At 50.8% G+C, this 62,654-nt stretch overlaps 3 protein-coding genes and 1 pseudogene across 5 annotated transcripts; 3 read left to right on the top strand and 1 right to left on the bottom strand.

Moving 5' to 3' along the window:
• Window positions 1-8,248: 8,248 nt before the first annotated feature.
• On the top strand, window positions 8,249-17,745 carry CDC25B (cell division cycle 25B). 2 transcript variants are annotated; one of them, XM_059705641.1, is made up of 16 exons: window positions 8,249-8,650; window positions 9,723-9,832; window positions 10,440-10,491; window positions 12,284-12,329; window positions 12,487-12,519; window positions 12,706-12,828; window positions 12,930-13,052; window positions 13,235-13,366; window positions 13,767-13,847; window positions 13,940-14,116; window positions 14,267-14,362; window positions 14,907-14,969; window positions 15,091-15,189; window positions 15,382-15,515; window positions 16,142-16,253; window positions 16,405-17,745. In XM_059705641.1, exons 1-16 carry the CDS (start codon window positions 8,448-8,450, stop codon window positions 16,543-16,545), a joined length of 1,725 nt encoding a protein of 574 aa, XP_059561624.1. In that variant the 5' UTR covers window positions 8,249-8,447; the 3' UTR covers window positions 16,546-17,745. The 2 variants fall into 2 exon arrangements, with proteins under 2 accessions (XP_059561624.1, XP_059561625.1); XM_059705642.1 differs by lacking the exon at window positions 9,723-9,832 and having other exon boundaries at window positions 8,558-8,650; window positions 12,284-12,325; window positions 12,483-12,519.
• Window positions 17,746-22,927: 5,182 nt separating this feature from the next.
• Window positions 22,928-35,319, top strand: AP5S1 (adaptor related protein complex 5 subunit sigma 1). Of its 2 annotated transcripts, XM_059705640.1 has the most exons (4): window positions 22,928-23,059; window positions 28,124-28,453; window positions 31,676-31,864; window positions 34,266-35,319. In XM_059705640.1, the coding sequence occupies exons 3-4, from the start codon at window positions 31,692-31,694 to the stop codon at window positions 34,690-34,692; spliced, it is 600 nt and encodes a 199-aa protein (XP_059561623.1). In that variant the 5' UTR covers window positions 22,928-23,059; window positions 28,124-28,453; window positions 31,676-31,691; the 3' UTR covers window positions 34,693-35,319. The 2 variants fall into 2 exon arrangements, with proteins under 2 accessions (XP_059561623.1, XP_059561622.1); XM_059705639.1 differs by lacking the exon at window positions 22,928-23,059 and having other exon boundaries at window positions 27,831-28,453.
• On the bottom strand, window positions 25,371-25,515 carry LOC132240389 (small nucleolar RNA SNORA48; annotated as a pseudogene).
• A 7,417-nt stretch (window positions 35,320-42,736) lies between the features above and the next one.
• On the top strand, window positions 42,737-57,477 carry MAVS (mitochondrial antiviral signaling protein). The gene is made up of 7 exons (XM_059705637.1): window positions 42,737-43,099; window positions 47,543-47,720; window positions 49,516-49,690; window positions 51,153-51,325; window positions 52,059-52,215; window positions 54,398-54,888; window positions 55,945-57,477. Exons 2-7 carry the CDS (start codon window positions 47,604-47,606, stop codon window positions 56,398-56,400), a joined length of 1,569 nt encoding a protein of 522 aa, XP_059561620.1. The 5' UTR covers window positions 42,737-43,099; window positions 47,543-47,603; the 3' UTR covers window positions 56,401-57,477.
• The last annotated feature ends 5,177 nt before the right edge of the window (window positions 57,478-62,654 follow it).

Raw genomic sequence — 62,654 nt, 5'->3', positions numbered from 1 at the left:
CACCAGATCTCAATCCAATTGAGCATTTGTGGGACGAAGTTAAAAGAGCCATCAGGCAGCTGGTTCCACAACCATCAAACCTCACAGAACTGGACAGTGCTATTCATCAGGCATGGTGTCAGATTCCTCACATCACCTTTCAACATCTCATGGAGTCAATGCCAAGAAGAATCGCCACAGTATTGAAGGCAAAATGTGGCCCAAGGAAGTACTGAGGGACCGCAGGAGGGCTCCAGGGCATGTCCGGCCCATCTCACTCAGTCCCCAATCGGGCCGGACCCCAGCAGCAAGCTAACCTATCGGTGAGAACATCTGCCCCCTGGTGGTCAGTGCACGTCATAGCGACTGGTCGACTGGTCAACTGTCTGCCCCCTGGTGGGTAGAAAGAGAGAGAGAAGCCGAAACCCGTTTGGCTCGGTGGATGGAGCGTCGGCCTGCGGACTGGGGGGTCCCGGGTTCGATTCCGGTCGAGGGCATGTACCTGGGTTGCGGGCACATCCCCAGTAGGGGATGTACAGGAGGCAGCTGATCGATGTTTCTCTCTCATCGATGTTTCTGTCTCTCTGTCTCTCTCCCTTCCTCTCTGTAAAAAATCAATAAAATATATTTTAAAAAAAGAGAGAGAGAGAGAGAGAGAAAAAACATTTATGAGAGACATAATGATTGTGTCTCCCACACATGCCCAGAGACGGGATCGAACCTTTAACTCAGGTTCATGCTCTTGAGACCCTTTGATGCGTGGATGATGCTAACCACTGAGAAACACTGGCAGGGCAATAATATATTCTTTTTTTTTAATTTTTATAATGTTTTTTATTGATTTCAGAGAGAGGAAGGGAGAGGGAGAGATAGAAACATCAGTGATAAGAGAGAATCATCAATGGGCTGCCTCCTGCACACCCCCTACTGGGGATCAAGTCCAAAATCCCGCCATGTGCCCTGATCGAGAATCAAACCGTGACCTCCTGGTTCAACTACTGAGCCACACCGGCCAGGCAATATTTTCTTTTTTAAAAAATGGAAACTCGTGAAGAACAGCTGAAATGTAGGAGGAAAACCACGCCTGTATGGTGTTCTGGAAGCCAAGGGAAGAAAGTGTAACTCATGCTGGTTAGTGTGCATTTCTCATTTTATGTGTGTGTTGGCCATTTGAATCCTTTGGAATTTCTAGTCAGATCTTTGCTCATGTATCCCTTATATTTGTTTTGGTTTTTTGTTGTTGTTGTTGATTTTTAGGGGCTCTTCATCTCTGAGCAAAATCTTTAAGTATATTGCAAATATATTCTACATTTGTCCTTTAACATAGTCTAGGGCAGTGATGGCGAACCTTTTGAGCTCGGCGTGTCAGCATTTTGAAAAACCCTAACTTAACTCTGGTGCCGTGTCACATATAGAAATTTTTTGATATTTGCAACCATAGTAAAACAAAGACTTATCTTTTTGATATTTATTTTATATATTTAAATGCCATTTAACAAAGAAAAATCAACCATCACTGGTCTAGGGAGTCTTAGATATGAGAAGTTTTTTTTTTGTTGTTTTTTTTTAAATATATTTTATTGATTTTTTTTTTACAGAGAGGAAGGGAGAGAGATAGAGAGTTAGAAACATCGATGAGAGAGAAACATCGATCAGCTGCCTCCTGCACATCTACTAGGGATGTGCCCGCAACCAAGGTACATGCCCTTGACCGGAATCGAACCTGGGACCTTTCAGTCCCAGGCCGACGCTCTATCCACTGAGCCAAACCGGTTTCGGCGATATGAGAAGTTTTAAATCTTTAAGTAGGCAGGCCTATCAATTTTTCCTGTAATGCTTCTGGGTTTTGTGTCTTACTTAGAGAGCCCATTTCCACCCCTGAGATAGAAAAAAAAAAAAATTCCTCTAATCACAAGATCCAGAAGAAAATGTAGGAGACTTTTCCCTTTGCAGGCCAGATCAGTGCTTGGCCCATAATGGGTGTATGGTCCCCGTGCAAAGGTGAATGTAGGGCCACCTGTCTGAGGATTCCTTTCCACACATCTTCAGGAAACCTTGCTACATTTTGGAGATTTCATCCATGTGACATATATCCCTCCTGGCTTATCCTCACCCATTCTGGCTTATCAGTGGGTGTTTGGGTGATTGTTCTGTGGGTGGGCTCCCCTCACCCCCAGTACCTTGCTGAACTTTCCAAGTTTTCTTCAATAAGCAAGTACTAACAGTCCCTTTACAATGAAAAGGAGCCCTGGTGGGTGTGGCTCAGTTGGTTGGACATAATCCTGTTTGATTAGGATCAAATCACATGCCAGGTTGCAGGCTCAGTCCTGGCTGCGGGCATGCAGGAGGCAGCCGATCATTGATTCTCTATCATTGATGTTTCTATCTCTCTCTTCCTCTCCCCTCCTGTCTTTGTGGGGGGTGGGGGGAGAGCCAGAAAAAAAAAATGAAAACTATGCCTGTTCTTCGGGAAATATTTTAAAATACAGAAATTTTTGAGGATAAAAACATTTAATCACCTTTATTTATTGTTTGTTTGTTTGTTTGTTTGTTTGTTTTTGTTAATCCTCACCCGATGATATTTTTCCATTGATTTTTAGAGAGAATGAAAGAGAGAGGGGGAGAGACAGAGAGAAACATCAATGTGAGAGTAACACATCAATTGGTTGCCTCCTACAGGAGCCCTGACCAGGGCCCTGGGCTGGGGAGGAGCCTGCAACCAAGGTACATCCCCTTGACCGGAATCGAATCCGGAGACCCTTTGGTCCACAGACTGATGCTCTGTCTACTGAGCCAAATCGGCTAGGGCAGTGGTCGGCAAACTGCAGCTCAGAAGCCACGTGCGGCTCTTTGGCCCCTTGAGTGTGGCTCCACGTGCAGACACGCACGTACAGTGCAATTGAAACTTCGTGGCCCATGCACAGAAGCTGGTATTTTGTGGAAGAGCCACACTCAAGGGGCCAAAGAGCCACATGTGGCTCGCGAGCTGCAGTTTGCTGACCACTGGGCTAGGGCAACATTTAATCACCTAAAGTCCACCACTCAGAGAATATCCTTAAAGGACACTTTTCTGTGTATATTGTTGTTGTTTTTTAAAATATATTTTATTGATTTTTTACAGAGAGGAAGGGAGAGGGATAGAGAGTTAGAAACATCGATGAGAGAGAAACATCGATCAGCTGCCTCCTGCACACCCTCTACTGGGGATGTGCCCGCAACCAAGGTACATGCCCTTGACCGGAATCGAACCTGGGACTCTTCAGTCCGAAGGCCGACGCTCTATCCACTGAGCCAAACCGGTCAGGGCTGTGCATATTGTTATTAATAGGATAACATTTAGCATAATATTTTGTAGCCAATATTGTGAACATCTTTTCATGTCAATAAATATCTACATCAGTGAGTTTTAAACTTTTTTTATTTTAGGAACCCTTTTTTCCAAAGACCATTTTCCAAGAGCTTAACATGTAATCATTCAATTACTTATTGGGCCCAGCAAGGTGCCAGGCATTCCTACCCTCCAGTGCCTGTTCTTTTTTTTAATACATTTTTATTGATTTCAGAGAGGAAGGGAGAGGGGGAGAGAGACAGAAACATCAATGATTAGAAAAAACCATTGATTGGCTGCCTCCTGCACTGGGGATCGAGCCCACAACCCGGGCATGTGCCCTGACAGGGAATCAAACCATGACCTCCTGATTCATAGGTTGATGCTCAACCACTGAGCCATGCCAGCCGGACGCCTGTTCTCTTTAAAGGCTGAAGGTTGCCCTGGCTGGTTTGGCTCAGTGGATAGAGCATCAGACTGTGAACATAAAGGTCCTGGTTTAGATTCCAGTCAAGGGCACATGCCCAGGTTGCGGGCTCCATCCCCAGTAGGGGCCATGCAGGAGGCAGCTGGTTGATGATTCTTTCTCATCATTGATGTTTCTATATCCCTTTCCCTTCCTCTCTGAAATCAATAAAAATATTTAAAAAAAATAAAGGCTGCAGGTATTACACAGGCATTGCACCCTCATTGGCTGTTCCCATGTTGAAGGACACCCACCTTATGCTCCGTGTTTTGTTGTTATTAAAAATGACTCAATGAACATACATACATCAGTGTGTACTTTTGTCATATCCTTAAGAGAAATCCCTAGAAGTGGAACATTGGGGTCAGAGGCCAACCTGGGGCTGGAGCCTATTTGAGGTGCTGGGAGAAGGGTGGAGAGGTAAAAGACATGGTCCCTGCTCTTCAATAGCTCAGTCAGCTTGAGGAAATGAGACTGAGAGAAGAGAACAGGAGGTTTCAATGAGTAAGGTCCATACTTTCCAGCATTTCCGCTTTAGGAATTCATGCAATGCGTACTGTCTGCATCATTGCAAAAACTAATAACCTAAATGTCCAGCATTAGAGAATTGAATAAATATATATCATTATGGTACTAATATAGATCTATCTCCAAGTAAAATAGAGAAAGCAAGATGTGCAACGATGTTTCATGTTCTGTTTGTATATTTATAAAAATATGGGCATACATATGCTTGTAAATATATAGACCTGCCCTGTTCACTGTGGTAGCCACTAATCTCGTATGTGACTATCCAGTGCTTGAAAAGTACATTCCAAGTCCAAGTTGAGATGTGCTGTGAGTGTAAAATGTACACTGGGCTTTGAAGACTTGGTACCAAAAACAAAGTATGTAAAATGTATTATTCATAATTTTTATGTTAATATGTTGAAATGATAATATTTTTAACACATTAAATTAAGTAAACTAATAAAATTTTATGTTTCTTTTTAATTTTTAATGTGGCTACTAAAACTTTTTGAATTACATATGTGGCTCATATTTGTGCTTCCCATCATGTTTTTTTGGCTTAGACTGTTACAGACTATGCAACAAATTTATAATAGTGGCTGCCTCTGGGGCGGGAGATTGAATGATCACTACCTCTTTTGTTCCAGTTAAATTTTATCCTTTGTCTGAATTTTTGGTACCATGTACCAATTTTTTTTTAATGTTAGTTCATGTCTTTTATTAACCCAAATACAATTATCTGTCTTCTGTTGAAGCAAATACAAGTACCTGTCTTCTGTTGAAGCAATAGGCCAGACAACATTGCCACAATCATGTCTGCCAAAGTGGCTGGCCGTAAAAACTCCAGCACCACATTCATCTGAAGGGCACTGCTGACGAAGGCAACTGACTTTGCCACTCTCATCCACGCTGTAGTATTTCAGGACAGCCAGCTTCACCTTCTTTCTCCTATGCTTATTCTTCTTGGGAGTGAGGTAAGACTTCTCCCTTTTCTTAGCACCACCAGGAAGTCTCAACACAAGATGAATGTTGAATGTTGTAGTCAGACAAAGTACGTCCGTCTTCCAGTTGCTTGCCAGCAAAGACCAGTCTTTGCTGATCAGGAGGAATTCCTTCCTTATCCTGGATCTGGGCCTTTACATTTTCTGTTGTATCTGAGGTTTCGACCTCCAGAGTGATGGTCTTCCCGTGAGGGTTTTCACGAAAATCTGCATCTTGGTGGCGACTCCACCACCGATGGCGGATCGGAAAGGAAGAGCGCAGCGCAGGCCCACACGGTTCCTGGGGCCGCCTCAGCAGCCCATGTACCAATTTTTAAAAATCATTTAACATGTTGCCCTGGCCGGGTGGCTAAGTTGTTGGAGTGGCGTCCGGGACACCAAAGGGTTGCAGGTTCAATCCCCAGTCAAGGCACATACAGGAGCAAGCGATAGATGTTTCTCTCTCACTGATGTTTCTCTCTCCCCCTTCCTCTCTCTCTAAAACTCAAAAATAGTAATTTAAAAAGAAAACATATCCTCGGATGAGGATTTAAAAAAAAACACCCACAAAAACCATTTAACATGTCACAATCCATGACCCCCCCCCCAAAAAAAAAAGGTACCAGAAAAATTAGTCCCACAAAGATGCTGTTTGTTAACAGGCTTGGAGAAGCAGGATTTTACGAGCATGTGGTAATTTTTCCTCCTCTCTGGCAGTGCTCTGGGGTCACACCACACTCCTTAACCAAGCCCAGTGCTTGATGTGTACAGTCCGCTGCCAGGTCATTCTTTTCCATGGGAAGACAGAGCTTTCAGCCCAGAAATGTGGCTGGATGGGAGGAGTTGATCCTCTGACTATGATGTTTGCAATTGCTTTTTTTTTTTTTTAATCCTCACCAGAGGACATATTCACTAATCTTTTTAGAGAGAGAGGGAGGGGGGTGGGGAGAGAGAAAAACATCAATGGATTGGTTGCCTTCCATACATGCCTCAACCGAGCATCGAACCTGAACCTCAGTATATGCCCTGCCCTGCAATTGAACCTGAAATCTTTTGGTGTACAGGACAATGCTCCAGCCAACTGAGCCACCCACCCGGGCTGCAATGTCTTTTCTTTTTTTAAAATGTTTTTATTGATTTCAGAGAGGAAGGGAGAGGGAGAGAGAGATAGAAACATCAAAGATGAGAGGGAATCATTGATAGTCTCCTGCATGCCCCCTACTGGGGATTGAGCCTGTAACCCAGGCACGTGCCCTTAGCCGGAATCGAACCCGCGACCTTCAGTCCACAGGCCAATGCTCTATCCACTGAGCCAAACCCACTAGGGCTGCAATTTCTTTTAGCTTATTTTTATTGACAGGGTGTGTTTTTTAACACATCTGATTGGCGAAAGGAGATTCAGGAAGATCCACAGAGCTGCTGTGTGGGATGCTCTGGAATGACCCCTCTGTGGTCCTGGCTCCTCTCCACTGGCCCAGAGGTGACAGGACTGTGGGATCTCAGCGACGGGAATATAACTGCCCTCTCCCCACCTACTCCCACCACCTCTGCACACCCTGTAGAAGCAATGTGTGGGTAACCCCTGCTGGGCTGATTTTGACCATGAAACCCTCAGGGCAGTTTTATTTCTGGTCTTTTAGGTGGGAGACCGGCCCCCAGGCAGTCACGGCCTTGAATCTTGGAGGTTCGAGCTGGACTCTTGACCTGAAACTTCAGCCTTCCTGCCCAGCACACAGCATAGCTCCCGGCACAGCACAGGAGCTAGGCAAAATGTTGAGAGAAGGGTCACCATCCCCTCCCAGGTCGTCCCTCTGAGGTGGGACTGGGTCTTCCCATCCCCTTCCTCTACACGTCTGTTCCCTGGCAGGCCCCTGGGAACCCCCACTGCCAGCCCTCCCTTTTGCAGCCAAGGTCGGGTGGTTGGAACTGCAGGGGAAGGGGGGGGGGGCTGCAGCTCCTGCCTGCCAGAGGCCCGCCCCTCCCAGCCGAAGACCTCCTCTTCCCTGGGAAGACAGGAAGCAAAAGCGGCTTGTCGCCCACTTGATTTTGGGTACAGCCTTCCTGCCTCACTCCAGGACAGCGGGCTCGCTGGAAGGTGACTAGATAATTAGAAGCTGCTCAGTTTAAACTAGTGACAAGTTCCGCCTCCCAGATGATCAAAGAGACACCAGTTAAACAATGTGATGCCCATCGGCACCACAGTAGCCAAACCACCAACGGACGGGAGATACTTCCATAACTGGGTTTTGAGGTCACCGACACCCTCGCCACCAGAATCCCTGTCTAGACCACCCATCAGAGCTCCTCTGGTGCAGCCAGAGAAAACTGGGCCCCTTGGGGTCACCTCTAACCTGGACCCCCACCCCCGGAAGCGCCCACCGCGGGTCCACCTCCTACGCTGGGGGCTCCTGGAGGGAGCTGGGCTCCGGGGGCGTCCGTCTGGGGCGGGGAAGCTGCGCGGGCAGAGCTGCCAGCGGGGACTCTCGGCTCCACCAGCTGCCCGGCCGGCGGCTTTGAATGCGCCCATGAACTTCACACCGCGGTGTCCCCGTCTGTAAGGCGGCGAACCCGGCCTCGCAGAGCCCGCCCCTGCGTCCGCCGACTCCCGGGACGGCGCCCCTCACTGCCTAGCGGAGCTCGTAATGACATCCAACCGCGGGGGTCCCTCCCGAGGCTCCCCCTGGGGCCCGCTCCGCTCGGGGTCACTCCAAACCACATCCCGAGAAACGGGATCTGGGAAGCCAGGATGCTCAGGCCCTGGGACCTCGGGGTGGGGTGCGGGGGGTGGGGCCTGGGAGGAACCCCAATTTCTCCGCTTCCACCGAAGCCTGAAACTGAGCGGGCCGGGCGGGTCTCGCCTCCGCGCCTTTCCCCCGCGGGTCCCGCCCTCCGGCCCGCCCTCCTCTAGCCCGCGCCCGGATTGGCGGCGTCGGGCGGCGCGGCCGCTGTTATTTTTCGAATATATAAGGAGCAGAGGTGGCAGCGGCGGCAGAGGCTTCCCGCACGGGTGGCTGATCCCCGCGCCCCTCTACCCCTCCCCGCCCTCCCCGCTTCCCTCTCCTCCCTCTCCTCCCTCGCCTCCCTCGCTCCGGCCCCGTTTTCCTCCCTCCCCCCCGCCTCCACCCCAGGCCCGCGCCCCACCTGGTCCGGGCCAGCTGTGCCCGGCGTGGGTGGGTGTCCCGCGATGGAGCTGCTGCCGCCGGACCCCGCCGCACCGAGCCCCGCTCTCAGCCCCGCCGGCGTGCGCGGGGGCGCCGAGCGTCCGAGCCACCTCCCGGGCCTCCGGCTGGGAGCTCAGGGCCTCTTGGGGTCCCCGGAGCGTGCGGCCACTTTCTCGCCGGTCGCCACCCTCACCCAGACCATGCACGACCTCGCTGGACTCGGCAGGTAGGGCGCCCCAAGGAGGCCGGGTGTGGGGTGAGAGGTCGGCACTGGGGTGTTGGTCCCGGGCCTCCTGGGGAACCACCACCCCCCCATGGGATCCGAATCCGAGAGGCGAGTAAGGAGGCATCCCGGGGAGAGCCTGCTTTGGGGACCCGGGACAAGGGCGGTGAGGCCGGGACTGTGCGGCTCACACCCTCTAGGTGACCTGTTCTTATTCGGCACCAGACTCTGAAGATCCTCTTTTCCCCTCCTCCTCCCTCAGTGTGCCTCCATCATGCTGCCTCCCTATTGCCCCTGTCGCCACCATTTTGCCCCAGGCAGGGGATCGTGAGCCTGGAGGGGAACTAGAAGGCAGAGCAATCCAGTTCTCCTAGGTCCCTTGCCCCTGCTCCCTCTACCCCTAGTTCTTTCCTGGGGGTTAAAGGGTTAAACACTGGTCCTGCTCCCTGAGTTACCTGCAGGGTCCCGGCCGGGTTGTCCTCCCAGCGACAGAACCCCAAGTCTTGGCTCTCCCTTTAGGAAGGCCTGTGGATGGGTAGGAGCCTAAAGGCTCTGGAGCAGTGGTTCTCAACCTTCCTAATGCTCCGACCCTTTAATACAGTTCCTCATGTTGTGGGGACCCCCAACCATAAAATTATTTTCGTTGCTACTTCATAACTGTAATGTTGCTACTGTTATGAGTCGTCATGTAAATATCTGAGATGCAGGATGTATTTTCAGGGGTCGAGACCCACAGCTTGAGAACCGCTGCCTGGAGGCTGCTCTACTGCCCCACCCCCAGGATCACCCCCAGGATGATCCCCAGCCCAGCTCCTTCCTCTTGTCTTGGGCTCCCCTCCCCCTGTACCCAGGAGGATCTTTCTTAAACCAACCAACGAAGAGAAGACACTTAGGGCCTCTGTAGGAGCCTGCCTACAGAGAAGAGGGCAGGTTTTCCATGCCACCGCCTACCTTGGGGCCGTGCAGAAGCTGGATGGGCCCTTCAGAAGTGGGTGGCTGGTGGGAACATGGGCCAGCCAGCCCTTGAACCCCCCATTTACCTTTCTACTTCCCTGGGTCCCTGCTCCCTTCCCAGGGAGGCCCCAAAGAGTCAGGTAGGCAGCCTGCTCACATGCCTATCCCTGTCCCCGCGGCGAGCGTCAGCATCCTCCCTGTCGTCTGAGTCCTCTGAATCTTCTGATGCAGGTGAGGCCCAGGGGTGCCAGGGGACTTTGGGGGGCTGCCTGAGCCTCCTCATTTCCCTGCCAATCAGACTAATGTCCTTCCAACAACCGGGGGGTCTGAGAAGCCTCCCCTGCCCTCCTCTGGCTGGGGCGGGGCTCACCACATCCAGGCGGAACCGGTGGTTGGGTGGGGCCCTCTGCAGGAGATGAGATCTCACCTGTTTAAAACCAAAGCCCCTGAACCACAGCCCCACCTGGGAGGCATTAGGGCGGAAAGCTGGTTATTTTATAACACTCACTTGCCCCAGCTATAGAATTCTCCTTTTAAAAAGCTGTTATCTCTTCCAGAACAAATGATCTTAAACCAGTTCAAGAAAAATGCTTAACGAAGTTTTGATTTACAAACCATGTAGAAGTGTTTTCATAGCAAATAGGGAGTGGAGCCCTGGACAGTTGGGGGGCAGCCTGGGCTGTTGGGGTCCATGGGTGGGTTTTGCTTCATTTTTTTAATGTGTCGCTATTTAAAATAGAAACAGGTTTTTTTCCCTTCTCTGAATAGGGTTGGGACATGGTGGGGGAGAGTACAGAAAATGGCACTACTTTCAAACCAAAGCACTCTGTTCCCTCAGGGCTCTGCATGGATTCTCCCAGCCCCATGGACCCCCAGATGGCGGAGCAGACGTGAGTAAAGAAGAGGGATCCCCACTACAGGATTTGGCACCTGCCTTTGGGAATCCCAGCTGTAGCAGACACTCACTGGGGAAGCCTGGGTCCCCATATGGGGGGACTAATTGGCCTTCCTAAGTTCTGGGATCTTGCTTGCCCCCTGTCTCGGAGAAGGGGCTGTTCTCACAGGAGCATCTGAGAGTAGGCTCAGGGCCAGGGTGGTGGGGACAGCGGCCTCTGGGAGCAGCAGATACTTGACGCCAGTCAGCCCTTATGGGAACATAGGCTGGTATGTGTCCTGTTTTCCTTTCTGCCTATACATATGTGTGTGTATGAAATACCACAATTTTAAAACATGGTCCAACTAATTCAAAACTTTTGTCACTCTAGGCCACACAAAATAGTTGCTACAGGCTGGTTTGGCTCTCGGCCATCCTATCAGCAACCTCTGGCTTCAGTGACACTTGACCCTCTTGTCCACCCCTGGACCAGGCTCTTTGAGAGATGGACTGGAGAGGGAGCTGGTGGGCTAGATCCCACCCGCCTTGGTTGTGGGGCAGGAGTAGTACTTTCTAGAGCACAGCTGTCCCATCCAGCTGTTCAAGCCTCCGCAGGGAGAGCAGCTGCCAGGTATTAGTGAGAACAGCTGGGCATCCCCGCCTGGGCTGGGGGACTATGGCTTTGAGTTTAGGGCAGTGGCTGTTTTTCCTCCCACGGCCTTTGATCAGACTAGGCTGGGCTACAGGGTTTGTTCACAAACAGGAAACGAGAAGAGAATTGGGCGGAGGGCCTGTAGATTAGGTTTTGGTGGCAACGAGCTGTCCCTGCTTCACCCCAAGGCTCAGGTGCAGATTGGAGACCAAGCCTATGAAATTGGTCATCCCTGATGCCAGGTTGTCTGGGCACAGCCACCTGCCTACACATTGGGGCCCAACCCCCTGTCATTTTAGTCCTCAGTGCCCACCCCCGCTGCACCTGCTTTGACGGTTACACAGTTTTTCAGAAAGAAGCGTGTGTGTGTGTGTGTGTGTGTGTGAGTGTACGCATAGATGCACAAAGCCCTGCCTGGCAGGTGGTCTCTGGTAACATAGCTGGAGGGGGTGGGGCCTATCTACAGAAGCTTGTGCTCCAGCCTCAGAAGGAACATCTGCTGGAATTCCTTGCCTGCTGGCCTCTCCTCAGGCAGGAGGAGGGGGTGGGACAGAGGCTGGGTCCTGAAAAATTCCACAGGAGGGAGAAGAGGGTGTAACCCTACACGTTTGTCACTAGGGGGTCTGGCATGGCAAACTGGCTGATCCTAGGGCACACTAAACCCGACCACTGTCCTGGGGGGAGCCCAGAGAGCCCCACACAAGGGGAGGGAAGCCCAGCCTTGCTGGCATCCAGGCCCTGGAGTCACCCACATTGTCGGCCAAGGCCTGTCAACATGGGATGGATGAATGCCTTTCCTGGCGGCCATATGGCCCTGCCGAGGTGATTTGCATACAGGTGGAAGGCCTGTGGGCAGGCTGGCATGACCGTTGTCTGGGTAACGCTCAGCCACCTTTTGACCTACCCCAGCTGTCTCCATTGCTGCCATTCTCTGGGCCCTCTTCCATTCAGGGAGCCTTTAAAATCCCAGGCTGACTCTCATCTTCCCCCTCCTCAATAGCTGGGTCCCCAGATAGTTGACCTTCTTTCTACTTCCCCTTTCCACTGTCCTTAGCCCTGGTCCTCAGGTCTTGTGGACTGGGGACCTGATGCTGGAGGTGGGTGTTGGGCTGTCGTGGGAGGTGGGCTGCATGGAAGGAACCCTTCTCTCTCCTAGGTTTGAGCAGGCCATCCAGGCAGCTAGCCGGTTCGTTCGAAGGCAAGTGCTTGGGCTTCCCCTTACAGGCTCCATAGGCTACCTCTGCCCCCATTGGCAGGGGCAGGGTGCTCAGGGCTCAGGTGGAGGGGCATCCTGCGTGCTCGCCACGACGGTCCCAGACTCTCCAGCCCTGACGTGTCCCTGTTTCCTTCTGCAGCAAGCAGTTCCCCATCCGACGCTTCCAGTCCTTGCCGGTGAGTGCCCGCTGAGGCAGGGCAGGAGGGTTCTAAGGCCCAACTCCTGGTCTGGCCATGGGAGGTGGAGTTTGGGAGGTGAATGGGTGAGCAGGGGCATTCAGGGGAGGGATGGGAGAAGGTAAGGCCGGGGCTGGTGCCAGAGAAAGGTAACCTTTAGTACCTGCTGCCCCCCTGGCTCCCCAGGTGAGGCTTCTGGGCCACAGCCCTGTGCTACGGAACATCACCAATGCCCGAGCGCCTGGCAGCTGGAAGAAGAGTGAGGCGCGTGACCAAACTCCCCACAGCTCCGAGGAGGATAAGGAGAATGTGCGCTTCCCGCAGGCCAGAGTGGGACCACTCCGGGGAGAGAGGCGGGCATGCTGGGTGGTGCTCTGGCATGTGATGACGCCACCTCCCCCCGCCCACAGGATGGGTTCGTCTTCAAGATGCCATGGAAGCCCACACATCCCAACCACGCCCATGCTCTGGCTGAGTGGGCCAACCGCAGAGCAGCCTTTGCCCAGAGGCCAAGCTCGGCCCCCGACTTGATGGTACATCGGGAGAGCTGACCCTTGCAGGGCAGGCGCACAGGGCAGGTGCCCCCGAAGGCAGCCTGGGGATGGGAGGGTGATTGAGCCTGAGGCAAGGGAACCTTTTATCAGAAGGAGAGGGGTGAGGACTGCCTTGGGTCCCCACCACTGAGTAGCCTGCATCTGTGTGTCACCCGTACAAGTGCCTCACCCCTGAGCGGAAGATGGAAGTAGAGGAGCTGAGTCCCCTGGCCCAGCGCTTCCCCCTGACCCCCACCAAGGGAGTTCCCGACGAAGATGATGGGTTTGTGGACATCCTGGAGGATGACTTAGAGGTAGGCAGTCTTGCTCCATCAGGCCCCCTCCATCTCCCTCCCTGGGATGTCCCAGAGGAGAGCTCTGAGCTCCTGCAGCAAGACTATGACCGCATCCCAATGTCAGAAGAATCTGAGGTAACTGAGTCACAGCCTGACCTCTGGCCAATCAGAGAAGAGCAGGTGGCTGGTGCTGCAGTGAGGGGCGGCTGGGCAGGGCGGAGGGAATGCGCCCCTGCACGGCTTCTCATGGTTCTGCGCAACCCCCAGCAGTGAAGGGTCCCTGCCCACCTGGTTCTGGGGGGCTGCCCAGTGTGGAGGTGCTGGCAAGGCCAGAGAAGGCTGCGCTGGAGGACTGGGGCCTGAGGGATTTGGCCTGTGCCTGTTGGTGTGACCCATATCCTTGTTGATTTGGCTTCAGGACGCTGATTCAGTTCCCCCAGGCATGGAGAGCCTCATTAGCGCCCCACTGGTCAAGACTTTGGAAAAGGAGGAGGAGCAGGTGAGCTTCTGGGGTGGCCCCCTACCCTCCAGGTGGGATTGGGGGAAAGCAGGAACTGAGCACTCTGACCCCCGACCCACTGCCCTTGCCAGGACTTCATCATGTACAGCAAGTGCCAGCGGCTCTTCCGCTCTCCGTCCATGCCCTGCGGTGTGATCCGGCCCATCCTCAAGAGACTAGAGCGACCCCAGGACAGGGACCTGCCCGTACAGAACAAGCGGAGGAAAAGTGTGACCCCTCTGGAGGAGCAGCAGGAGGCCGAGGAACCTGTGAGAGCCCTCCTCCTGGGGCGGGGCTGCCACCTTTCCAGTCTACCCTGCAAGCCCTTCTCAGCCAGGGTGCAGGCAAGGGGGGGTACCAGCCAGACTGGGCCTGGAGGGGCAGCTCCCCCCTGATCCTGGCTGCCATCTATCTCACAGAAAGCCCGGGTCCTTCGCTCCAAGTCCTTGTGTCACGACGAGATCGAGAACATCCTGGACAGTGACCACCGCGAACTGATCGGGGATTACTCTAAGGTACCAGCTGGCAAGACCCTCAGGCTCCACCCCTCGCCAACGGTAGCCCCCTCGCCCAGCAGCTGCTTCAGTGCCACCCTCTCTCACCAGAGGCCCCTTTGCTCTGTCCTTTGCATACTCTCGTCCTTTACTCTCCCCTGGGCTCTACTCAGTCTCCTGACGCTATCTCACGTGTGTCCACGCGTCAGTGGTGTCTCCACCTTGGAAGACATTTCCAAACGGACATCTAGCTTGACCCTCCTCGGGCCTCATTCCCGGGCTTGGCAGAACTGGAGGTAGAGGCAGGAGTCTATCGCTTCTGCTCCCCTTCATTTCCCCTTGGAAGGTTGTTCCTGGGGCATCAGACCCAAAAGGCTCCTCTCGGTTGCTCTGGGAATCAGAGCTGAATTTGAAGGTCGGATCAGGTGTGGCCTCTTGGGCTTGTGTCACGACGAGGTTGAGAACATCCTGGACAGTGACCACCGTGGGCAGTTCCTGCCCCTCGTCTTACCCATTTCACCTTCTTCCTCTTCTCTTTCTCAAGCTCTCTCCCCTCTTCATGCAGGCCTTCCTCCTACAGACTGTGGATGGGAAGCACCAAGACCTCAAGTACATCTCACCAGAAACGGTATGTGCAGATGAGCTGTTCGTCTGTTAACCTTCGCCGAGAACAGGCTGCAAGCGCTGGGCAGGGTAGGGTTAGGAGCCAGCCCCTGGCCTGCTGGAACCCATCTCTGTGGCCTCCGCAGATGGTGGCCCTGCTGATGGGCAAGTTCAGCAACATCGTGGAGAGGTTTGTGATTGTGGACTGCAGATACCCCTACGAGTATGAAGGCGGGCACATCAAGGTGAGGCAGGGTGACCTGAGAGGTGCTGAAGACCCACCGGTTCTATCCGTCATCTGTGGGGGCGCCCTCCTGTGGGGAAGGGTCCTGCCCAGCAAGAGGTGGGGGTCACCCTTTTGAAAGATGGGAACTGCCTAGGGGCGGGGTCAGCCAGCCAGGCCCAGGGCGGTGGCCTGACCTCCGGCTACTCTGCAGACTGCTGTGAACCTGCCCCTGGAACAGGACGCCGAGACGTTCCTGCTGCAGAGCCCCATCACACCCTGTAGCCTGGACAAGAGGATCATCCTCATTTTCCACTGTGAATTCTCATCTGAGCGTGGGCCCCGCATGTGAGTCCCAGCTCCACCCAAGCTTGTAGGTGCTGGAGCCGTCCTGTGGCCAAGAGCCTGAGCCCAGCCCCTCCTTGGCCTGGGCCTCTTGGCTCCTCTGACCTCCTGAAGCAGACCTCATCCCTGCTTCCTTGTGCACGGCACCCTCCCCCTGTCTCCCTCTGACAGTCCTTCCCATCAATCCTCACCCTCTACCCATTGTCACCCCCGCCCCCAAATCTGATCCCAAGCCTTCAGCAGTGTCCTTAAAACCCTGTCCCAGTCCTCAGTGACATTGACCCTCCGGGTGTTCAGATGTCCTTTCCTTCCCTCACCGAGTCTTGTCCAGACCCCCTGAACAGATCTCTTGAATTTTGGCAACTTCTCTTCGTTCTGCTTCCCCTTTCCCAGTCCAGGCCAGACAACACTAACAACGATTCCACAACTGCCTTCTAGAAACAGGCTCCCTTGGTTTTCCTTCTTCCTTCCAACTCCCAGCCTCTTCAGTGCTCAGGAGCCGGACTGACCTAAAAGTGCTGGCTCGCGAGCCTTCCCAAGGCACTCAAAGGAGTGGGTGCAGGGAACAGGTTCCCTGAGGTCCACCCTACTGCACGCCCAGCTCTGACTCCCACACCCATTGGTCCCAGGTGCCGTTTCATCAGGGAGCGAGATCGAACCATCAATGACTACCCCAGCCTCTACTATCCTGAGATGTACATCCTCAAAGGCGGCTACAAGGAGTTCTTCCCGCAGCACCCGGTACCGCAGGCAGGGGTGGCCGCGGCCTCCGGGGGAGGGTTGGACTGCAGGGAAAGGGCTTGGCCAGGCAACACCCTAAGAGAAGGGAGGACTGCCCCCCCCCCAATTGCCCATTCCCCCATATTGATTGCCCTCTCCTATCCTGCCCTAGACCTTCTGTGAACCCCAAGACTATCGGCCCATGAACCACGAGGCCTTCAAGGACAAGCTGAGGACCTTCCGCCTCAAGACGCGCAGCTGGGCTGGGGAGCGGAGCCGGAGGGAGCTCTGCAGCCGCCTGCAGGACCAGTGAAAGGCCAGCCACCGACTCACCTACCTTCATTGCCTCGAGTGGCCTGGGCACCAGCTACCCAGAGGCTTGTAATAGTGAGGATCTGCTGGAGGCCCCAGGACAGTGAGGGTGTCCTGTCCATGCGCCCCAGCCCTGATCCCCTTGTCTCACTCCAACCATACTCCATACCCTGGTGCCACCCCTCTACCAACACCCCATCTCCTAGAAGAAACCAGCCTGTTGACAGTGAAATTGGATTATGTCCAGCTCAAAGGAAGTATTTTGTGTCCAACAGGAATCTTTTGCTTTTCTTCTTCCTTGTTCGGGTTAACCCTTTGTCTCCCTGTGTCCAGAAAAGTCCCCCTTTTCCCTAGAGGCTTTGTTTGTATGTTTGAGGCTGAGGGAAACCACAGCCCCAAGATGGGCCAGAGCCGCACTCCTCCCTGCCCTAGGAGTAGTGCCCTGGCCCTCAGTGGCACTCCTATGTGTGTCTGCCTGTTCCTGCTTTCTCGTTCCCTCTTTCCTGTCCCTCCTTACGTACACCTCCAGCACAAACGTAAGCTCTTACTCTTCCTGTTTCAGTGTTACCTGCATGCCTGACTTGTCTGTCTGATTTTTTTGCCCATCTCAGGTCATTCACAGGTGGTCAAGCGGTCACCTGAAGGGAGGGCTGCCCCACCCAAAGTTACCCATTAGGCTCTCCCGGTCCAGTTGGGGTTATGGACTCAAACCTTAATTACCCACTTGGCCTGTCTTCTGTTGCCTCGGAAAGGGATGTTATACTTGGGGGCCCCTGGGTGAGGGCTAAGGCCTGCGTCCTTAACCTCACTGGAAGCCCAGCCCCCACTGCTGTGAACCCTGGGGCCTGACTTGTGAGAACTTGCTGCTGTCTTGTCATGAATGAACAGATGGATGGACAAACGGATGGATGATAAATGGATGGAGAGCTGTAGATGCACAACGCCTCGCACATAAACCACTGCGTGGAAGCATTTCAGTGAGCGTGACAGCCTTCGGCGGGAGTATATATGTGTCTGTCTGGACAAAATCTTTACACTTTAAGGTTTGAAAATATTCAAGAGGAAATGTCGAGGTGGCAGCTAAACCAAGGTCAGAACCACCTCTGACTTTTTAATCTCAGGATGTGGGAAGGGCTGTGCTTGAAGGCCCTGATGAGTCATCTGTTAGGGCCTTGTTTCAATAAAGCACTGAACAAGTTGAGCAACCAGCATTGTGTTCTCTGTGGAGCCCTTGACAAGACCACAGCAGATGCAGATGGTGGGATAGGGCAGGGGCAGATGGGCAGATTGGGGCTGGAAGACTCCTGGGGAGGCCACCTCATGCTGTCTTCCCAAGTCTTCCTGAGACTTTTCCCCTCATCTGGCTACTCAAGCAGCCTTCCTAAACTTTGAACCAAGAAGGCAAGAGTAAACCCATCACTCCTCTAAAACTCATTGCGCACCACCTCCTTGCTCCCCTCTGACAAATGCTCCATACCTTGCTCTTCACAGTTCCTTGCCTTTGCATCTGTTGCACCACCCTCAGAAAGGCTCTCTCCCTTATCTGTTATTCCTCCTCTAAGACTCCATTTCAATTGTCACTCTCAGAAGTCTACCAACTTACCAATCCAATGCCCTGTCAGGGAAATGGATTTCTTCAGTATCCCCAGTGCCCAACAGAGTGTCCACCACCTAGGACAGTGGTTCTCAACCTTCCTAATGCCGCGACCCTTTAATACAGTTCCTCATGTTGTGGTGACCCCTAATTTCATTGTTACAAATTGAACATAATTAAAGCATAGTGATTAATCACAAAACAATATGTAATTATATATGTGTTTTCCGATGGTATTAGGCGACCCCTGTGAAAGGGTCGTTCAACCCCCAAAGGGGTCGCGACCCACATGTTGAGAACCGCTGACCTAGGAGAAGTTGAGTTCAAGATCAGCAAATGGGAAACCACCAATCGGGTAGAATTGGTCCCAGGCCAAACCTGGTGTCTCAGGAAATCCTCTGGGAATACCACTGCTCTGTTAACTACCCCTCACCCCCACTCCCACCCCCACCAATGTGAGCTGTTGGTGATTGCCGGAACTCCTTGGCAAATGTACACATAAGATGCTGCCTGACACAGAGTACACACAGGGCAGGAGTCATTACCGCTTTCTGTGGAAGTTCATCTACCTTCCAAAGTAGGTGGTGGGATGATTATTCACTTTGTTTTGCAGATGGGGATGTGGAGGCTATTTCTAGCAATTAGAAGGGACTCCAGGTTCCAAGGCTGAGTCTAAAGGACACTTGCCCTGTCTTCAGCTTGACCTCCAAGTTTGTTACACCTAAAGGATTGGTTTTTACTCCTGCTCCAGAGCCCCCTGCAAGGACACAACGTGTGTGTGTGTATGTAGGTACCTGGGGACTGGGCCTCTGCTCAGGGAGTGTGGGGCCCTGAAGACTCCAGAACACACACACACACCCCTCCCCCGCCCCATCCACCAAGCAGGCAGCTGACACAAAGGCCAGCATTTGTTTGGGTGAGGGAGCTTGCCCCAGAAACGCAGAAACAGCTGTGCAGGCCCCTGAGTAAAAGAGTGAGCCCTGAGCATTATCCTGCTGAGAACTGTCTGCCCCACCCTAAATGCTCAGATGGTCTCCTGACTCCCCCTACCTGGTTTTACAGAGGAGGAAGGCAACGTTGCCCAGAGAGGGCACTCACTTGCCCCAGGTCACACAGCAGATATACTCAAAGTAGGCATTCCAGCAATCCAGGACTGTCTCACTCCTCACTTCCTGCCTTGGTCCCAGAGCAGCCAAGGGGGTGGGGCTGGGCTGCCTGGCTTCAGCCCTCAGTGTACTCTTCCCACTCCATCCGTCTGGATCAGACCACATGGGGAGGAGGGAGCTACGGGCACTGCGTGTCTAACAAAGCCCAGGCTGTGTGCCAGGTGGTGACATGCACAGCCATGTCTGCCCTCATAACCCCCCATCAGAGGCATAACTGCAGTCCCGGGCACGTAGTCTGCTCCAGACACTTTTATATATTATCTCAAGCTCACCAGGGCAGTTTTCAGTTCATTTTGCAGGGGAAACCGAAGAGGAGGGCAGGGAGGGGATTTGGGGCAAGCCAGGAGACAAAACTTCCACAAGAGAAGGCCCTGGTGCAGGCCTGAGCCTGGGGGAGGGGTTCACCTTTCCAAATCAGGCCAGGGTCCCTTCTGACTCTGGGAAGTTCAAGGGATGAAGCAGAGGTGCCCAATCCCCCAACCCTCCAGCAAGAGAAGCTCTAACTGCCTTCCTGGATGCTCAGAAAGGGAAGAGGATCAGACAAGGAAGTGGTTTAAATCCTGGGCTGCTGGCCAATTTTAAAGGTTGTTTTGCTTGGGCCAGGGTGGGGCAGGAATTCTAGTCTGCGAGGAACCATGTGCGGCTGGCTCACGTGGTTAAAGAGCTGCGTGAGGTTGGGCGCAAGTGGGAATCTGGCCTGTGCCGGGCCTAGCCAAGTCAGCGGGCAGGCCCAGGGTCTGGGCATCATCGGACTTGCTCTCCAGGTAACTTGCAATGACAATTTCAAAAAATGTTTTCAGCGCGCTCTCCCTCTGGGGAACGTGCCTGTGCCATTCCGCCCCTTCTCTCCTTCCCCCACAGGCATGCGTCTCCTAAACTCTAAGGCAGTGGTCGGCAAACCGCGGCTCGTGAGCCACATGCGGCTCTTTGGCCCCTTGAGTGTGGCTCTTCCACAAAACACCGACTCCTGCGCATGGGCCACGAAGTTTCAATTGCACTGTACGCGCGCCTGCACGTGGTATTTTGTGGAAGAGCCACACTCAAGGGGCCAAAGAGCCGCATGTGGCTCGCGAGCCGCATGTGGCTCGTGAGCCGCGGTTTACCGACCACGGCTCTAAGGGATACAGGGGAGCCGTGGGCAGCGGGAGCTGGACCTGGGCTAATCCCTGAACCTGTCTCCAAGACTCCCTTTTCTCTGACTTCCCTATGAGCTAAAGCAGCCCAGCCTCGGCTCTGCTGTTGCTTCTTCTATGCTAAGCCCTTCCTTGTTTCACTGTCCCCAGCTTTAATAAACGTACCCTCATGCTAAAAAATAATAACGATAAAATTAAAGTTATGTTTTTGTTTTTTTAAATTGATTTTAGAGAGAAGGGAAGGGAACGGGAGAGAGAGAAACATCAATGTGAGAGAGAAACATCCATCTGCTGCTTCCTGCATCCTTTCCTGGGGATTCAGACAGGAACCCAGACATTTGCCCTGCCCAGGAATAGGACCCAGCACCTTCTGATGCATGGGACGACGCACAACCAACTTAGCCACACCCACCCCAGCCAGGACAAAATAATGGTTTTTTGCTTCACGCAACAAAATAATGTTTTTTTCGTGTGTGTGTGTGTTCAGTTGAATAGTCAACATTTCCTCGAGGGCACACATGTGAAGCATAGAGCAGAGACCTGAAGAACCAGCACACAGCTCAAGGTTCAGGAGTGTCTCCAATCCCACGTTTCTTCATAGTCCCTCCCAGTTACCTAAACTCTGAGGTCACCACTATTCTGGCCGCTATCACAGATTAGTTTCACCTGTTCTAGAGCCTCATCTATGTGAAGTCATAGAGCTCTTACTCTTTTGTGTCTGGCTTCCTTCAGCATGATAATTTTGAGACCCATCCATGTTTCCTCTAGTAGTACTTTATTCCTCACCATGTAGTATTCCATTATATGAATATACTCCTAAATTGAATTATTCATTATACTTTTCTTTTATGACTTTTAAATTAAAAAATTAAGGTATAGCACTAGCCGGGTAGCTCAGCTGGTAAGAGTGGCGTCCCAATATTTCAAGGTTGCGGGTTTAATCCCTGGTCAGGGCACATACAAGAATCAACCAGTGAATGCATACGTAAGTGGAACAACATACTGATGTTTCTCTCTCTTTCTCTCTCCCTCTCTCTAAAATAAATCAATAATTTAAAAAAATATATTTTATTGATTTCAGAGAAGAAGGGAGAGGGAGAGAGAGAGATAGAAACATCAATGATGAGAGAGAACCATTGATTGGCTGCCTCCTGCATGCTCCCTACTGGGGATCGAGCCTGCAACCTGGGCATGTGCCCTGACCGGGAATCAAACTGTGACCTCCTGGTACATAGGTCGATGTTCAACCACTGAGCCATGCCGGCCAGACAGTAAATTTTCTTTCTTTTTTTTTTTTTTAAAAATATATTTTATTGATTTCTCACAGAGAGGAAGGGAGAGAGATAGAGAGTTAGAAACATCGATGAGAGAGAAACATCGATCAGCTGCCTCCTGCACACCCCCTGGGGATGTGCCCGCAACCCAGGCACATGCCCCTGACCGGAATCGAACCTGGGACCCTTCAGTCCGCAGGCCGACGCTCCATCCACTGAGCCAAACCGGTTTCGGCTAAATTTTCTTTTTTATTAAGATATAATTTAGCCGAAACCGGTTTGGCTCAGTGGATAGAGCGTCGGCCTGCGGACTGAAGGGTCCCAGGTTCGATTCCGGTTGAGGGCATGTACCTGGGTTGTGGGCATATCCCCAGTGGGAGATGTGCAGGAGGCAGCTGATCGATGTTTCTCTCTCATCGATGTTTCTCTCTATCTCTCTCCCTTTCTCTCTGTAAAAAAATCAATAAAAAATATTTTTAAAAAAAGATATAATTTATATGCAGTCAAATTCACCCTTTTGAGCGTACAGTTCTATGAGTTCTGACAAATGCACGCTGTTGTGTAACCTCCACCGCAATCAAAATATACTAGTAGGTCATTTTCGTTCTGCCCTCCATGGATTATTTGGGACTATTTCAATTGTACTGAAAATATACCCGGGAGTGGAATTGCTGGGTTACAGTGTGTATGTTCAGCTGTAGTATTTTCCGCAGTTCTCCAGGGTCACTATGCCAACTGATTTCCCACCTGCAGTGTCTGAGAGTTCTGCTGCTTCACATTCTCATCAGAATTGATCACTTCTAATCTCTCTCTCTTAACCAGAGAATTTAATTGTTGCAGATGGCGAAGAGCTCTGCTCTCAAGGCTGACTCTACGAGCCATGGCCTGGCAGGCGTGGGCCGGTGCGCCACTGACCCAGCCTGTTTTCGGACTCTCCTATACTGAAATGCTAGCCTTGCTTTTTTTCTTTTTCTTTTTTCTCATCAGTGTCTTTTAAAAAGTTACAGTGACTCTGGAGTTATTTGGCTGTGTGTCACTGGCTTGTATCCATCCACGGACAGCTCACAACCATCTAGAAAACTTGTGATTTCTAAAAAAGTCTTTATCCCTGGAACCGAACACACAGCACCGTACTTTCCAGAGGCAATAAACTGTTGATGCAGAGGGTGTTGAGACAGGGAGGCCCATGGCCACGCGGGATCTGGAAACAATCAGGAGAGGGAAGCTGAGTAATGACGGAGACGTCGCTGTTTTGCAGCCATGAAAGTCAAGCCTGAGAGAACGTTGGGTGATGGGAAGTTATTCACAGCCTATTGTTTAAAGAAGACAGTGGGTTATGGGACAGAAGGTAAGAAGCAATCCCACCCAACTCCCACAGGAATGTGTGTGGGCGTCAGGCATCGCTGCGGGGATTGCCTCTGCCCCACCCAGCCCACATTGCACGCACACCACACCGCTGGGAGGGGGTGGCCACCGCAGCTGCCAGGCTCTGAGTCAGCATGCCTGGGGCAGCGGGAGGGGAAAGGGCCTCACGTGTCTGGGCCTGAGCCACCTCGTGGGGCCTCCTGGCTCTCAGCCTGCAGGAAACAAGACGAGGCCGCCGTTTGAAAGGGCCAATCACACTTGGACGAGTCTTCCTGGTACCCAGCCAAGACTACTTCCATAGGCCCTGGGGCTCACTGAAGGGAGGGCTGGGAGGGAGCTTCCTGGGTTGGGCCTGGGAGCCCTGGGTAAGGAAGTCACCAGTCTGGGTGGGAAGAAGTTCCCAGGCCTGGGGTGTAGGGGGTAATTAGTGCTAAGCTTGTGGCCTCCAGGAGCTGGGGGCAGGAGCTAAGCCAGCCTCTGGGGTGACCCTGAGGGGCCAGGGGAAGAAGGGGAAACCCAAGGGGAGGGGAAGGAGCAGGCTAAAATCAATCTCTTTTGACATGAACACCTGCCTCTGCACACGTGTAACATGGTGAAAGTTACTTGATCTTGCTGTGCCTCAGTTTCCTCATCTGTAAAATGGAGATAATAAAGCCCCTCCTGCCGGGCCAGCCTGGCTCAGTGGTTGAAGGAGAAGTCTTGCCCAACTTTGGTCCCCTTTATTCTAGAGCAACCACGTCCACTAAGTCTCAGCTAGCCGGTATTCTCTAAAAAGCAGAGAACAGTTTCCTGCTTTTCTCTCCCAGAAATGGCTAGATAGCCTTAGCAGGAAGTCAATCAAAAATCCATTGCCTGAGGCTGGCAGATTCCACCTAATTGCTCTCCGCAGTCCAGAAGTAGGCGGTGGCTTGACTGGTGTGGCCTGAAGTCTTGGGGTCTACACAGGTCATTGATAAGGGTTTCCAGCTGTCAGAAACCAGCAGGGCTGTCCTGCGTCTGGAGAGTGGAAGTGGGACCTGGGGCTTGGTCCTAATGTCTGGGGGAAGCAGCAGAACTTCCCAAGCCGGGCTGCCCACCAGCAGTTCAGGACCCTGCTGCGCTTGGGTAGGTGGGGAATAGAACCTGCTTTGCAAATGGAGTCAGTGACGGTCATCAAGCGCATCCTAGTGGTGACACCAAGGGAACCAGAGGCAAATACCAGGCTGCTGGCCACGGTCCTGGGTGCTGAGCAGAGGAGGCCAGGATGTGGGGAAGGGGCCGATGTGAGGGTCTGTGGGCACTCCGCCAAACTCAGAAGACCACTGAGAGGAGCAGGGCTGGGGAGTGAGGCTATAGTCCCCTCTGCCCACAGCCAGAGGGAGAGGAGGGAAAATGACAGGAAGCTGTGCCCATGCCCCCCGTCCCCCAGTCACATTTAGGCAGGTGGGACAGGCCTCAAATCCAGCCATCTGTCTGCTTCCTTCAGGCTCCTTTAATTTTTTTTTTTTTCGTTCATAGTTGTTTTTTTTTTTTTATTGCTTAAAGTATTCAAAGGGTATTACATATGTGTCCATTTTATCCCCCCGCCCTAGACAGTCCCCTAGCCTCCCCTATTCCCCAGTGTCTTATGTCCATTAGTTATGCTTATATGCATGCATACAAGTCCTTTAGTTGATCTCTTACCCCCCTACCTCCTGCCCCCCAACCCTCCCCGGCCTTCCCGCTGCAGTTTGACAATCTGTTTGAGGCTCCTTTAATTTTTTTGTTGTGCTTTATTTCATTTTACTTTTCTTCCTTCTCTTGTCCGTCTGTCTCTGTCACACACACACCCATCTATGCCTATCCCGCAAACCCACATCGCTACATATTAACTGTGGGCCTGGCCCCACCCCAGTCTCTAGGGTAATCACTATGAAAGCCTCACACACATAAACATGCACACACACTGCCCTCATCACTTCAGAGGCCTTATAACCCCATGAAGAACTGGGAAGTTCAGCCTATCCAGCCCCCTGCTCTGGGCTGCCACCAGCCCAGAAGGCCCCAGCTGCTTTAGCTCTGCTTTCCTGTTCTGCCTTTGGATTAATAGTTGCCAAAATTTATTGATTTACTGAGTGCCCACTGCACGCCAAGCTCCATCCTGCTGCCTCACCTGGGAAGGAGATAGGCTGCATGTAACAGAAGCCCCACACAGCAGTTAACAAAGCCGAAGTGTGTGTTCCTCACTCGGCAAGAAGGCTCTGTGTGTCTCAGAGACCCAGGCTCGCTCCCGCCTCGCTGTCCTCAGCACACGGCTCTTTTTGTTTTGTGTTTTTTTATGTGTCCCATGCATGAAACAGCTCTGGCCACAAACATAGGCATCAAGCTAGGATGAACTAAGAACTGTAAGTCTGCTCTGCCCCTAGCTGATATAAGAGCCACACCAGCAATCAGGTGTCTCCTTGCCCATTGCCAGGGGGTGCACATGGCTCTTTATTTTTAAACTAGAGGCCCGGTGCACAGATTCGTGCATGGGAATGGGAGTGGTCCCTCAGCCTGGCCTGTGCCCTCTCACAATCCAGGACCCCTCGGGGGATGTAGCAGTGCGCCAAGCAGCAGTGCGCCAAGCACCAGCACCTGAGCCGGTGCTGGTGCTGCACTGCTTGTGCTCATCCCAGCTCGCTGCTGCTGTTGAGTCAGGAGAGGCTCCCGCTGCCACAGCTGCGCTCACCAGCCATGAGCACAGCTTCTGGCTGAGCAGCGCTACCACTGTGGGAGCACACTGACCACCAAGGGGCAGCTCCTGCATTGAGCGTCTGCCCCCTGGTGGTCAGTGCATGTCATAGTGACTGGTTGACCGGTTGTTCTGGTTGTTCGGTCATAACGGTCACTTAGGCTTTTATGTATATAGATATGTTTTTATTGATTTTTTTTAGAGAGAGAGAGGAAGGGAGAGGGATAGAGAGATAGAAACATCGATGAGAGAAAAACATCATCAATCACCTGCCTCCTAAACGCCCCCTACTGGGGATGGAGCCTGCAACCCAGGCATGTGCCCTGATCAGTCACTTCTTGGTTCATGGGTCGATGCTCAATCACTGAGCCACACTGGTTGGGTGGCTTTTTTTTTTAACGAGTCGTGCCCCTGTGGCTACTTTTGTTTGTTTGTTTGTTTTTAATTGATTTTAGAGAAAGGAAGGGAGGGAGGGAAGGAGAGAGGGAGGGAGAAAGGAAAGAGAGAGAGAAAGAGAAACATTGCCACATCCATTGGTTGCCTCCCGCACTTGCCCTGACCAGGCATCAAACTCAACCTGGGTATGTGCCCTGACCATGAATCAAACATGCCACCTTTTGGTGTGTGGGATGATACTCCAACCAGCTGAGCCACACTGGCCAGGGAGCACGTGGCTTTTGATCTCGGGGGCATAAGCTGGCAGAGGGGTAAAAAGGTAGGAATGGCACCTCAGACTGCCCCACTTATCTGGACACCACCTCATCAGGGTCCCCCACCGACTTCAGCATAGTGGTTCAGGCCAGCTGCTCCCTGCGGTTTCCTCTAGGCACCTCACACAGGCTGGCCCCACAGTGGCCTGGGACTTGGACTGGACTCACTGCCTGAGGAGTAGACAGAGGACGGAATACTGTATTCTGGATGCCAGGCGGCCCCCAGTGACCAGAGCCCTTTGCCAGCTCTCTGCTGTAATCAGCTGGCAGACACGAGTCCTGGCTGAGAGTGATAGGGACTTGGGATCAGGAACTGAGCCAACATCACCCCAGCCTTACGGCTGAGGCCCCACACTCTGGTCCTGCCCCTCCATCCACAAATAAGTTTGTGTGTTGTACTTGTGGTCAAAATGCCCACATGCCCTGCCCACCCCTCTAGGCTCCCTTCAGTGGCCCCCTGCCCAGGCCTAGAGGCAGAAGGGCCCAGAGTGCATGCCCTTGGAGGGCCCTGGCGCCCTATCCTTCATTTTTTCAGTTGTCAAGGACTGTGTTTGGGTTGGCTCCAGACCTTCCTTGTGCATGGCCCTCGCTGAGTACCATATCAGGCTGGATCCCCATCAGGGACATCACTATCATAGTCTGACCCTGGGTGCAAAAGGGGCACCTGAAGGCTAAGGGGTTGTTTGGACAGGAGGCTTCCGGAAGTTTTTGTCTGAGCACATGTTGAAGGATAAAAAGGAAAGAGCCTTCCAGGCTGAGAGAACAGTCAGTGTGGGGGGTGTGGGGGTGTGTGTGTTGGTTTTGAGAAATAGAACACTGGGACACATCTGGGGAGGCTCCAGCAGTTCACATGCCAAGAGGTAAAGAAAAGGAGTGTGTATTTGTGCGGGGGAGAGCACCCCAGACAGGCACTGAGACCCAGGACACCTTGTGGGGCCCCAAACACCTCTCGGCCAAGCCCCCATTGGGGCTTTTACCCCATGCAGGGCTCTGGAAGCTGGCCCTGCTTCAAGTTTAAGGTATAAGCCTCTTCACTATGCTTCTGATGACAAGGAGGGAGCTTGCTAGAGGTGGGAGTGTGAAAGAAGACTGGTCAGCCTGCTAAATCCTATGGACTTTGCTGGGAAGTGACTGACCTGCCAGGGACACACAGCTGGGACCAGAATTTGAATCATTCTACTCCAAACGGAGCCCTAGTTTTAACCCACTGCAGGAACCACAACCCAGAATCACCCCCGCCCCTCAAACCGCACAAATATGCATATTCCCCCCAAGTCATAATTTCCAGGAATCTGCATTTTTTAAAAATTTGTTTTTATTGATTTCAGAGAGGAAGGGAGAGGGAGAGAGAGATAGGAACATCAATGATAAGAGAATAATTGACTGGCTGCCTCCTGCATGCCCCACACTGGAGATCCAGCTGCAACCCGCCCCAACCGGGAATCGAACCATGACCCCTGGTTCATAGGTCCACGCTCAACCGCTGATCTGCATTTTATCTGACGCCCCAGTGGTTCCCACGCATATTGGTCTGTTTGAGAGCTCGGGCTCCACGTTCAGGTCCCGCCAGCCTCACAGGGCAGAGACCATGGGGGTGGAACCCCGCCCTCCGGCGATGACTCGGCCCCCCGGCCTCTTCCTGAAGGTCCACGGGACGGGTCGCTGCGCCCCCTCGCGGCCACCGGAGCCAGTGGACGAACCCTGCATACCCGGTCCAGGAGTGACGGGCGTGGGCGACGCCGGGAGCTCGGAGCTCGGAGTCTTACGTGGGAGGAGGAAGGTCGCCCGCGCCGGATGTCCAGAAGTGGGAGCGCCTGGAACGCCCCCGCCTGGCGTACGGAGCACCGCACTCTGCGCCCGTCACCCTCGTGCACGCGCCCGCGACTCGGGTGCGCAGGCGCCTAGAGGCCGTGCAGTCGCCATTGCTCCCCCGCCAGCGAAGCGCCTGTTAGAAGCCTGCGGGAGCAGAAAGAAGGTAAGTGCGACGCCTCGAGGACAGCGGCAGGGGGCTGAAGCGGTAGCATACTCACGAGAGGGTACCCCCGCATAGCCCTCGCCGGCTGGAGCAAGGAACTACAACCCCCAAAATGCACTGGGCTGCAGGTTTGCGCGAGGCAGTGACGTCAAAGGTCTGTGCTGCTGCCTTTTCTCTATGGGGGAAACGCCGTGGCGAGGGCTGATGACGCGTTCTTCTTCTGGTTAGAAGGTCAATGGAGGTCAGCGGGCTCTGGTTCTGAGAGCGCCTTCGCGAACCTTCTTCCTGTCTGACCAGCTTAAGTCGAAGATGTTGCCCAGCCAGTGTGGCTCAGTGGTTGAGCTCTGACCCGGAGGTCACGGGTTGGATTTCCGGTCAGGGCACATGCCTGGGGTGTGGGCTCCATCCCCAGGGGGCGTGCAGGAGGCAGCCCATGGATGTTTCTCTCTCTTAAAATAAAACAAATAAAAAGTAAACATATCTAAAAAATAAGAATAAGAAAACTAAATAAATCGATGGTCTATTTATACTTAACTACAAATATCTGTATACTGTGTACCCCCTGCCTTTGAACCCTGGCTGGCTATGGAGCCACTCAGACACCATCATGATCATCATCATCACCATCATCATTATTATTTAGTCTTTTTTTTTTAATATAATGCCAGAAATAAAGGATTTATTACATGTATGTATTACATGGGAGTTCCTGAGACAGACATCTTCATGGAAAAACACTAAATAATTTATAACTCTTATAGTAAAATCAAGTATCCCAGACATTATTTGGATTCTGACTTTCAGGCATGTGTCAAGCTAACTACTTGCAACATTGGTAACTTTGCTTATAGGTTCATAGCCATGTTGAAAAATATCCTGCCATAAGTGCTCATATATATTAGTATTTATATTTGTGACTGCATTATATTTGCTGGGTGAAATGATAGGAACACTTGTTAAGGCTATTTATACATGTTGCCAAATTGCTATAGACAAAATTAAAAGTGAAGGACTAGATTTTTAAAAAATCAATTGTGAAAACCAGTTAAAATGAATACAAGAACCATACCCCTTTCCACCAACAGTATATGAGAGTGCCTCTCTCACACCTACTTTGTGGAGTTAACAAAGTTTTAAACAATTTTGTAGGCAGACCAACAAACCAAATTAAACAACAAAAAACCACAGCCCACCCCCACCATGGTATTTAGTAGTTTGGATTCGGTAGGTTAGTTGGTTTAGTCATTTGAACTTGTTTGTTTACTTGGGAAGTTGAGACAAGTTCTGTCCTCCTGAAGTCAGAGGAGAACTATTTTGTGTTTGCTACCAGTTTGAGACCTATCCCTTACTTTCCTTTTTATTCTAACAAAATTTACACCACGCTCATGGTACAGTAAGCAGTTCTAAAGTGTATAAGATAAAAGTTGGGCTCATACTATAAATACTGTTTTCTAAATTATTTTTCCTTTGAACATAGGATGTTTATAGTGAGTATGTATACAAATTTACATAGTATTTCACTACAATTGAAGAATTTGTTGCTAGTGGTGGATATTCAGGTTGCTTTCAGTGTTGTTTTTTAAATTAAATTTTATTGGGGTGACATTGGTCAACATGAACATATAGATTTCATGTGTGGATTTCTAAGTTACAAAATCTATATATAGCACCATGTACCCTCCACCCAAAGTCAAATCTTCTCCTGTCACCCCGTATTAGGACTCTCTTCTCCCTACACCCTTCCTGCTGGCAACTGCCACACTGCTGTTTGTGTTCGTAAGTGTCAGTTTTATATCCCACATATGAGTGAAACCATATGGTTCTTAGCTTTTGCTGTCTGACTTATTTCACTTAGCATAATGTTCTCAAGGTCCATCCATGTTGTTGTGAATGACGTTATTTTGTCCTTTCTTCTGGCTGAGTAGCATTCCATTGTGTAGATGCAACACATCTTCTTTATCCAGTCCTCTATCACAGGCACTTCGGTTGTTTCCAGTGTGTATGTTTTTGTTTTTGTTTTTGTTTTTTATTATTTAGTCTTTATTTTGAAATAATCTCACATTTTAAGAATTTTTAAGGAAAGAACCCCTGTGCCCTGGCCGGTGTGACTCTAAAGGGGTTAAAGCGCCTACCAGCCCCTGGTGTGGACCCGCCCATGGGAGGGTGGCAGGTTCCATTGGGGCCAAGGGCAGCACCTGAGTGGCAGGATCTGTGCCTCCCCCACTCCATGGCCCATGGAAGGCAACCAATTGATGTTTCTCTCTCACATCAAAGTTTTATCTCTCTCCCCTCTCTCCCTCCCCCTCCCTTCCTTCTTTTTCACTTTTTCTGAAAAGCAATGGGGAAAATATTCCTCGGGAGAGGACTAAAAAAATAAAAAAAATAAAGAATTCCTGTATCCCTCATGATAATTAAGTTAGTTACAGATGTGATGCCCCTTTGCCTCTATGTTTAGAGGTATATCAGTGTGTATTTTCCTTTTTAACATGTTTTTATTGATTTTAGAAAGGAAGGGAGAGTTAGAAACATCAGTGATGAGAGAGAATCATTGATTGGCGGTCTCCTGCACGCCCCCTACTGGAGATCTGGCCTGCAACCCTGGACATTTGCCCTGACCGGGAATCCAACCATGACCTGGTTCACTGCTCCATGCTCAACCACTGAGGCATACCAGGCATACCGGCCACACCAGCCCAGTATAAGTGTGTATTCTCTACAAAGAAGGACATTACCCAATGTTCAAAATCAGGAGATACTGATCAAAACTATTATCTAACGTGTAGTCTATATTTAAATGCTTCCAGTTGTCCTAATAATGCCCTTTATCGAAACTACCTTTTTCTTGGATCGGGATCCCATCCAGGAACATACCTTGCCTTCAACTGTTTTGGTCTCTTTAGTCTTTCAGTCTGGAGCAGCTCTCCAGCTTCCCTTGACTCTCATGACTTGGACACTTTTGCAGATTCCTGGCCAGTTGTTTTATAGAACTGAATTTAAGATTGTCATATTTCTTCACTCCCAGGCTGTTATGGGCAGAGGTGGTGCTGGCCAGACTTATTCAGAGGCCGGGGGTGTGTCTTGGGTGGGTGAGGAGGACCAGTGACCAGCCACACCAGCCTCCATACAGACTTCCAGACCTTGCTGGGCCAGACCCTTTCTGTGGTTGCCTCCCCTGTTGGGGGTTTCACATTCATCTCACTGAAGTGTTTGGCTTCCCTGTAGCACCCACCCTGGAGCCATGGTCCACGCTTTCCTCATCCACACCTTGAGGGCCCCACAGGCAGAGGAGGGCCTTTGCCGAGTGCTCTACTCCTGCGTCTTCGGTGCCGAGAATTCACCTGATGACCCACGACCACACGGTGCTGAGAGGGACAGGCTCCTCTGCAAGGAGCAGATTTTGGCTGTGGCCAGGTAACCACATAACCTAGTATAGCTCTGTTATTGGTGGAAGTGGGGCATCCCTTTCCTCACTGGGTGCTGGGGGATAATTTTCTGAGGCTCGCCCAGGAGGATGAGTAATTTTCATTTACGTGGAATTACATCCCTGCATTCCCAAGATCCCATTTCCCTTCATCCAGTCCAGGAAGAGATGCAGCTGGGGATTCAGCAGAGCTAGAAGCAAGGGCAGTGTCCAGAGTTTCCGTTCCATGGTGGCGCTGGTCCCGCACAGCATTAGGCTAGTTACAGTCCATTAGTCCATTGTGTGGGGTCTACATGACTGTGAACCACGTGGGCAAATGCAGGGGAGCCAAGGAGCAAGTCCCCTGCAACAAGAGTCCCGAGCGAACCCAGAGACAGAGAGGGAACTCCTTTGTGTAGAAGCTAAGTATCTTTTTTTTAAAAATATTTTTATTGCCCTAGCCTCTGTGGCTCAGTGGATAGAGCGTCGGCCTGACGACTGAAGGGACCCAGGTTCGAATCCGGTCAAGGGCATGTACCTTGGTTGCGGGCACATCCCCAGTAGGGGGTGTGCAGGAGGCAGCTGATCAATGTTTCTCTCTCATCTGTGTTTCTAACTCTCTATCCCTCTCCCTTCCTCTCTGTAAAAAATCAATAAAATATATTTTAAAAAATATATATATTTTTTTATTGATTTCAGAGAGGGAGAGAGATAGAAACATCAATGATGAGAGAGAATCATTGATCGGCTGCCTCCTGCACACTCCGACCTGGGGTCGAGCTCGCAACCCGGGCATGTGCCCTTGACCAGAATCGAACCTGGGACCCTTCAGTTCACAGGCCGATGCTCTATCCACTGAGCCAAACCAGCTAGGGCAGGAGCTAAGTAGCTTAAATCTTCCTGTGCTTGCAGTGGCCACACCTACTCTGACCAATGAATTGTTCCCAGCTGTAACTGACAGACTAGACTTTATGTCACCTATACTTTACTGGGCATGCTCTGTTCCTCCCCTGTACAGACTCTTCCCCCAGAGATCTGCGGGGAATAGACCGGTGGCTTTGCGGCTTCCTGGCAAAGCTGCACAAATGGCACGCTCTTACCATTTGGCCATCCCCCTGCTCCTTTCCTGCTAATTAATAACTGGATTAATTACAGTGGTATCAGCCCCACAACTTCATTGAATACATGCTTAATTGTGATAGGTTTTCTGGGGAGCACAAGAAACAGGGGGACTAAGAATCAGAGAGGAAGTTTTAGAGTCGTATTTTCCAAAGAGTCTTTTATAGTTGTTCACAAGTGTTATGTGAAAAAGGTTTAAAGAAAGTATTAATGCCTTTATTATTGTTTAGCTAAGATTTATTGAACCTGAAATATGTGCTAAGCATATATACACACTTATGTGTATATATGTATGTATACACATACATATTTCATGTGTATGAACTCATAGGTACAGGTATTATCCCCACCTTACAGATGAGTCAACTGAAGTAGAGAGAGTTTAAGGAACATAACCTACACAAGATTATGCAGCTAGAAGGCCATAGAGGTGGGATTTGACTGTGGGCAGCAAGCACCAGTATAGATTAGACATGCTTTGCAGTGCAAGAATTCTCAGGGCCTTTAGTGTGCCTGTAGGCTTTATACATCTCTAAGTAGGAGAGAGAATACGGTGCAAAGGAAGCCCTCATGCTCAGAGCCTTCCGAAAGCCTGGGATCTAGAGTACAGTTTGGGAAACACTGTTCCAGTTGGAGTGCCTGGGCTTGGACCTTCCCATCCCAGACTGAGTCAGTGGGTGCCAGAACCTGGTCTCTGTGCGTTCTGGCAGGAGGATTAACACTCTGAGACAACCTGGTGTCAGACCTCCGCCATCCTCTTGTTCCTCTGGACCTCTGCCCCCTTCTGTGGCACAGGAAACCAAACATTGCTTTAAGACCAGCCTGTGCATGGCCCAAATTGGAGGGCAGTTCAGGAGAAATGAGAGAGTGCCTTCAAAAGCCTGGATGGCCAAAAGAAAGATCTTTCTTTTTCATCTGGAGAGGGTTACAGGAGGGAAAGTGGGTGGAGAGCTTGGGCAGCCCGTGTTAGACGTGGCTTCTCATTGGTTGCTTTTCTTTACGTTGAGGAAGCAGATGGGTCAGGATTTCTTCCCCTGGTGCCTTTTTTAGCCCAAGGAATTCTGTTCAAAATCTGCCTTCTCTTGGCCACACTGAGCGAAGTGGTTCAGGGCCTGGAGGCTGGAGTCCAGATTTCTGTTCCAGCTCACACTTCCTTCTCTGTGGCCCTGGGCAGCTCACTTAGTCTCTCTGGGGCTCAGTTTCTACATCTGAGATATGGGGACAGTGGCAGCTCCCAGCTCCACGGATGGTCAGGAGGATGACAGAAGTCGGTGACCCACCCACTCTCCCCAGGCAGGTGGAGTCCATGTGCCGGCTGCAGCAGCAGGCGTCCGGCAGGCCCCCCGCGGAGCTGCAGCCCCAGCCCTCAGATGAGCCGATGCCCCTGCACGAGGCCCCACGAGGGGCCTTCCGCCTGGCGGCAGGGGACCCTTTCCGGGAGCCTCGGACAGTGGTGTGGCTGGGCGTGCTCTCCTTAGGCTTCGCCCTGGTGCTGGATGCCCACGAGAACCTGCTGCTGGCAGAGAACACACTTCGGCTGCTGGCACGCCTCCTCCTCGACCACCTCCGGCCGCTGGCCCCTGGCACCAATCTCCTGCTGCGGGCTGACCGAATCGAGGGCATCCTCACCCGCTTCCTGCCCCACGGTCAGCTGCTCTTCCTCAATGACCAGTTTGTCCAGAGTCTGGAGAAGGAATTCAGTGCTGCCTGGCCCCGCTGACCCCTCGCTGCACGGGACTTTGCGAGAGGGCACTGAGGAAGGGCAAGGCTGTTCAGACACACAACCTGGTAAAACTTGGCATCTCCCTGCTACCCAACCTGCTCCCGGCTCTGGTGTGCTGCCACACCCAGGACAAGTGGATGGGACAAGCTGGCAGAAAAGGGGGCAGGGCAGGAGGTAGAGGTGAAGAATCACAGAACAGTCTGTGCCTGGAGGTGCCTCATGACTTACTCAGACTGCCACCAAGGGCAGCCCCTCTCGTCCTTGACTCCACTCTCTCCCATTCCCATCCGCCAGTCCTCTACAGTGCACCAGCTCCGAGTGCCAGGGTGGTGCTGGGGTGGTGAGGATCAGCTGCCTGGAACTCGGCCCATGTTCTTTCCCCAAACCCACAGTCATCACCATACAAAAGGGGTCTGAGACTCAGCTCCACCACAGTTCACACATGTCAGTCATTCAGGGGGATTCTATAGGTCCTTTTGGGCTCAGTCCACGCTTGCCAAGCAGCCTCAAGATAATCATGCGCTTCCCTCATCCGCAGGGAGAGAAGGTGCCATCGGGTGAGTGTTAGAAATCTGGCCTGGATGATGTTACCTTTCTCATTTTGAATTAAAAGCACCAACTGTATGATTTTGTCACTGACCCCTGTAGGACAGGGACCCAAGATCATGGTGGTTCTGCTCAGTGTTGCTCGCGCCAATAAAATGAAACTGTTCTGTAAAGTAGATCAGAGAGTTTATTCTTTGGCCAAGGAATTGAGAAGGATGAGTTGTGCTCAACAGATCCCTTCTCCCCAATTCTGGAGAGTTAGAAAAGTCTTTTTTTATTTTATTTTATTATTTTTATTTTTGCCATCACCATTAATCTCCTCTATGCCCTCTTCCACCTCTGTTCCCTCCCTCCCCTAGGAAAGTCTTAAAGGCTTTCGTGGGGGAGTAGTTAGGCAGGCTCAGGGACAGAGATTCCCAAGGAGGGTGGAGGGTTCTGGGCTTGCCAAGGGAGCATGCACTGTTCCCAAACATGCTTGGAACAGGCCTAGCCATACATTGCATGTATCATTTTAATGTTAAGTCTCCATCCCTGGGCATGAAGGAAAGTTTGTCAAAGGTTACGTGGGAAGGGGTTTCAGATGCCATCTTGGATTTTTCTGGCGCTTACCAGTGTTTTTTTTTAATCTTCACTCAAGGATATGCTTTGATTGAGAGAGAGAGAGAGAGAGAGAGAGAGAGAGAAGAGAAACATCAATGCGGTGTATGGGACGACGCTCAAACCAACTGAGCCATCTGGCCAAGGCACAAACTGGTTTCTTCGTTGTGGTCCTTGGGTTCCTCATCTGGTTCTAGGCTGCAGGCTTAGCTATCTTCTCTTGATGAGTTCAGTCTCCTTGTGTGAGAGGATATGTCGGGGAGAATACAAGAAAGTTAATGGAAGTTTAAAGATTAATAATGTGGCACAACCCAGTGACAATTTCACCCTCCATTTCCGTGAATTGAATTAATGCATATCCGTTCCTCTGAGTAAATGCCTTTCTGTGTGGCCCTGAGCTGGGTGTCTGAGCCTTCATGGTTAGGGTGCCCCCAAGAGGCCTCTTGGGAGGTCTCTACCTCTTGTCTGCCGCAACACCTCTGTCTCCTTATGTGCCTCCTTTGAGGGTAGCTATTGATTGAGGATTAAAAAAAGAACAACAACCCCCCCCCAAAAAAAAACACCCCCAAAAAACAAAACAAAACATTGTTCTGGCCTCTAGATTTTACCAGACAGCCCAAAGAGTCACTGGCCTGAATCAGGCAGGTTAAGCACCACACTCATCTAAGGAAACAGAACACCCCCATGTGTGAAAACCCTCCTCTTCCAGCCTGTAGAGGCTCTTCTGCGGGTGAGTCCCCCACGTGGACACCCTGAAAGGGAGCTAGCCAGGAGATGTACACACAGCTTCCTCAGTGCTTTTTATTGCCTCCTTTTTAATGCAACGTTCACCAGACATCTGGGGAAAGCGAAACTAAATTAAAAAACAATAAAAATGGTTTCAGAGGAAAACCATGCAGGGGACATGAGAGAATTATTTCTAAAAAGGGGTGGTAAAAAAATAAATAAAAATTAAAAAGGGTGTGTGGGGGCTCTCTAATTACTATTCTCAGTAATTAGATCCAGGAAGATATCACTCCCATAAAGCAAAGAGAGGAACAGCAGAGAATAAGAACGAATTCTCAGAAAATAACAGTGTTATTGCTTACATTAAAAATCAGCCCATCCGGTGTGGCTCAGTGTTTGAGTGTTGACCTATGAACCAGATGGTCACGGTTTGATTCCCGGTCAGGGCACATATCCGGGTGGCGGACTCGATCCCCAGTAGGGCGTGCAGGAGTCAGCCAATTAATTGTTCCTCCCTCATTGATGCTTCTATCTTTCTATGCCTCTTCCTTCCTCTCTAAAAACCCATAAAACATATATATTTTTTTAAAAGCCAACTGATACAGCTGGCGCCCTCTCCTTCCCCACAGGGTGCTTTCCTATCTTTTGCAGAGGCCGGAAAGGAAAAAAACTACATTTCCAAGACTCCTTTGCAGCTAGAGTTATGACTATAAACCAAGGTCTGACAATTAGGTGCCCCATCAGAGGTTTGGGGGTTAGAGACCATCTTCTGCTGACAGCAAAGACACAAAGATGTGAGGCTCTAGAGCCAGTTTCAGCAGCCAGACTCAGTATTCCTGTATCAACCAGATGTTGAGACAGAGCTCTGTGGAGCCGGGGGTGGCAGCAGTGTCCCCCTCACTTCTGACCACGGTTTTACGGTGATGTGCTCTCAAAGTCAGTTACTGCGATAGCAGCCTCCTGACTCCGGCTGCTCCAGCCCCCTCACAATTTTGCAACCAACTAACTTCCTATATTAAATTCCTTCCTGTGAAAAAAACTGGCTATGTCAAGTGCTGGTGAAGAAGAGGCGTGGACTATAGCACCTTGAACCATCAATAAATATACTGCTGGTGGGACTGTAAAGTGGTACAAACACTTCACAGAAGTGTTTGAAAGCTTCTAATAAAGCTAAATATGCCCTACCCTATTGTCCAGCACTTTTTAAATAAGTGTGTAACTCCACAAAAAGACATATCTGAATGTTCATACAGTTTTATTCCTAATAGCCTGAACCTGGAAAAGCCCAAATAGTTCATTAAAATATAGAATGCCTGACTGGTTTGGCTCAGTGGATGGAGCGTCAGCCTGCGGACTAAAGGGTCCCGGGTTCGATTCAGGTCAAGGGCATGTACCTTGGTTGTGGGCACATCCCCAGTAGGGGGTGTGCAGGAGGCAGCTGATAGATGTTTCTCTCTCATCGATGTTTCTGACTCTCTATCTCTATCCCTTCCTCTCTGTAAAAAATCAATAAAATATATTTTTTAAAAAAATTAAAAATATATATAGAATGAATAAACACATTGTGATATATTCATATAATGGACTATGACTCAGCATGAAAGCAAACTCCTGATAACATGCAACAACATACATGGATGTCAAAAACATGTTGAGTGAAAGATGCCAGACACAAAATAGTATATATTATCTGATTCCATTTATATTAAATTCAAGGACAGGTCAAACTAAACTGTGGTGATGAAATCAGAATAATGATTGGGGGTGGAGATTAATAAACAAGGATTACAAGGGACATTTCTGGGGAGATGGAAATATTCCAGATCTTGATCAAAGCGCTGGTCACACAGGTATTTACTTGGATAAAAATTAATCAAATTGCACATTTAACATTGATGTATTTCATGGAATGTAAATTATGCATCATGTAAAAAAAACTCTTCCGTGCACATAATACCTAGAGTGGTTTCTGTTTTCTTCACTGAGCTCCAGATCCTGGGGGAAGGTCCCTAAGACAAGAAACAGCAAAGAAGGGCCGACAGCAGGCAGGGCACCAGCAGTGTGGTAGGAAGCTGGGGCCATGGAGGAATGTGGCCAGGGAAACGTCTGCCTTGGAGGAAGCCTGGATTTTTGGAATTCTGATATCTAACTTCAAAGGCATGTCCTGCTCGTGCACTCCTTTCCGTTTCCCACCAGCCCCCATTTAAATGTCTGTTGCCAAGCAACTATGCCAGTGGTTCTCAGGAATGAATAGCTTGATGGCAGCTCCTGAGGGGCTGATGAGGAGGCCATGCTGACCACAGGGGCTGGACAGCTCTGGAGGAGCTGGATGCAGCAGGGACTGACCCATGAGCTGACATGGCCCAAGCCCCCGCTTCTCCTGAGACCACTGAGATAGGGCTCCTACCAGAGACCCTGTCATATCCTAGATCATGACTTGAGCCATCTCATGTGGCTTGTCAAGGCCAGGGGCACTGAAGCCAGAGGAAAAGAAAATACTAGAAGAAAAGACACCAGAGCATCACTAGCAGTTTTATCTGGGTGGTGGCATTTTGAGTACAGATTTTGATTTTCTTCACCCAACATGTCTGTTTTCCCTTATATGAACTATATGAGCATATGTCAATTTCCCCCCAGATTTATTGAGTACATATATTTTACTAACATCTGTACTAAAACTAACAGATGAAAATATAAAAGTTTAAAGAACAACAGCTTAGAAACTTACATGAAATGAGATTGTAAAGATAGGGATCATATTTTGTTTTTCAGTTTTGAAGAGTTCCCCGAAGGGACTCGGACATGAGAACATGTCCCTTTTTGGGCCCTCTGGCACTATCTTTGGGCCTGACTTTGTTGCCTAGAGGAAATGTGAGCTGGTGGTTGCCGAGTCATCACATGGGAGCCACATGAGCCACAGCCTTCCTTGGGGCACTGGCCTGCAGACATGGCCACCTGCCTGGGAATGAGCTTTCCTGGGGAGGAGGGCTCCAAGGCCCTCATTGGGGGAGCGTATAGATCACTCTGTGGATTCGCCCTTCCAGTAATAAATGGGCAATAATCAGTGAATTCTACTCATGTAATAGGGTGGTATGCAATCAACAGTAAAAGATAATATAAATAGCCAGTTTTATTTGACCCAAACACTTGCCATTTTCTGTTTGTTTTAATAATAGCTATCTTAATGGTTGATATCTGCTATAAACTGAATGTTTATGTCTGCCCATCCTCCCCTCCCCTCCCCCTAATTTATATATTGAAATCTAATCCCCAATGTGATGGGATTTGGAGATTTGGAGGTGGGGTCTTTGGGATATGATTTGGTCCTAAGAGTGAAGCCTCCAGGAATGGAATTAGTACTTGCTCTTCTTTCTTTAAAAAAGCCGAATTTTTTTTAAGTTTTTTTTTTTTTTTAATGATTTTAGAGAGAGGAAGGGAGAGGGAGAGAGATATAGAAACACCAGTGATGAGAGAGAACCATTGATCGACTGCCTCCTATACACCCCTTACTGGGGATCAAGCCTGAAACCAAACCCAGGCATGTGGCCTGACCAGGAACTAAACGGAGACCTCCTGGTTCATGGGTAAACACTCAACTTCTGACCCACACTGGCTGGTTCTTCTTTTAAAGAACCCAGAAAGCCCCTTGGCTCCTGCCATGTGAGGGCACAGTGAGAAGACTATGCCTATGAACCAGGAACCGGACCCTTACCAGACACCAAATCTTGGACTTCCCGACTCCAGAACTGAGAAATAAATGTTCGCTGTTTAAGCCACCCAGTCTATGATATGTTTTATATATATAATTGATTTCAGAGAGGAAGGGAGAGGGGGAGAGAGAGATAGAAACATCAACGATGAGAGAGAATCATTGATCAGCTGCCTCCTGCACGCTCCCCCCAATGCCCATCCACCCCCACCCCCACCCCCCGCACCATCAAACCCGAAACCCAGGCATGTGCCTTTGACCGAAATCAGACCTGGAACCTTTCAGTCCATAGAATGATGCTCTATCCACTGAGCCAAACGGGCTGGGACGATGATATTTTTGTTATAACATCCCAAATGGAGTAAGTATCTCACAGTGTTTTTGAGGAAGCGTTCCTTTTCTTGTTTTGTTTTTTAATGTCCTGTGAGGTCCAGCAAAAACGGGTAATAAAAGAATTTGAAAGCAAGTCACCACACTCCCAACGCTCTTGCCTGCAAAGATTAGATACGAAGTCACTGGATTTGGGGTCCATAGCAGGCAGGAATAATTTTGGAACCAATCAACGTTCACCCTGTCTTGGCCAAACAAGGCAGAGCTGGCTTCATTACAGTTGAGTTTAGGTGTGATGTTAACATTTTGTAAATGCTGAATGTTGTAAAATGTACACAAAGTTACCAAGTAAAAGAATAAAATCTCATCTGAAAAGTGTTCAGGCATCTTCCTACGGTTCAGTTTGGGAGTACCGGCTTTAGAGACAGGTATGTACTCAGGCGTTTGCATGTGATCTTGGCCAAAACTTTTTTTTTTTTTAAATATATTTTATTGATATTTCTATAGAGAGGAAGGGAGAGGAATAGAGAGTTAGAAACATCGATGAGAGAGAAACATCGATCAGCCGCCTCCTGCACATCTCCTACTGGGGATGTGCCCGCAACCCAGGTACATGCCCTTGACCGGAATCGAACCTGGGACCCTTGAGTCCGCAGGCCGATGCTCTATCCACTGAGCCAAACCGGTTTCGGCTTGGCCAAAACTTTTAACCCCTCAGGTATCTGTCTTTTTTAGGTTGCAGCATAAAGTGTAATGATCTTAAGTGTACATATGGACAAGCCCATGTACCTAACACTCACATCAAGATACCCAGTATGTCCTTCCCACCAGAAGGCCCCCTTGTACGCCACCCTCAACATCCTCAGAGGTAACTAGTGATTTGATTCTTTTTTTAAATTTTCACCTGAGGACATGCTTAGAGAGAGGAAGGGAGAGCTAGAGGGAGAAACACTGATGTGAGAGAGAAACATCCATCCATCTGCAGGCCTCCCCACATGCCTGCTGGGGGGATGGGCCAGGCAACTGCCACCCCCACTCCCCTCTGCACAGGATGACCCTCCACCAACTGAGCCACTCCTGGTGGGCTGATTTCTATTTATGTGGATGAGTTTTCCCTGTTTTTGGACTTTACTTTGTGACTGGGGACAGAGAGCATGGCTTGGTTGGCCACAGTGCCCATTCATCCTGTGAGTCAGCCATGTTGTGTGTATCAATAGTTTGTTCTGTTTCTCTGTTGTATACTATTCCATGATGTGAGCACACCAGAGTTTGTCTCTCTCTCCATTCTCCTGCTGATGGATCCTCGGGTTGTTTCCAAACTTTGCCTATTGCAAATAAAGGCACTATGGCCTGGCTGGTGTGGCTCAGTGGTTGAAGTTCAACCTACAAACCGGGAGTTCATGATTCGATTCCTGGTCAGGACACATACCTGGATTTCGGGCTCCATCCCCAGTGTGGGGCGTACAGGAGGCAGCCGATCAATGATTCTCTCTCATCATTGACCTCTCCCTCCTCTCCCTCTCCCTCTCCCTTCCTCTCTGAAATCAATGAAAAGATATACATTTTTTTTAAGCCACTATGAACATTATCTATTGTGTATGATCTAGGTAGATGCATACCCAGGAGTGGTGATAGGTTGGCTTATGTTTATAAACTTTAGTAAGAACGGCCAAACACATCCCCAAATCTTTAAATTTCTCTTTAAAACAGAAAACTCCCCCACACCATTCTATCTCGTTATTGTGAAAGATTTAATGGGCTCTAAGATAATGGATTTTAAGCCTGTACCTGGAACACAGTAGGCGCTCAAAAGTGCTGGCTTCTGCCCAGCAAGTGTCCTCTGCCCCATTAGAGGAAGGACACGGCGGCTGGCAAGCACTGCGGGGAGGTACCCACGGGGACCAAGAAACCTTTCCCACACCCAGGGTGCCAGGCGAGCCAACCCTGGCGCTCATGCCCTGCGCCTGGAACCTGCCTCCCGGGGCCCAGCATGCGCGGTCTCCTGGCCGGGCTCTCGCATCCATGTAAACTTTGCGAGTCACCGGACACTTACCAGCACTAACCAGGCCCTGGGCGTCCAAAAGCGAACGACCTAATCCCCTCACCCCTTAATCTCCGCGGGAAGAGGGGGTGCTTCGCGCAGGAAGCGTGGGAACGAACTGGCCTCGGACCACCGGGTGGGCCGCCCACTCGGTTTCTAGCCAGACCCGGGACTTGCCCTGAAAGGTGCACGAGACGGACAAGGAGAGAAAACAACCTGCTCCTTAGAGCCCCAGCAAGAACCTAGGTCGGTCGGTCGGTCGGCCCGGAGCGCGGGCCCAGCGGATCCAAGCCCCAAGCCGAGGCCCAGTGCCCGCTGCCGCCGCCCAGCTGCCCCCGCGAGCCCGGCGCAGTCCCGCCCCTGTCGCCTGGCAGTGGCCCCGCCTCCCGCCCGCGGGGAGAGTTCCGGCTGGAGGCGGCGGCGGTCGGCAGGTCGCCGGGTGGTGGCTCCCGGAGGTAAGGTCCGGTGGGGTCCGGACGCACGGACGCCTTTCCGAGAGGTTTCCCGCGGAGGCAGGAGCCGAGTTGGCCTCGGGGGCCGCCGGGTCGCACCGGGTCTGGGGCGCGCGGGGTCGGGGTCGGGGTCGGGGACGGAGCGCGCGGGGCTCGGGGCAGCGGGGGCTCCACGCGCCGCCTCCAGCACCGGGGCGTCGGGAGGTGGGTGGCGCGGGGCGCGCGGGGGAGTTGGGGCCGGAGGGAGACGGCTCCGGCTGCTGCGCTCCAGGCGCCCGCAGGCTCAGGGTGACCCCCGGGCGGGGCCTGCTCCGGATTTACCGACGCGAGTTACCGCCCTCGTAGTAACTTGACAGTTTTCGGGGTGACACCTCCTGGAAGAGCGAGCCTCCCGCCCCCGTGAGCTTGGGTCTGGCCCAGGAATCCGGGCATCGGAGCCGAGGCGGGGCGGCTCACCCCTCCCGGCGAGGGGACATTTCTGCAGCGCGCTCAGCCCCAGGGCGGTGGGGTCGGACACCGGAAACCATCAAGATGTACCAGGAAAACATCGAGAAAAAAAGCAAAAGCAAAAAAACCCCATAAGACAAAACACCCAAAAACAGCGTTCTCCGGGTAGATGCAGTGGAGCCTCAAAGACATCTGGAAGGAGAGTCAGCGACCTGAGAACCGAGCTGCGGACTAAATGTTGCATCCTCCCCGGCGCACCGCACCTAGCGACCCCCCCCACACACACACACCCCCCGGCGGTGACCTTGGCCCCTCCCTGAAATTGAAGACGGGGACTGTGAGCCTCACTCGCTGCAGGGCCTCTATCCCTGCAGGGTGTACGGTGAACGCAGTGAGGCAGCAAGTCCTAGGTTCAAATCTGTCAGGGCCGCTGGTCAAATGTGCAATTTGACATCACTTCTTTTTTTATTTTTATTTATTTATTTTTAAATATATTTTATTGATTTTTTTTACAGAGAGGAAGGGAGAGAGACAGAGAGTTAGAAACATCGATGAGAGAGAAACATCGATCAGCTGCCTCCTGCACATCTCCCAATGGGGATGTGCCCGAAACCCAGGTACATGCCCTTGACCGGAATCGAACCTGGGACCTTTCAGTCCGCAGGCGGACGCTCTATCCACTGAGCCAAACCGGTTTCGCCTTGACATCACTTCTTACATGGCATTGTGGCGAGGATTAAATGAAAGATATTTAGGATATGCCTGCCTGTAGTGGGCCCTCAATAAATGTGAATACATAAGGACTTTGTTTCTTTTTTTTCTTTTTTTGCTTAATTTCTTATTTGGAATATTTGGGAATGAACACAGAGCTATGCTTAAGATCTCAAATATTTTGTTAGAAGTTCTTTTAAAAATGTTTCTCTACACTTACTCTTTTCTTTATGATTTACCCTTTATATTTAGGACTTTAATTTGTTTGGAGTTTTCTGTTATCCATTGTGTAAAATTAGGATCTGATATTATTTTCTCATAGAAAGCTAGTTTTATGAATAATGCCTTCTAAACAAGTTAATCACTATTTAGTGACACTTTTATCATGAATGTCTGATTCTTGTACAGTTCTCTTCTTATCTGTACTATTCAGCTCCTGCCTCCACGGGAAACCTCTGGTAATCACCATACTGTTGTCTGTGTCTGTGAGGTGTTTTGTCTCCCCCCCCCCCTGCAATGTCTTTGGTCTCTGTTCTTGCTTCAGTATGAGTCTTTTTAAAAATATATATATATATTTGTATTGATTTCAGAGAGGAAGGGAGAGGGAGAGAGAGAAACATGAATGATGAGAATCATTGATTGGCTGCCTCCTGCACTCCCCCTACTGGAGATCCAGCCCACAACGTCGGCATGTGCCCTGGACCGGAATCCAACCCAGGACCCTTCAGTCCGCAGGCCGAGACTCTAGTCATTGAGCCACACCAGCCAGGGACAATATTAGTCTTTTTGATGTTTAAAAATTATTCTGGCTTTATTCCATAACCCTTTATTTTTTCTTCTTTATTGAATTTATTGGGGTGGTATTGATGAATAAAACTATATAGGTTTCAGGTGCATAATACTCTGATACATCATCTGTATATTGTATTGTGTGTTCACCACCCAAGTCAAGTCTCCTTCCATCACCATTTATTCCTCCTATACTTTCCTCTATCTCCCCTTGCCACTACCTCCCCCCCCTCCCCTCTCTCCCCCCTTCCCTCTGGTAATCACTGTGTTCTGTGTCTGTGTCTGTGTCTGTGAGGTGGTTTTTTTTTCTCCTTTTTGCTTAATCCCTTCACCTTTTTCACCCAGCTCCACATCCCCTGCCCCTCTCACAGCTGTCAGTATATTTGGACTTCCTTTCTTTTTAGTGGAACCATACATATAAACCCATGCCCCCCAAACTCTGAGTCTTAAGGGCTGAGGCTACAATGCAGAAGAATGTATCACCTGACCCCTGGTACCTCTCTGGATGCCATGGAGGGAAGGAGAAAAGGGTCTGTTAACTCCCACGGAGTTGTTCGTTGCTCATCTCTTGAAGTCTCCGAGGACCCCTGCCCCACCTCCGTGATCCTCTTGACCTCTTTCATTAGCACTTGCCCCACCAGGAATCTACCACCTGGTTGGCAAAGCAAGTCATGCAATGTGAGGTGGTGAGGCCCATAGACGACTGCTGTCCTGTTTCCTGTGTGAGAGACTGGTGGCCTCAGCAGCTTTTGAACACTCTCTGCTGTGCAGCACTGTCTCCTAGTGGCCTCACTCAAGCCTGGCCTTCTCCTCGGCCCCTTCCCTCCCTGAAAACCCATCTGGACATCCAATAGCATCTCAAGCTTCACTTGTTCAAAATAGAGCTCGGGAAACCCTGACACTGCTCCTATCCCTCATATCCCTGGCTGGCTTAGTGCACCATCCATCCACCCAGCGCCCAAGAAGTCATCCTGATTCTTCTCTCTCTCACCTCCCAAGTCCACAAAACACCAGGAATCCAGCCATCTCTTGCCACCTCCATGGTTACCATCCTAGCCATACCCATCATCTGTTGTCCCCTGCTGTGACTTGTCTCCTTGCTTCCATCCTGGCCCCTGCACAGTCCAAGGTCCTCACAACCGCCAGAGAGGTCTTTAACATAAACCAAGTGCTCGCCCTTCCCTGCTCAGAACCCTCCAGTGGCTCCCTGTTTCACTCCACATAAAGCCCAGCATTTTTCCTATAACGCTATATACACGCGGCCCTCCTCGACCTTGACCTCTGCCCCTCCCCTAGCTTTCTAAACCTGGACTGCCTGGACCTGCTTTCTCTTCTTCAAACATGCCACGCTCGTTCCCCCATTAGGACTTCTCACTTGCTGTGCCTTCGGTCAGAAATACCAATCTCACAGCCAGGAAGGAACTCAGCTCAAATGTGGCCAATTCCGAAAGGCTTCTCGGACCGTCCCAGTTCCAGCGGCGTACCCTTCCGCATCGGCTCTGTCTCAGTGCCCTGCTTTATGTCTCTGTAACTTTACTACCACCCGGGATTCTTATTTATATGTGTGCTTATGGATTTGTTATCTGTCCCACAACATAAAATATAAATTGGATGATGGTAGAGAAATGCATTCCCTGCATTTCTCCCCAGGGGGAGGCAAATAAGAAACGATCAAACGAATGCATCTATAATTGCAAATTGTGTTATGTGCTACATAAGGGACTGGCAGTAATTGCTTGTATCTGAGACCCTTGTCTTTGAGACCTCAAGCTTACAAGGCAGAACTACTGTGTTATCAGAACAAGCTCTCTGAGCCATATAGGGGTGAGGATAGGCCTGGAAAAGACTGGTAACTTGCCCCAGGTCAACAGTGAGTTCAGGGAAGTGGAACTCAGCCTTCTACCCTAAGAACATGTTATGTAGCAAGCTGTAAATGGTAGGCCTGCAGTCATGTTCTGGAAAGAACCTCACCCTTTGCTCTTCCACTAACTAGCGAGCCCCCTTCTTTTCTTAATACTTAATTTTCTTTACCTTTCAAGTAGGATGGGTCCTATTATTATCATGTTGGGCTGCTGCTTCATTTTTTCTCAGCGCACTTCAAAGAAGCAGCACGTCTAGTTGTCAGCAGCTAGGGGCACACGCAGACTTGAGCATTGACCTATGAACCAGGAGATCATGGTTCGATTCCAGGTCAGGGGACATGCCTGCTGTCAGCAGCTAGGGACACACACAGACTTGGGGACAATGGCAAGGAACCAGACCCTTCCCCACACTGACCAACTTGCAGGGCAGAGAGGGACCCTCGATCTTCTGGCTCTGAGGTTTGTGGTCATCAATTTGTTTTTAAGCAAATTCCTTGAGGGCCTCTGAGACTCGGGCAACAATAAAATAGGGTGATTAAAGAGAAAAGGCCAGAACTGCAGTGCTGAGAAAGAAAGAATTGCCTTTTTCCAACCCCGCTGGCACGCCTGCTGTCATGTGTGGTCTGTTTTCTTCCAGTCTTTTCCCTCGCTCTCAGTCCCATCAAGTTAGAGCCCTCGTCCTGCAGAGCTAGAGAGTGATGACGTTTGCCGAGGAGAAGACTTTCGAGTACATCCGCCGCAATTACCGCAAGTTTCACCATATTCCTGTTCTGGAGATTCTGCCTTACTTGTCTTGCCTCACAACCAGTGACCAGGTGAGCAGCAGTCAGACCGGAGGCGCAGGGGGAGGCGGGGCAGGGTTGTGGAATTCAGAGCCTCACCCAAGCCAGAGCCAACTCCTTCCTTCCCTATTGTCTAACCCACTTCCTGTCCTGCCTCTTTTCTAACTTTCAGAATGAAGTGTGGTTCAGGGTGGCCTTTCCAACTTTCCTGGGCTCCCTCTGGTGTCGTGTTGGTGCAGTGCTCAACAATACGGCAGTGGCTGCCTGAAATTTCTGGGTTCTGGGCCCCACACAAATGTTTGTGGGTTTTTTAAAATGATAGACACATACTTCCTTTTTAAAAAAAAAATATTTTTTTTATTGATTTCAGAGAGGGAGAGAGATAGAAACATTATTGATTAGAGAGAATCATGAATTGGCCGCCTCCTGCATGGCCCCTAGTGGGGATCGAGCCCACAACCCAGGCATGTGCCCTTAATGGGAATCGAACCCAGGACCCTTCAGTCCGCAGGCTGACGCTCTATCCACTGAGCCAAACCCGGCCAGGGCCCCACATAAACTTTTATCAGAACCATCTTGTTTAAAAAAGATATTTTTATTGATTTCAGGGATAAAGGGAGAGGGAGAGATAGAACCATCAGTGATGAGAGAGAATCATTGATTGGCGGCCTCCTGTACGCCCCCTACTGGGGATGGAGCCCACAACCCAGGCATGTGCCCTGACCTGGAATTGAACCGTGATCTCCTGGTTCATAGGTCAATGCTCAAACCACTGAGCAACAACTGTGCATTTTTGTCTCTGCTATCTGGTTGCTTGTTTTTATGTGGGAATTTAGGTGGATTTAAAGCTCTGCAGCTCCTGCTTCATCTCAGAATCTCCCCAGTTCCTCCCCTTCCCTGGTCCTTATTATTGGCCTCCTCTCTTTTCCGTTATGCCCTTCGTCATCTGCAGTTTCCTACACACCTTTCCCTCCTTTGCTAATCTAAACCCTTTTGCTGTACAGCAGTGGTTCTCAACCTTGGCTGCCCATTAGAATCACCAGGGAATCTTTTTAAAATTCTGATTTCTGGGCCTCATCCTCCGGAAATTCTGTTTCTTGTTACTAATGTTGTGGCCCCACCCCATAAGAAAGAAACAGCGCCGGAACCGGTTTGGCTCAGTGGATAGAGTGTCGGCCTTCGAACTGAAGGGTCTCTCTCGGGTTCGATTCCAGTCAAGGGCATGTACCTGGGTTTCGGGCACATCCCCAGTGGGGGGTGTGCAGGAAGCAGCTGAATGATGTTTCTTTCTCATCGATGTTTCTAACTCTCTATCCCTCTCCCTTCCTCTCTGTAAAAAATCAATAAAATATATTTTTTAAAAAAAAGAAACAGAATTTCCGGAGGATGAGGCCCAGAAATCAGGATTTTAAAAAGATTCCCAGGTGATTCTAATGTGCAGCCAAGGTTGAGAACCACTACCATAGAGGCTGTATAAACAAACCCCAGGCTTTGGCATCAGACTCACCGGGTTCAGATCCTGCCTCGCTGCCTTACTTCTGCAAAGCCTCTGCTTCCTCGTCAGCAGAGTAGGAATAATTGCATTAAATAAGATAATTCATGCAAAGCCCTGAGCTAGAGAACCCAGGACACGGTAAGAGCCGCTTTCCTGATAGCTGCCTTTAAACTTGAACTCAAACCCTAACTTTGCCCTGGGCTCTGACCCAGTGTCAGATGGCGGCCTCCCTCTTGTGGCTGCTTGGGGCCCCTCTCTGCAGCTGTCCCCTCTGGAGTGGGAAAAGGGCCAGGGCCACCTGGCTTGAGCAGGGCCATGGGCTGTGTCTTCCAGGACCTACTGCGGGCCCACCTCTATCAAAAGGGGAACCGGAACACCATTTGGGATCTCTTCAACAGCCTTCAGCGGCGCAGTGGCTGGGTGGAGTCCCTCATCTGGGCACTGAGGGCCTGTGAGCTGGCTGCTCTTGCTGACGAAGTGGACCGCGTCTATCAGAGCAACCTGCCTCGTAAGCCCCTACCCTGGCCCTGCTCTTGGAGCCCCTGTCTGTTCCCCTGCCCTCCACTCTCCCTGTCCCCTCACTCCTGCACCTCCTCCCTTCCTCTGTCACCCTCCCTCCCATCACTCTGGGGCAGTAGACAAACCTGGGTTTAGGTCCCAGCCAAGCTACTTAGCTGTGTCCCTTTGGCCAGGTCTCTTAATTTTCTGAACCTCAGTCTTCTCTGTAAAACAGGGCTAATGGCAACATGTACCGCATGGGCCTGTGGTGGATACCCTGGGATGTCAGCATGTGGGGTGCGTAGGGGGGCTGGGCACCTCCCTGTGCTCCGCAAATGGAGCCTCCTCTCATTTTTGTGGCTGTGATGTTTGCCTCCCACCCATTCTCACTTTCTCCTGGCTCCTCTCCCTCACTTCACCTTCTCTCTCCCCACTCTTCTCCCTTTCCTTCCCTTTACTGTCTCCTTTTTCTCCATCATCTCTTTCCCTACATCTCTTCTCTTCCCTTAGAGCCTTCTAGGTTCCCCACCCAGTTACCCCTGAGCTCCCCTCAATACCCCCTGTCAGGTCAAACGCCCCTAGGGTAGTGGTCGGCAAACTGCGGCTCGCGAGCCACATGCAGCTCTCTGCCCCTTGAGTCTGGCTCTTCCACAAAATACCGACTTCTGCGCATGGGCCACGAAGTTTCAATCGCACTGTACGTGCGCGCCCGCACGTGTTATTTCGTGGAAGAGCCACACTCAAGGGGCCAAAGAGCCGCATGTGGCTCGCGAGCCGCGGTTTGCCGACCACGGCCCTAGGGCATTTTGTGAGGTCAGGGTCTGAGGGACTGAAACAGGAGAAAAGGCAAGCTAGCCCTATTTATATTTCAGCCTAGAGACCATTCTGAGGCCCTGCCTAGATGTATAGCCTTACAATTCCATGCTGTTTGTCTTCTATCATTTTTCTCTACCTTCTGTCCCTCCCTCCCTTCCTTCCAAACCTGTCTCTTTATTTGTGGAGATTAACAGTGATTCCTGCGCACACACCACCATGGTGGGGCCGCGGGTAGGTGATGGGGGCAAAGGAGAGGGGCTGAAGAGGAAGCAGCATCAGGTAGGGGGTCAGTTGGTGGTGACAGCCACCCCCAGGAGGAGAAAGCCACTGGGTCCCAGAGTGCCTGGGCCAGCGAAGCCGTGACTGCTGACCAGCCTGGGTGGTGTGAGGCCAGGGAGACACCCCACATTCTCCCCTTCTGTCTTGCTCCACCTTCCTCTCCTCGTCCTCCCCAACCCCTGCCTCCTTCCCACTTCTGCCTCCCTCTCAGTGAAGCTTGTCTCCTCTGAGGAGTGCCAGCCATATCAGGACAGCGTTGGAGCTGTGGGGGTTTCGACAGCCATGGCTCTGGGGGTCCAAGAGCACCTCTCCTGTGACTGCTTAGTGCTTAGGAACACCCCTCATTCCCCCTTGACATCACTATGTCTGTCCTCCAGTGAGCCAGAGACGCCCCCCAGCCCCACCGCAGCCGCCGTCAGTTCCTGCTGAGACACCAGGGCCCTCCACACCCGCTGTGGCCCCCAGTGCCTCTCACAATAGCTACAGAGACGAGGAGCCAAGTTACCCCATGCCTGTCCAGGACACCCAGTCGCCAGCGTCCCCGGGAGAGGTATGTCCTCACGATCTGCCTTCTGCCCCCTGCTTTTGTGTTGCCATCTGCCTACTTCTGCTCACCCCGCCTTCCAGAAGCCCTCTCCTACACCCCACAAATCGTGCCTAATCTCTGCTCAGAACCCCAGGGCTCCCCTAATGGGATCTGCCCCAGACCAGCTCCCAGACTGTTGGCCACGGCTTCACTCTGTGGCAGCCCCATCCTCTCATCAGCCAGCTGTGTGGTCACAGTTTGAGGTCTTTGCAATGGTGCATGTGAGATGTTGAGAGACTAGGGGCTGACCAGATGAGGGAGCGTAAGGTGGTAGGAGGTGACGGGGTAGCGGGTGGATGGTGGCGCTGTAATTATTGCCAATAAAGTGAAGTTTGGGGGAAAGAAGGCTGATTCTATTGGGATAGGATGAATGGGCAGTGGGTGTCCTGGAGACACCACACTGGATTTGAAGCCCAAGAAAGGGGTCTGTGCAGTGGCCTCACAGAGCGGGACCTTTCTACAAGACCAGAGGGATAGATAGGGACTCCCCGGGGACGGGGTGTGTGTTTTCTGTGAGGTGGGTTCAGAGTCAGCTGTGGAGAGGGTCTGGCTGTAACTGAAGCCACAGCAGTGGCTTCCTTGTTTCCTGTGCTCCGTGGCGTGGGCTGAGGCCTCTAGGAGCTGCCCCCAAGCATAAGCTATCCTTTGCCAGCTCCTGGGAGAAGCAGCTGCCTTATTCACATTTTGCCTCTTGCAGAATTCAAAGAAGTCCCCACAGACAGACAGCTCTGAGGCTGACCTGAGGAGGCCCAGTGGCCCCCAGGAGCCCTCCTCTGACATGGCGTCCCTCAGTCCCCTGACCTCCAGTGGGCCTCAGGAGCAGGAAAAAGAACTGGGCAATACCCACATAACAGGTACGTATAGAATCTGGAGGCGGGGGCCTCTCTGATCTCTAAGTGAGGGTGAGGGTTAGAGTTGCCCCTCTGGCTTTCTTAGACAAGAGGCAAGGGTGGGAATGAAGGGAGTTTACCCCAGGGAGAAACCCAATTCCTTAGAGGGTGTATTGGTTAGCATTTTCTGTATAACAAACAGTCCCGCAGAACCTAATAGCTTAAAATTTGACCATTTATTTCATTCATGATTCTGTGGGTCAGCAATTTGGGCTGGTACAACTGGTTCAGATCTTGGCTGAACTCCCTCTTGTGTACACACTAGCGTACACATAAGCTCTGCTTGTAGCTGTTGTCTGGGGCACCTTGGTTCTCTTCCGTGAGTCTCATCCTCCAGCAAAAAGCCCATTTTATGGCAGCTGAGCAGAGTTCTGAGAAAGAGAGGGCTCTTGGGGCACAGGCTCAAAACTGGCATGGTGTTCCTCGTGCCACATTGTATGGGCCAAAGCAAGTCATAGGCCAGCCCAGAGTCAAGGAGTAGGGAACATTCCATCCTTAGATGATAGGACTGACAATCACATTTCAGAGGGCATGGATACAGGTAGGAGAAGAGACTTGGGGCTACTTCTGCACTCTACCAAAGGGACTGTGTAGGGATCTGCCAGTACCTTGAGGACAGTGCAGAAGGGGGAGTACAGGGCTAGGGCTGCTGTTGGCAGGGGAGCACTTAGGCACTGCCTGCCCTAAAATGGCCTCAAGCTCCCAGAAAATCATTAAAATTTCTCAGCCCCCAGCAGAAGTATGGTCTTCATCAGCCAAAGGCCTGAATCCCTACACCAGACCTCAGTATTCCCCCTTAGGTATGTAGAGCTGTCCACTCTGACCCTCCAGGCTGGCGTCTCTCTGCGCCACTATTTCCCAAGCTGTGTTCCACATGACACCGGTGCCCGGCCAGCCCTCGGTGCCCCCGGACAGCCACAAGGCACATGAGCAGTTAAAGGCTCAGAGAAGCCATCTTAGTGGCCCTATACTTCTGCCACCTCATACCCTGCCCCAGGCACCCATTTGCTTTTTGCAATGTCAGCTTGCCATGCAATACCTTTCAGGAAATGCTGCTGTGGACCAGAGAGAGGCAAAGGGCACTTCGATTTCATTCGTGTGTGGACAGGTTCCACAGGATTCCGTGGTGTTATATCTGGGGTGGTGGGCACATCAGAAGCACCCCTGGCCCTTGTCAGCTGTAGGGTGTGGAGTGTGCATTCTCAGTTCCATAGAAAATCCTGACATAACTGCCCTATGGACCATCACCCCCTGTTCCCTCTGCTTCCCCCAGGGCAGGCCCTCCTTCCAGGGGTGGCTTTGTGCCTGCACACTCCCCCCCCCCCCCCCCACACACACACACACGCGCACACATCGAGCCCTTAGGCCTCCTAAGAGATTTGCACGCATTGGGGGTTGGCTGGGCCTCTGGGACCACGTGACTGGTATGAGCTCTGCTTGAGCCATCCTGCTGCCCTGGTCCAGGATTGTCCTGCTGGGGTGAGGCAGGGAGAAAGGATGGCAATGGGAAGAACATCTAGGATCCCACCAGGCTAGGAAGGAGATGGAAAAGGCAGACACTGGAGGAAAGGGGGTGTGTCCCAGGCAGGAGGAGCAGAAGCAGAGCAGATAATTAATGATATTCAAGCTCCTAGAGCAGTGATGGCGAACCTATGACACGCGTGTCAGAGGTGACACTCGAACTCATTTTTTTGGTTGATTTTTCTTTGTTAAATGGCATTTAAATATATAAAATAAATACCAAAAATATACATCTTTGTTTTACTATGATTGCAAATATCAAAAAATTTCTATATGTGACACGGCACCAGAGTTAAGTTAGGGTTTTTCAAAATGCTGACACGCCGAGCTCAAAAGGTTTGCCATAACTGTGCTAGAGGCTGTTGGAGAGACGGACCATTTCATTCTCGTGAGAGAACAGACTCAGTGCTATAGGTCAAGGACTGAGGGTAGACAGGACCAAGGATGTGTCCGTAGCTGTCGGGCCTTCAGGCCTGGGAGCAGTGACCAAAGGGACTGGGTAGGACGTTGGGAAGCCTTGATGCCATAGAGATGGTGTGAGCTGGGGCAGAGGGACCCTTTTCCAGCTCTTTGATCCCAGCCCTCCTGTGGGTTTGTGTTTCCTCTTTTGTCTTACCACCTGCAGACATGGTCTCCAGCATTACATCATCCCATGGGCCTGTGTCTCCAACTGTCTCCTTCCAGCCCCTGGCCCGTTCTACCCCCAGGGCAAGCCGCTTGCCAGTGTCAGCTCCGTCTACTGGCACCTTCTCCTCCTCTGCAGGGGGTGCTAGTGATCAGGCTGAAACTACCACCTGCTCCAGTGGAGTAGCGGTACCCACCAACTCTGTGACCACCAGCACAGCACCTTCCGAGGTGCCCCACCACTCAGCACTTACCAGCACAGTGCCTTCCAAGTTGCCCACCAGCTCAAAGACCCCTGGTATAATGTCCTCTAATGTGCCCACCAGTCTAACACCTTCCAAGTTGCCTATCAGTTCAACACCTGCTGGCACAGTGTCACCCAAGGTACCTACTGGCTTGGTGCCTGACCACAGGACGCCCACGAGCTCGGTGTCCAGCAAGGTGCCTGCCAACACAGCACCCACCATCAGGAGTAGCAGCAGACCCTTGGAGGTGAGTCCTCACCCCTCCAAGCAGTGACCCAGGCCCCTTCCATAGCCCTGTTCTTGGACCCTTACCAGTCTCCATTCTGGTTCAGAGCCTCTTTTTGAGGGTATAGGCACAGCTGAGAGGTAGGCTCATCCAGACCCCCACACCATGTCCTTTAAAGCAGCGGTCACCAACCAGTGGTCCGCAGACCACTGGTGGTCCATGAGATCCGAAAGGTTGGCGACCGCTGGTTTAAGAAAACTTTAAGGAAACCTTTGCAGCAGCGGTCACGAACCGGTGGTCCGCAGACCACTGGGGGTCCATGAGGTTCGAAAGGTTGGCGACTGCTGCTTTAGAGTAATACCCATCATTAGAGCTCTTAAGTGTGGATACCTCAGGAGAGTCGGACAAGGTGGGCCACCCCCACTGGTCACATGCATTAATCCATTTAGATCTCACAGCTCCCTGGTAAGCTTAGTAATTCAGTTTTGCAGAAGAGGAAGCAGTGAGAGAGCGCGGAATGGCCTGTCTGCCTCGACACTTTGCTCTGCCCCTCCATGACCCAGGTTTTACAGACAGCAGTCCCATCCCATCCAGCCTGGGCAGCGGCTCTGACCCAGCAGCCCCCACAGCTGCCTCTTGGAGCCTGCACATATCACCCTACTGCTGCTATCTGCCCAGAGGAACCAAGCCCATGTGGCCGGCCACTCCACGGTCCTCAGGCCCAGGCTGAATGTTGGTTCAGGATGGGGCCATACACACCAAGGGCTCCCAGGGGTGGGGTTGGATTCACAGGCAAGCCAGTGAGTAGGGACAGGGCTGCCCTGGAAGAAGTCACCACTGCAGGCCTGGGTCGCCTCCCCCTAACTGCTTTCCTAAACTATTGGTGGGTTGACTTCCTCAGAGGTTGACCTCATGGGTATCATGGGCTGGGAATTATAAGGTTGGGGTGCTAGTTCATGCCCTGGCCTAGGAATGGGGCCGTCCAACCTGCCTTGCCATCCCCAGGCCCTTCCATCCTCTCTCTCTCTCTCTCTCTCTCTCTCTCTCTCTCTCTCTCTCTCTCTCTCTTTTTAACAGGAGACGCCAGTGTCTCCAGCGCCCACAAGTGCCACTGCTAGAGGCAGCTCACCCTCTGCAGACAGCCGCTCCAGCAGCTGGGGCTCAGGGCTGGAGCTGAGCAAGCCAGGCGTGCTGTCTTCCCAGATAGACAGCCAGCCATTCTCCGGCTGCTCTGCGGACCTTGCCATCAGCTACAGCAACAACACAGACTCAGGACCTGACAACACTCCAGAGGAGAATGAGTACATGTCAGGGGACATCCTTAGAATCCATGTAGCTGAGGGTCCCAGCGCTGACCTCCTGGCAGGCAGTCCTGGGCTGCACGCTGCCTCCCAGCTCAAGGAAAAGAAGGAATTGCTGTGTGATGGGAAGGCTCAGAGGGCTCCATGGCGTGGCGTGGCTGCTGCCGGGGCAGGGGTGCTCCTGGCCACAGTCCTAGTAGTTGTGCTGTACCGGCGGCGCCTACACCAGTGAAGCCCTCTGCCCTTCCCACCATGCATCTGCTCTGTTCCCATTTATACATCTGTCCTGAGGCATGCAGCCAGTCCCACTCTCCTTGTCCCTTCCTTGGGCCTGGCAGAGGCTGGGTCAGAGGGGGCTGCAGCCCTCGGGGGAGGCTGTGCCATTGCTGACTGAATCCTGGGAGGCAGCATTTCTGTCCAGCTGGTGCATTCTGCAGCTTCCTTACCATCCTTGGCTTTCTGGGCGCAGGCATATGTCCTGTGCCCTCCAGACCTGCCGCCCAGCAGTCTGGGTTGTCGCCTTTGTCCTCTGGAGGAGGTTCCTCTGTCCACGCCTTATCTATGTTTGCCATGGACCAGGAGGTGCTGCTGAAGAATGCAAAGGGTTGGCCAACCCTAACGCCCATCCTGCCCTGGTCCCCGGCAGCTAACGGGTGTCCAGGGAGAGATCCACAGGACCTCGCTCCTGAGGCCATTGCCTTGAGAGCAATGAGAGAACCCTGGAGCTGCTTCTGTCCCCTGCCCCTTGTGTTCTCTGCCCATGCCAGGAAAGGGCGGGGAGGAGCCTGGAGGATCCTATAGACCCCTGGGAAGGCCCCTTTCCAGTCTTCTCACCCCCTTCTCAGCTTCCCCTTCCTCCCGGTCCCCATCCCCATGCAGGTTGGGGAGGGGCCCCCTTTGGGGCAGACTCAGGCTGAAGTTTGGATTTCAGCTTCACCCCTTCCTGGGCTGTGTGGCTTGGGCAAATAGATGATCAAACTGCTCTGGTCTTGCTCTCCCTCATGGACTGTGAATATCATGGTTCATCCTTCACTGGGTTCTAATGAGATTGAAGCATACAGGTGTTTGTTAAGTGCCTGGCCCAGAGCAGGTGGCCACTAACTGCTTCTCCCACCTCTCCCCTGCCCACTCTGATAGAGACGAGGGCATGAGAGGCAGAGTGCCCCGTGGGTAGGAGTAGCCTAGGCCTGAATCCCGCTCTGCCGCTCACTCACTCTGTGCTCTTGGGCAAGGTGTTAACCTCTGTGCCTGTTTTCTTAGCTGTGAAAGAGGGATGAATAGTAAAAATAAATAAATAAGTATATGTATATATATTTCTCCTAGTGTTGTTGTGAGGATTAAATGCGTTTATATGAATCTTAGAATGGTTCCTGGCATTTACTAAGGTTGGGAAACATGTCATCATTCAAATTGGAAGGGCTGGAGCACCTGGCTACAGCTTTAGAGGCAGACTCAAACCCTACTGCCTCATCCCCAACCCTCTTTAAAAATTTTTTTTTATTGATTTCAGAGAGGAAAGGGAGAGGGAGAGAGAGAAACATCAATAATGAGAGAGAATCATTGATCAGCTACTTCCTGCATGCCCCCTACTGGGGATTGAGCCTGAAACCCAGGCATATGCTCTGACCAGGAATCAAACTGGGACCTCCTGATTCATAGGTCAACACTCAACCACTGAGCAACACCGGCCAGGCCCCTCTTGGTTTCTTGGTCTCTGTGGGTGGCATCCAGTTCAGAGTGTGAATAGTACTGGATCTCTGTCTTAGGAGGAGGGGACCAAAGTGTCTTCTTTCATTGATAAGCACCTGGGAGGTGACAGTGGATGGGTGTGTCCGGTGGCACCTTGCCCCTTTGCACCAGGGGCTTCCTCTAGGCTCAGACAGCCCTTCCAGCAGGCAGAAGTTCCCATGCCGAGCCAGGTTCACACTCCACAGCACGGCGCCTGCTCTCACAGGAGTCTCCTAGGAATGGAGCCTCAGGCCTTGAGGTCCTTGCTTTCCACCAATGCACTATCTTAAAGTTGATGGCCAAGGACAACCCTCTTCCATCCGTCCCAGGAAAGTGGTGTCTAGGGTTCCTGGTCTAACCTGTGCTGGAAGTGATAACTCTCCACAGACCAAAATTACATATGCCTCTTGGCTCACCTTTCTGCTCTTTTCCATGTAGCCCACGGCCACAAAGTTCACACCTGGTGTTGGGCATGGTCACTCAGCATTACTCATTCCTGCTGCTGCTACTGTTAACAGCAGTAATGAAAAGGGCTACCACTTAACCCTACACTTCACTGTGTGCCAGGCACTGGGCTTAAGCACTTGACATATATTGACCCCTTTAATCCTCACAATGACCCTATTAAAGGGGTACCATTATGACCCAATCTATAGCTAGTTTGCAAGACTGGGAGGGGAAACTCTGGCCTCTGAGCCCCAGAGCTAGATATTCTCCATGCCCATGACCCATAGTTTGGAGCCAGGAACCCCATTTAGAGAGAGTTCATATCAACACATCCCTGCCCAGTGTGCCAAGTTCTGCCACCTGCTATAATAGTGTAATAACATACAATGTGTAATGAATATAGTCTCAGAGATGTTGTAACAATATGACTATAATCATCATGTGTTTAGGTTCAGTGGCCTGAGGCAGTGTCAGGTAGGGTAAGCCTAAAATGCCAGTCCTCTGGAAGCCAATTTGGTTTAACAGACATTGTTTTGTTTTTGTTTTTTTAAATATATTTCTTTATTGATTTCAGAGAGAAAAGGAGAAGGAGAGAGAGATAGAAACATCAATGATGAGAGAGAATCATTGATCGGCTGCCTCCTGCACACCCCCTATTGGGGATGGAGCCCACACCCAGGCATGTGCCCTTGGCCAGAATCCAACCTGGGACCCTTCAGTCGGCAGGCTGATGCGCTATCCACTGGTGGTGGGGGCGAGGCAGAGGTGGTTAGGGACGATCAGGCCAGGAGGGGAGGACAGTTGGGGGGGGAGCAGGCCAGCAGGAAGGGCCAGTTGAGGGCAAGCAGGCTGGCAGGGGGGGCAGTTGGGGGTGAGCAGGCCAGCGGGGGCAGGCAGTTGGGATGAGCAGGCTGGCAGGCAGAGTGGTTAGGGGTGATCAAGCAGGCAGGCAGGTGAGTGATTAGGAGCCAGTGGTCCCCTGAAGGGTCCCAGATTGGAGATGGTACAGGCTGGGCTGAGGGACACCCCCTCATGCACAGATTTTGTGCACTGGGCCACTAGTCCATTATAAAGTTCTTCATCACCTTTTTACCTACTGGTTTTAGCAGCTATTTGTGATACTGCTTAATGATGATTCAGCCATTATTTCATTAGGGGCTGCAAAATTGTGACATTCTAATCTTATTGTCTCTTTTGCACTTAATAACTGTAATTCTCTTATAACAAAGAACCTTCCTTAATCAACTCCTTGGTACCCTGAAGTACAACTTGTATAGAAAGGCAAGATTGATTATTTAATTGACCAGTTTTCAGAATAAGTTGGTTTCCTATCAGCCTCTAGAGCAGTGGTTCTCAACCTTGGCTGCACATTAGAATCACCTGGGAATCTTTTTAAAATCCTGATTTCTGGGCCTCACCCTCTGGAAATTCTGTTTCTTTGTTCCTAATGTGGCCCCACCCCATAACAAAGAAACAGAATTTCCAGAGGATGAGGCCCAGAAATCAGGATTTTAAAAAGATTCCCAGGTGATTCTAATGTGCAGCCAAGGTTGAGAACCACTGCTCTAGAGGCAACTAATGAATTATTTTCTTTTTAGTATTAGTATGAACTCATGCATTTTGTGATGAATTTCAATCCACTGGAATCACTCTTCTCTTTGATATTCAAATTGTCCCACATTTGGCCCTAACCGGTTTGGCTCAGTGGATAGAGCATTGGCCTGCGGACTGAAGGGTCCCAGGTTCAATTCCGGTCAAGGGCATGTACCTTGGTTGTGGGCACATCCCCAGTAGGGGGTGTGCAGGAGGCAGCTGAACGGTGTTCCTCTCTCATCGATGTTTCTAACTCTCTATTCCTCTCCCTTCCTCTCTGTAAAAAAAAAAAAAAAAAAAAAAAAAAAAAATCAATAAAATAAAAAAATTGTCCCACATTTGGCCAGTAGAAGCCATCCAGATTGACTCCTCAGTCACTTAACAAGACTCTACTAGTCTTAAATAGCTTCCTTTGTCTGTGGTATGACAAGAGTTTCCAACCTCAACTCTTGAAACTTCCTGCCTGGATGTTGAGTCAGCCATTTCTTCAGGCAGTAATTGTTCCTTTCAGTGAGAAGTGGTATTTAAAGGCCGCTAGGAGTGCTCATTGCTATTGTGTTGTTCATTGTTCCAGGTTCTTTTGATGGGTAGAACTAGAAAATACATTTTTAAAGAGAAAACTATATTATGACTTTATATTAATATTTTCCATTCATTTTTAAATTTTTTTCTTTATTGATTAAGGTATTACATATGTGTCCTTATCACCCCATTAACTCCCCTACCCCCCACTCATGCCCTCACCCCCCTGGTGTCTGTGTCCATTGGTTAGGCTTATATGTCCATTCATTTTTAAGGTTACAGAGTTTGGGGTGGTTGTCTGTTTGGTTTGGTTTGGTTTGGTTAATCCTCACCTTAAGATATTTTTTTCAATGATTTTTGTAGAGAGTGGGAGGGAGGGGAGAGAGAGACACATCAATTGGTTGCCTACTCATGCACTGGGGCAAGAGATCAAACCTGCAAACCAGGTATATACCCTTGACTGGGAATCAAACCCAACAGACCCTTCGGCCCCAGGCCGACGCTCTAACCATTGAACAACTGGCCAGGGCATGTTACATTGTTTTTACTTAATTTATTTGATGTTATATTTGTCTTTTATCTTACCTGAAAATCTGAGTTTTTAAAAAAGTGTTTTATTTCAGGGTAAGAGAGAGATCCATTTGTTGTTCCACTCATTTATGCATTCAGTGGTTAATTCTTGTGTTCTTGTATGTGCCCTGACTGGGGATTGAACCTGCAACCTGATGTATCAGAACCGTCCCTAACCAACTGAGCTGCCTGGCCAGGGTGAAAATCTAAGTTCTTAAAAATGTTCACTACTTTTTTGCTTTATCATTAAATATATAGATATTAGTTTCAGAATAAAAATGCCAATATTATTTCCAACAATGTGATTACTAAATACTGTTTAAGATTTCTTTGTAGTTCTTTTTGCACAAGGGATGAAAAATCAAATTGCTTGCTTTAAAGTTGTTTGAGCCCTAACCGGTTTGGCTCAGTGGATAGATTGTCGGCCTGCGGATTCAAGGGTCCCAGGTTCCATTCTGGTCAAGGGCATGTACCTTGCCTGCGGGCACATCCCCAGTGGGGGGCGTGCAGGAGGCAGCTGATCGATGTTTCTCGCTCATCGATGTTTCTAACTCTCTATCCCTCTCCCTTCCTCTCTAAAAAAATCAATAAAATATATTTTAAAAAATAAATAAAGTTGTTTGAATTCCCCTTGTGTAGCTCAGCCATCAACTCAATATGAAATCAAATCCTTATTTTTTCCATTTTGATTCCATTTTTAAGGAAATATGTTTACTTAATTTTGTTATATGGTTATATAAAACAGTAACATGGTCCCAGTCGATAAAACAAGGTATATCCAGAGAAGTATAGCTTCTACCCTTGAACTCTTCACTCTGTTTCCTGCAAAAGAGTATCACTGGACTTTCAATTCTAAGGACATCGTGATAGCAAGTGGAAAAAGGAGTAATTCTTTTAGCAATTGCCAGTTTCTCTCTTTCCAAATTCCTTTGGGTAGGCCTCCAGCAAGAAGCTGATTTCCAGCTGTTCGTTATAATGAAAGGAGTTTTCTTTCTTCCTATGTTACGTACAAGAGAATTGATTAAATAGAAGACAGCACTGATTACTGGGAAATCAGCCATTCAGATGGCCAGGCAATGGCTCCTAGGGGTAGGGGAGGAGGCAGCACTGCAGTGTCCATCTGTGCCAAGGACACTCAAAGGGCTTTGGAAGAGGGAGGATTTGACATCACCTGGTCCAGCCTCATGGTTTCTGGGTTCAAGAAGGTAAAGGATGCAGGAGTTGGACCCAGAACCAGAACCCAGGGCTTCCTCCCCTTCTTCACCTTTCCCATCCCCTCCCGTCTTCCTCTACCCACTTCTACCCTTTTTGCCACCCCTGCCTTATCTGTACCTTTTTCAGTATGTATATTTTACTTTAATAAAAAGGTGTGACCCTGGCTGGTTTTTCTCAGTGGTTAGAGCATCAGCCCTCCGACCCAAGGGTCTCGGGTTCTATTTCAGTCGAAGGGCACCTTACCTGGGTGCAGGTTTGATCCCTGGCCCCATGTGAGAAGCAACCAACTGAAACTAACTGATGTGTCTCTCACATCAATGTTTCTTCCTCCCTCTCGCCCTCTCTCTCCCTCTCTCCATCCCCACCCCCACTCTCTCTCTAAAAAAAAAAAAAAAAAAAAAAAAAAGGAAA

This window comes from Myotis daubentonii, chromosome 8 (genome assembly GCF_963259705.1).
Source record: "Myotis daubentonii chromosome 8, mMyoDau2.1, whole genome shotgun sequence".
Lineage (NCBI taxonomy): Eukaryota > Metazoa > Chordata > Mammalia > Chiroptera > Vespertilionidae > Myotis > Myotis daubentonii.
This window is presented reverse-complemented; position numbering and strand designations above follow the sequence as displayed.

Excerpts from the sequence above, each read along its gene's own strand:
- CDC25B (XM_059705641.1), top strand. The coding sequence starts at position 8,448 with ATGGAGCTGCTGCCGCCGGACCCCGCCGCACCGAGCCCCGCTCTCAGC. Across the intron at positions 13,848-13,939 it reads TGGAAAAGGAGGAGGAGCAG|GACTTCATCATGTACAGCAA; the intron begins GTGAGCTTCTGG and ends TGCCCTTGCCAG. Across the intron at positions 16,254-16,404 it reads AGTTCTTCCCGCAGCACCCG|ACCTTCTGTGAACCCCAAGA; the intron begins GTACCGCAGGCA and ends ATCCTGCCCTAG.
- AP5S1 (XM_059705640.1), top strand. The coding sequence starts at position 31,692 with ATGGTCCACGCTTTCCTCATCCACACCTTGAGGGCCCCACAGGCAGAG. Across the intron at positions 31,865-34,265 it reads CAGATTTTGGCTGTGGCCAG|GCAGGTGGAGTCCATGTGCC; the intron begins GTAACCACATAA and ends CACTCTCCCCAG.
- MAVS (XM_059705637.1), top strand. The coding sequence starts at position 47,604 with ATGACGTTTGCCGAGGAGAAGACTTTCGAGTACATCCGCCGCAATTAC. Across the intron at positions 52,216-54,397 it reads GGGCAATACCCACATAACAG|ACATGGTCTCCAGCATTACA; the intron begins GTACGTATAGAA and ends TACCACCTGCAG. Across the intron at positions 54,889-55,944 it reads GTAGCAGCAGACCCTTGGAG|GAGACGCCAGTGTCTCCAGC; the intron begins GTGAGTCCTCAC and ends TCTTTTTAACAG.